This window comes from Chiloscyllium punctatum, chromosome 18, assembly GCF_047496795.1.
Source record: "Chiloscyllium punctatum isolate Juve2018m chromosome 18, sChiPun1.3, whole genome shotgun sequence".
Taxonomy (NCBI): domain Eukaryota; kingdom Metazoa; phylum Chordata; class Chondrichthyes; order Orectolobiformes; family Hemiscylliidae; genus Chiloscyllium; species Chiloscyllium punctatum.
Genome location: NC_092756.1, coordinates 74,554,557 through 74,626,645, shown reverse-complemented (window position 1 = coordinate 74,626,645; position 72,089 = coordinate 74,554,557). Strand labels below are relative to the sequence as shown.

Genomic DNA, 72,089 nt, shown 5'->3' with positions numbered 1-72,089 from the left:
TTTGGCACATTATTGGGGGACAAGATTAATCTTTCAAAATCAGAGGATATGTCTTTGGGTGGTCTTATGAAAGTGTTAAGTCTCGAGAGTGAATATCGATTCCCATTTACATGGTCACAGGGGGGTTTTGTGTATTTGAGTATGTTCATTACTCCAGTTCTGAATCGGCTGTTCAAAGATAATTTTGTTCAATTATTTGACAAAATCAAACAAGACCTTCAAAGATGGAGGCGCTTCTGGTCTCGTGGTTGGGTCGGATAGCGTTTATTAAGATGAATATTCTCCCTCGTTTACTATACCCTATATGGATGCTCCCCCTGATTTTCGATAAGCAAACATTCAGGAGACTGAACGGCTGGTTCAGCCCCTTTATTTGGCATCGTCAGTGGCCCCTCATTAAATGAGCTAAACTGCAATTGTCTCACAGACTGGGGGGAGTGGATCTCCCAGACATTAAAAGCTACCAACTAAGCTCACTTTTATCCTTCATGAGTGATTGGGCTTGTGGGGACCCTCTTTCAATATGGTTAGATATTGAAACCTCCCAGGCTAAGGTGACCCCTTACTCGCTTGCTGTGTTTGGACAAAATGAGGACAGTAAGGGAATATTGCCATAACCCAATAGTTATCGATACTGGTAAAGCATGGAGGGCAATTCGGCAGAGGGAAGGCAATATTGGCAAGACATCTTCTCTTACACCGGGTATGCCGGGTTTTCAACCGGGGATGATAGATTCAGGATCCAAACATTGGGCAGTTAGGGGTGTGTCTTGCATTGGCGATTTGTTTGAGGGAGACACAATGATGTCCTTCGATCAGTTAGCACGGAAACACGAGCTATCTAACAAGGACCTCTTTCGTTTTTCTCAAGTTAGGGATTTTATTCAAAAAAGACAACACATTTGACTGATCCCGACACATCCGACATAGAGAGGAGGGTGCTCAGTGCTAAGAGTACACTTTCTGTCAGCACTTTATATCATCAATTAGGGGGGGGGGGTACCCCCTCAGATGAGCTCGATCGACTCTGTTGGGTTTGGGAGAGAGAGCTAGTTGTTGAAGTCTCCTCAGAGGCAAGGTATCAGTATGCAATTGGACCCATGCTTTACAGTTGAAGATTCTCCACAGGTCCCACTTGGCCCCAGACTGTTTGTCAAAATTTAAACCACTGGTATCTTCAACATGTTTCAAGTGCAAGGTCGGTACAGGCACTCTTACCCATTGTCTCTGGTCCTGTGGGAAGCTTCAAACATACTGGAGTGCTGTGGTGGGTGCCATGGAGCGGACTTTGGGTGTAAGGGTGGAGAAGGACCCAATCTCTCTTCTTTTTCAGACTGGAGCCCTGTGACCAATGGAGTGCCACAAGAATCAGTGCTGGGTCCACTACTTTCCGTCATTTATATATATGTTAGTATCATTATGAGGTATCATTAGTAAGTTTGCAGATGACACCAAAATTGGAGGTGTAGTGGACAGCAAAGAAGGGTACCTCAGATTCCAACGGGATCTTGATTAGAAGGGCCGATGAGCTGAGGAGTGATGGGTGGAGTTTAATTTAGATCAATGTGAGGTGCTGCATTTTGGGAAAGCAAATCTTAGCTGGGCTTATAGACTTAATGGGAATGTCCCAGGGAGTGTTGCTGAACAAAGAGACCTTAGAGTGTAGGTTCATCGCTCCTTGAAAGTAGAGTCGGGGATCGATAGGATAGTGAAGAAGGCGTTTGGTATGCTTTCCTTGATTCTAAATCAGTTGTGTACAGTCTATGCAGAGAGATAAGAACCAACAAAACATTGGAATGTTGACATTTCTCAAAGCTTCTGTATAGTTATGAACAAAAGGCATTTTCTACTTGGGCAGGAACCGATCACTGTTCATTGTCAGGCACCAAGAGGATCTGAGAATTAAAAGAACGATCTGATAATTTGTCAGAAAGACCTGAGACTGTGTTGTTTCCCTGTTACACCTTGGCAGCAGCTGTCCGAAACTTTAGTGTATCCCTCAACATGTCATCTGAGATGTTGGAACATGCTGGGCTGAAACACTCGTTTGATGAACAAGACTTTACACTGGCAAATGGCTATGTGTGCCCTCGTGGCATATTGGGTAAACCACTGTCCACCTAAGTGTGGGATTGTGGGTTTAATTTCCCTCTGGGCTGCTTACGTTTTAAGCTTGGTCTTTGAAGCTGACTTTTGTCCCATGCCAACTTCATCACGATCCAAGTTGACTGCATTTTTCAACTACTTTGTTCAAAATCACTGTGCCTGTCGTGAGATTATGGCGAATGCTGTGTAATAGAAACTTGCACAAGGTAATTCCAGGATTTGGGAGATCTTGGGGTGAATTGTCTGAAAGAGACAGCACAGCCCCAATGGGCTGAATGCCCACTAAGTTCCTGTTGAATTGTCCTCAATGCAGCTTTTTGCAACATCTCCACCGACTCCTTCCCCACTAACTGCAAATATCTTGAAAGTGCTGCACAAAATAGCATTGAGCCCTTTGCTATTTTTATGTCTGCTCTTATTTTCCTCAGACTTCAGTTGTGCAACGTTGAAGTCTGGTGGATTTCTCATCTGTCTGTTTGGGGACAAATGGGAGGCGAGATTGATTTATCAAGCAGCCAATTGTTTAGCATGAGATGGAAGTTATAAAAAACAATTAGTGAGAGTATAAAACTGAGAAAAACACAGTATGGGCCATCAGGGTGCAGTTTTTAAAGGCTGCCAGTTTAACAGCACAAATGCAGCCCCAGTGACCTAATAGATAATGCATTGGCTTTCTAAGACCCAGGTTGGGGGTTCAAGTCCCATTTGGGGTGGGTACCCATTCATTGGTTGCCCTCTTTGAACTACACTTCTAATTTACATTGGGAAGTGATGTCTAACATAATCTTGCACAAAGTTGTCAGGGATCTGCAGGATTGGGGCGAAATTGTTTCAAAGAGACAGCACAGTCACAATTGCGAAAGAACTGCTGAGATTCTCTGGGGGATGGCATGGTGGCTCGGTGGGTAGCATTGCTGCCTCACAACGTCAGGGACCTGGCTTTGATTCCTCCCTTGGGTGTCTGTTTGTGTAGAGTTTGCACATTCTCTCCATGGGGTATTCTGGGTGCTTTAGTTCCCTCCCACAATCCAAAGATGTGTAGGTTCGGTGGATTGGCTTTGGGGAATGCAGCGTCAGAGGACAGGGATTGGGCCTGAATGGGATGCTCTTCAGAGGCTGAGTGTGGACTTGCTGGGGTGAATGGCTTGTCCCCCTCACTCTAGGGCTTTTCTGAACAAGTTTGGAGCAGATGGTCAGAGCTCTGCTGCAGATCCCAGTCAAGGCTTTGCCAAGGGACTGGCATCCAGGTGTGTGTTCATATCCTTCTTTTCCCTGACCTTCCAGAATGTTCTGTAGCTTTGGCCAAAGGGATCATGATCTGGGTTCACATCATCCAATGGAATCACATTGCCAGGAGCTAGACAACGGATTTACTCAGACTGACACTTCCAGTCATCGAGTCATAGAGATGTACAGCACAGAAACACACCCTCGGTCCAACCCGTCCATGCTGAACAGATATCTCATCCCAATCTAGTCCCACCTTCCAGCAACCAGCCCATCTCCCTCCAAACTCTTCCTATTCATAGACCCATCCAGATGCCTTTTAAACGATGTAATTGTACCATCCTCCACCACTTCCTCTGGCAGCTCATTCCACACTCACACATCACCCTCTGCCTGAAAAAGTTGCCCCTTAGGTCTCTTTTATATCTTTTCCCTCTCACTCTAAACCTATGCCCTCTAGTTCTGGAGTCCCCCACCCCAGGGAAAAGACCTTGGCGGTTTACCCTATTCATGCTCCTCATGAGTTTATAAACCTCTGTAAGGTCACCCCTCAGCCTCCGACGCTTGGATCCTATCCTTAGAAGAACTGGTATCAGCTTCCACCACTGTGACTGTGTGTTCAACCTCATCCGTCCTCTTTTCCAGGTCTCCCAGCTGCTGTTCATGCTTCTGCAGCATGATAGAGATCGGGGCCAGATTCACCTCTATCTGCTTCCCCAACATCTCGCGAGATTTCGCGAGCTCCTTCCCCAGGGCCTGGTAGGTAATCGAGTCCGAGGATCCTGCAGGCTGGTCCGGGGGCCTGGCCCCGGACACTGCTCCTCCCTTCTTCAACATCTCTGGACGATGAAAACGCAGGTAAGTTGATTTTTCACAACGTCCTGGGACTCCACAACCTTTTCAGAGTCTCAGGATATCTCGATGGTCTGGATTGGGTGGGATAGAAATTCTTCCCCCTTGTGCTGTGGTGCGAAGCTCTGCAACATGATCGTCCGAGATCACCACCATCTTGGATCCCCAGAGTGCAGTGAGAGAATAAAACACAGAAAAACACAGAATGAGAGGTCAGGGTGCAGTATTTAAAAGCTGCCATTTTTGTTTTTGCATATGCAGCCCCAGGGGCCTAATGGATAAGGCATTGGCCTCTGAAGCCAGGGATTGTGGGTTCAAGTCTCATCTGGGGTGTCTGACTTTTCATTGTATGTCTTTTATCTCTAATCTAATTTACAAATGTCTGCATTCAGTTGATGGGATGTGATCTTGCACAAGGCTTTTGGGGATCTGCAGGATTAGGGCAAAATTGTCTGAGACTGACAGCACAGTCACAATGGCTGAAAACCTGCTGAGATTCTCCTGGTAATGGCATGGTGGCTCAGTGGGTAGCACTGCTGCCTCACAGCGTCAGGGACCTGGCTTTGATTCCTCCCTTGGGTGTCTGTTTGTGTAGAGTTTGCACATTCTCTCCATGGGGTACTCCGGGTGCTTTGGTTTCATCCCACAGCCCAAAGATGTGCAGGTTCGGTGGATTGGCTTTGGGGAATGCAGGGTGAGAGGGTAGGGGTTGGGCCTGGATTGGATGCTCTTCAAAGGGCCAGTGTGGACGTGATAGGCTGAATGGCCTGCCCTCCTCACCCTAGGGCTTTCATGAACAATTTGGAGCAGATGGTCAAAGCTCCACTGCAGGGCTTCGTGAAGGGACTGACATCCAGGTGTGTGAACCTATGCTCCTTTTCCCTGATCTTCCAGAATGTTCTGTGTCCTTGTCCAATGGGGTTCACATCATCCAATGGGGTCACACCAATACCCTTCACTGTTGTCATGCCAGGAGCTATAAAGTGGATTGTCTCAGGCTGACACTTCTCCAATATACAACCCTCAGTCTGGTTGGAACTGGTTCTTCTTGAATCTTTGTAACTCTTTGATCTTAGTTGCACTGTTCTCTGGAGCCGATAGCCGCTGTTTAATTTAGTTTGGCCAATTTTCTGTCAGGTAAAATATCTCCAGCTGAGGATCAATTGAGAATGCCTGATTTTGTTGCCATGGTCATGTGACCACACAGGATTAAGATCAGCTACACAGTGAAGGTTTCAACAAAATCAAAACCCCAAATTAGACTTGAGCCCACAATCTCTGGTTTCGGAAGTTAGTGCCTTACCCATGAGGTCACTGGGTTTCCAACATATTGACCTACCAAGCTATGCACAAAGCAAATTGTGTTTTGGTTGTGTTGGTGTCAGTCTAAGCTATATTCTGTCAACATTACCATTTGAACCCCAGATTACCTGCATGTTTGGTATTTATGATAAGGTCCAATATGTCAATGGAAATGATTGAAATCTGGGTGTTCAAGGTTGGAACTGATGGGGCTGTGGCTATGCATTTGGGCCCTTACCTTTCTTAGTCAAGGTATTGAATACAATTGCAAGGAGGCTATGATGGAGATGTGAGGTAGTTAGGCCATCATTGGAGAACTTGGAGTGCCACATCCACAGATTGGACAAACATTTGTGGGAAGGCAACTGCTGTGTTGTTTCCCTGTTACACCTTGGCAGCAGCTGACCGAAAGGTTATGGTATCCCTCAACATGTCATCTGAGATGTTGGAACATGCTGGGCTGTAACACTCGCTTGATGCCAAGACTTTACACTGGCAAATGGCTATGTGTGCCCTCGTAGCATATTGGGCAAACCACTGTCCTCCTAAGTGTGGGATTGTGGGTTTAATTTCCCTCTGGGCTGCTTACGTTTTAAGCTTGGTCTTTGCAGCTGACTTTTGTCCCATGCCAACTTCATCACGAACCAAATTGACTGCATTTTTCAACTGCTCTGTTCAAAATCACTTTGCCTGTGTTGAGATTATGGTGAATGATGTGTAATAGAAACTTACACAATGCAATTCCAGGATTTGGGTGATCTTGGGGAGAATTGTCTGAAAGAGACAGCATAGCCACAATGGGCTGAATGCCCGCTAAGATTCTGTTGATTTAGAACATAAAACACAGAACGCAGAACAGTACAGCACCGAACAGGCCCTTCAGCCCACGATGTTGTGCCGTCCATTGATCCTCATGTATGCACCCTCAAATGTCTGTGACCATATGCATGTCCAGCAGTTTCTTAAATGTCCCCAGTGACCTTGCTTCTACACTGCTCATGGCAACACATTCCATGCTCTCAAAACTCTCTGTGTAAAGAACCCGGCTCTGACATCCCCTCTATACTTTCCTCCAACCAGCTTAAAATTATGACCCCTGGTGTTCGCCATTTCTGCCCTGGGAAATAGTCTCTGGCTATCGACTCTATCCATGCCTCTCATTATCTTGTATACCTCAATTAGGTCCCCTCTCCTCCTCCTTTTCTCCAATGAGCTCAGTCAACCTCTCTTCATAAGATAAGCCCTCCAGTCCAGGCAGCATCCTGGTAAACCTCCTCTGAACCCTCTCCAAAGCATCCACATCTTTCCGATAATAGGGCGACCAGAACTAGACGCAGTATTCCAAGTGTGGACTAACCAAAGAAAGCATTTGTCCTCAATGCAACTTTTTGCAACATCTCCACCTACGTCTTCCCCAGTAACTGCAAATATCGTGAAAGCGTTGCACAAAATAACATTGAACCCTTTGCTATTTTCCTTTCCGCTCCATTTTCCTCAGACTTGAGTTGGGCAATGTTGGAGTTTGGTTGGTTTCTTGTCTGTCCGTTTGGGGACAAATGGGAAGCGAGATTGATTTATTAAGCAGCCAATTTTTAAGCATGAGATGGAAGTTGTAAAAAACAATTAGTGAGAGCATAAAACTAAGAAAAACACAATATGAGCCATCAGGGTGCAGTATTGAAAGGCTGCCAGTTTGACAACAGACATGTAAGCCCCAGTGGCCTCATGGATAATGTATTGGGCTTCCCAAGAACCAGTTCCAACCAGACTGAGGGTAAAATATTGGAGAAGTGTCAGCCTGAGTCAATCCACTTTATAGCTCCTGGCATGACAACAGTGAAGGGTATTGGTGTGACCCCATTGGATGATGTGAACCCAGCTCATAACCGTATTGGCCAAAGCCACAGATGTTTCTGGAAGATCAGGGACAGGAGAAGAGGAAAACACACCTGAACGCCAAACCCTGAGCAAAGCCTTGACTGGGTCCTGCAGTGGAGCTCTGACCATCTGCTCCAAACCTGTTCATAAAAGTCCTCGCGTGAGAAGTGCAAGCCATTCAGACCATCACATCCACACTGACCCTCTGAAGAGCATCCCATCCAGGCCCAACCCCTACCCTCTAACCCTGCATTCCCCAAAGCCAATCCACCGAACCTGCACATCTTTGGGCTGTGGGAGGAAACCAAAGCACCCGGAGTACCCCATGGAGTGAATGTGCAAACTCGACACAAACAGACACCCAAGGGAGGAATCAAAGCCAGGTCCCTGACACTGTGAGGCAGCAGTGCTACACACTGAGCCATCATGCTATCCCCAGGAGAATCTCAGCAGGTTTTCAGCCATTGTGACTGTGCTGTCTCTTTCAGACGATTCACCCCCCCATCCTGCATATCCTCAACATTCTGTGTTTTTCTGACACAAGGTACCACCAACCCAACACAGAGCTGGGGACTTTTCCAGAGAAGATGAAAAATCGACTTGACCTCGGACGAAGATCAGCCATGAAGACAAGGGTTAAAAGTCAGACACCCTAGATGGGACTTGAACCCACAATCGCTGGCTTATCCATTAGGCCACTGGGGCCACATGTGAGTTGTTAAAATTGCAGCTTTTAAGTTTTGTTTTGCAAGAACACACTGACTGTGGCTCAGCCAGCACAGAGTCAGTGCCCTGGACTGAGGGGATTCTGAATCTCCTGGTTATGTATGTTTTTCTCTTTACCCCCGCACTGCTGCCTCACTGTGGTAGTGCTTATATTTTCCCCAGCACCCATGTTGTGTGTGTGCAGGTGTGAGACACAGTGAAAGACAACAGATGGACAAATCTTTATTCAATTCCCACCACCAGGAAGAAAGGAAACACCCGAGTGACCAGTGACAATCATCAAAGGGCAATGCTGTGTGACCAAACAGTGAGGGGGAGGGCACTCTCTGAACAGCTCAAGGATGTTGGTAGACACTGCGTGCTCCTTCTCCAGGGACACCCGGGCTCGAACGTAACCATGGAAGAGGGTCAGGCAATCGGCCCTAACAACCAGTTTGGCCAGGCCCAGGAGCAGACCCACGAGGAGATCCTCTGACCAACCCTCCCCCCTCGGCACTGGGTGCCCAATGATGGGGAGTGTGGGGCTGAAGTCCAACCAGAAACGGAGGAGAAGGTTTCCCAGAAAGCTAAAAAGGGAGTGCAAGCGCCCTGTTCCATGGACTCCACAGCACCACAGAACAAGCAGTTGGGCTGGGAGTCCGTGAACCACCACAATCTGCGGACTGCCGCGTGCAATACCCTCTGCCCCAGATCCCCGTGAGAAAGGGGAGGACTCCCATGTAGAGAGCCCTTCACTGGGGATGGTCCCCACCACCCGGTGGTAAATGGGCACGCCAGGGTGTGTCCGGGAGGTGGATGAGGGTGTGCAGCAGCAGGGCCCTCTGTGATACACCCCTGAAAAGGATAAAACTAAAACTCCGGAGACAGCTCAGGTTGTGGGGCACAGTCTCCCGCAGGAAGTACAGGACCCTGGGGCCAATGTGAAATTCCGTCCAGGCAGGAGTGAGTGCAGACGGGATCCCACCGCACACCTGAGCATCCTCCAACTGGGGCACTACGTGGGGTCTGAGCACCGTCGTTTTAAGGTGTCGGATGGTGGTGGCCACGTACCGGACGTCTACCGCAGCCCTGCTCGCTATATCCTGCGGCAGGGTCCAGCCCAGGCCCCCACCATCCAGCACGTCCCCGACCCTGGTCACCCTCACAGTCACGGCCCTCCCCTCCGACAGTCACTCGAACCCACGAGTACGGAGGTGCGGATTCCTGAGCAACGTCTCCCTGACGACAGCCGTTACTCCAGCCGGAGGGTAGGCGTGACGCGATTCGACCATGTTCCAGACCGTGAGCAGGTCCTGGTAAAAGACAGGCAGTGTCCTGAGAGTGACCTCCAAACCATCACGGTCCCTGAACAGGAGCTGAGTCTCGTAGTTGAGGTTACGCACCTGGTGGAAAAAATACGTCACCAGGGCACCCCGCCGAGGGGGAGGCTCAATGTAAAGGTATCGCTGCAAGGTCTGAAGGTGGAACGTCGCTACCTGGGTGTGAACGCACACCAGCGACTGACCGCCCCCCTCAATATGGAGACTCAGGACCTGCGCAGTGACCCAGTGCATCTTTTTGTCCCAGAAGAAGTGAACCAACATTCTCTGGATGTCAGCGAGAAAACCAGGAGGAGGGACCAAAGTGACCAGCCGGTACCACAGCATGGCAGGCACCAGCTGGTTTATGACCAACACTCGACTCCTGTGAGACAGCACTCGGAGCAGTCCTGTCCAGAGGCCTAGGTGAGCCGAGACTTTGGCCTCCAGCTCCTGCCAGTTCGCCGGCCAGGATTCCTCAGCCGGGCTGAGGTAGACCCCCAGGTCGAGGAGATTGGTGGTACTCCAGCTGAACCCCCGTAACTCCTCCGGCAGAGACTCCACCCGTCACGGACTGACCAGTCGTCTGGAATATTGGGCCCAGTTGATCCTGGTGGAAGAGGCCGATGAGTACACGGCCTGGCACTCACACATCCTCCCCAGGTCAGCAGGGTCGGTGAAAGGGAGGAGCACGTGGTCAGCGTAGGCCGAGATGACCACCCCCGTGCCCGCACCGCGCAGAACCAGCCCCGACAACCTCCTCCACAACAGGCACAGGAAAGTCTCCACGCACAGGAAATCCAGCTGGCTGGACAGGGGGCCGCATTGGCGTACTCCTCTCCCAGAGCGAAGGAGCAGTGTCATGGAGCCGTTAACTTTAAAACTAATTGCACCTGCCTCCACTTGGTCCAAATCCACACAAGCATTTCCTGTCATGTACCTGTCCAAATGTCTTTCTCATAGAATCCATACAGTGTGGAAACAGGCCATTTGGCCCAACAAGTCCACCCAGACTCACTCCCCTACATGTCCTCCTGACAAATGTACCCAACCTTCACATCCCTGAACAGTCTGGGCAATTTTGCATGGCTAATTTACTTGTGGGAGGAAACTGGAGCACCTGGAGGAAACTCACACAGACACGGGGAGAAAGTGCAAAATACACTCAAACTGTCACCAGAGGCTGAAATTGAACCTTGGTCCCTGGTGCTATGAGACAGCAGTGCTAACCACGGAGCCAACTTGGAAACTCTACACAAACAGTCACCCAAGGGAGGGATCAAAGCCAGGTCCCTGACACTGTGAGGCAGCAGTGCTACCCACTGAGCCACCATGCCATCCCCAGGAGAATCTCAGCAGGTTTTCAGCCACTGTGACTGTGCTGTCTCTTTCAGACGATTCACCCCCGATCCTGCAGATCCCCGAAAATCTTGAGCAAGAACATGTTGGGCACCAGTTCCCATCAGCTGAAAGCAGACAAGGGGGATTTCTCCAAAGTCAATGAGAAATAACATTGACAGTGAACAAGCCATAAATAATCAGACACCCAAGATGGGACTTAAACCCAGTTAGGAAGCCAGTGCCTTATCCAGTAGGCCACTGGGGCTACACTCTGGATTAGTGGTGCTGGAAGAGCACAGCAGTTCAGGCAGCATCCAAGCAGCTTCGAAATTGACGTTTCGGGCAAAAGCCCTTCATCAGGAATAATTCGAAACGTCAATTTCGAAGCTACTTGGATGCTGCTTGAACTGCTGTGCTCTTCCAGCACCACTAATCCAGAATCTAGTTTCCAGCATCTGCAGTCATTGTTTTTTACCTCACTGGGGCTACACCCCTACAGGTAAAATGGCAACCTTTAAATACTGAACCCTGCCCTGTCATATTGTTTTTTTCTGAGTTTTCTACTCTTACTGATTGTTTTTTGCCCCTTCCATTTCATGCTAAATTGTCGGCTGCTTGATAAATTGATCTCGCCTGCCATTTTGCCCCAGACGGACATTTGAGAAATCACAGCCGGTCAGACAGCGTCCGAGGAGCAGGAGAGTCGACATTTCGAGCACAGGCCTGAAGAGCTTATACTCGAAACATTGACTCACCTGCTCCTCGGATGCCGCCTGACCAGCTGTACTTTTCCAGCACCACAGAGTATGACTCTGATCTGTCACATCTGCAGTGCTCACTTTCTCCCAGTCGTGAAATCAACTCAACTCCAACTTTGCAGACCCACAGTTTGAGGCAAATGGAGCAGACAGGAGAAGGAAAAGGGCTCAATGTTATTGTGTGCAGCACTTTCAAGATATTTGCAGTTAGTGGGGAAGGAGTAAGTGGAGATGTTGCAAAAAGCTGCATTGAGGACAAATCAACACAATCTTAGTGAGCATTCAGCCCATTGTGGCTGTGCTGTCTCTTTCAGACAATTCACCCCAAGATCTCCCAAATCCCGGAATTACCTTGTGCAAGTTTCTATGTCACATCATTTGCCATAATCTCAACGTAGGCACAGTGATTTTTAACAGAGTACTGTCGATGAAAAATTCAGGATTAGTGGTGCTGGAAGAGCACAGCAGTTCAGGCAGCATCCAAGGAGCTTCGAAATTGACGTTTCGGCAAAAGCCCTCCATCAGGAATAAAGGCAGTGAGCCTGAAGGGTGGAGAGACAAGCAAGAGGAGGGTGGGGGTGGGGAGAAAGTAGCATAGAGTACAATGGGTGAGTGAGGGAGGGGATGAAGGTGATAGGTCAGGGAGGAGAGGGTGGAGTGGATAGGTGGAAAAGGAGATAGGCAGGTAGGACAAGTCCGGACAAGTCATGGGGACAGTGCTGAGCTGGAAGTTTGGAACTAGGGTGAGGTGGGGGAAGGGGAAATGAGGAAACTGTTGAAGTCCACATTGATGACCTGGGGTTGAAGTGTTCCGAGGCGGAAGATGAGGCGTTCTTCCTCCAGGCGTCTGGTGGTGAGGGAGCGGCGGTGAAGGAGGCCCAGGACCTCCATGTCATCGGCAGAGTGGGAGGGGGAGTTGAAATGATTCCAATGGCTCAACATGGATTGTCCCAGTAAATATCCTTTCTCAGATGGATAGAGCTGGAGAGAGAGTAAAGATTGTGGGAATTTGGGAAATTCTGACAATCTGTTTTAATATTTTGTTCATAGAATCAAGTTCAACCGCAAACCAAATTTTGTCCCCCTTTGTCTTCATCACCAACAAGAATACTGAAGGAAAATTGAGTTTAATTACATTGTGTTACTAATGTTCATCTGGTCGATCAGTGGAAATTAAAAGCCATGTCACACAACAGGCAGAATCAATCTTTAGCTGAGTAGAAGTTCAGCAGAGAGAAACAGACTTACTTTGTGATATAATAGGTAATTCCTGTCCCATTGATCTATTAACTACAGGGAACTTTCAGATACGTGGTATCTTTAGAGTAATTAAATATCCTCCCAAGATATATGCTTTCACTCTCTACTGAAGATGTTATAACTTCAATGGCTAAGAGTATTAACCAATAAATCAATGCTCAGCCAGTTGAAGTATTACACTTGTCACATCATCATCGCTGTAATTGCAGAATGCAGCATAACCTATTCCGTCTTCTAACCTACTGACAGCCTACTTTTCAGAAGTCTCCTTACACGACTCTGAAAACAAATTAAAAGAAACCAATTAAACCAAATAAGCACAAATTAAACTGTCACAGTCATTTAAAAAGGCTCTGTAACAAAAGTCAAAATCTCCCAAGAAAGCTTACACTTACAGAGTCACAGAGTTGGACAGATCCTTCGCTCCAACTCGTCCATGCCAACCAGATATCCGAAAGTTATCTAGTCCCACAAACCAGCATTTGGCCCATATCCCTCTGAAGCCTTCTTATTCATGTCCCCATCCAGCTGCCTTTTAAATGTTACAGAGTCTTAGAGTTATACAGCACGGAAACAGACCCTTTGGTCTAACCCGTCTATGCCGACCTGATATCCTGAATTAATCTAGTCTAACTTGCCAGCATTTGGCCCATATCCCTCTAAACCCACCCTGTTCATATACCCCCATCCCGATGCCTTTTGAATGTTTTGGAGGAGCCGGTGTTAGACTGGGGTGGACAAAGTTAAAAATCACACAACACCAGGCTATAGCCCAGCGGGTTTATTTGGAAGCACTAGCTTTCGAAGCGATGCTCCTTCACTGGGTGGTTGTCTTCACCTGATGAAGGAGCAGCGCTCTGAAAGCTAGTGCTTCCAAATAAACCTGTGGGATTATAACCTGGTGTTGTGTGACTTTTAACTTCTAAATGTTGTTATTGTACCAGCCTCCAACACTTCCTCCTCCAGCATGTTCCATATAAGCACCACCCTCTGCATGAAAAGGTTGCCCCTTAGGTTCCTTTTAAATTATTATTCCTCTCACCTTAAACCTTATCCCCTCTGCTTTTGTACTCCCCGACCCTGGGGAAAAGACTGAAGCTATTCACCCTATCCATGCCCCTCAGGATTTTATAAACCTCTATAAGGTCACCCTTCAGCCTCCGACGCACCAGAGAAAATAACCTCAGTCTATTCATCCTCCCCCGAGAGCACAAACCATGTAACCCTTGCAACACCCTTGTAAACCTTTTCTGAATGCTTGCAAGTTTTACAACATCTTTCTATAGCAGGGAAACTAGAATTGAACGCAGTATTCCAAAAAGTGGCCTAACCAATATCCTGTACAGCCACAACCCAACATCCCAATTCCTGTACTCAATGCACTGACTCATAAAGGCAAGTGGATCAAATGCCTTCTTCACTGTGCTATCTACCTGCAACTCCTTCTCTTCCTAATCTGTGTGTTCGTGAGTTACAATAATCTTTTTGCATTCTGGTATGAATAGATTCACTCTTTTGTTAATGCAACCTGTCCAGATTTAATTGGATTGGTTTAATTCAATTGGTTTGGGTGGAAGTCATCCACAAGAAAGGGTCCCTTTTTAAATTAACCAGTTAGTGACCAACCAAGGATCCAGGTAAATGAAGAAAGGAAACCATTTCATCTCTGCTCACCTGGGAGCTTAACAATTTGGGGTATCTGTCTGGAACTGTAATAACGTGGGGAACAATTCTCACACCAGCCTCTCTTTGTAAGGGCTCCATGTATTTACGAAACAATGCCCTTCACCAGCACATCTCAGTGATATATTTAACATTCCATTCACATTAATCACTCCAAGGGCATGATCTACATTAAGAATATAAACAGTAAGTGTTGAAACTTTCAGGTTTGGAAGCATCTGCTGAAAAAAACAAAATGAATATTGCAAATTGATAATTGTGTTTCTCTCCACAGATGCTACCTGACCTGCATTTCAATATTTCCTGATTTTATTGCAGATTTCCAGCACTTGTGGTATTTAACTTGTGTATAATTTTTTTCCGTAAGGAGAATGGAGACTTGAAAACATTGAATGGGACTTTTGCTCATTAACCTCTTGGGAATTGTCTGTATGGTTAATTGTCCATGATATTTGTTCCTCCTTATTTAATTTCTACAAGTATCTGTAGAGTAATTTATAAACATATATTTACGATCCATTGTCATGCATTTTTTTGGTAATTTTATAATTTGCCATTACTTTCTCTTCACTTTATTCAAGGAGAGTGTTTATTACAGTGAGTGACACCACACAGTATTTCAATTGCACTGAATTGGTTTTGAAAGATAACTCAATAAATGCAGGTTGATGCTGTCGATGGTTCCTGTCGATATATTTCGTTGACCTGTTCAGACGTGTTATGATGTTAAGTCTTAGGCAGAAAGAGGAAGAAGGTATAAGTAAGGTTCAAGAAACTGAAGACAGACAGAGCCCTGGAGATAACAGGAATGAACTCAAACTAGGAAATAGAGAATTTGAAGGGTCCATGCAATGTTTATGGAAAACAGGATTAAGGAACCTCCAAGGCATTTTACAGAGAGATAACAAGCCACAGGTCACCAGGGAAAGGGTATGTCTTCTCAGAGCAAAGGAGGGAATTTACACATGGAGCCGGAGGAAGTGGGTGAGGTTCTTAATGAATAAACTGCATTGGTATTTCCAAAGGATTCTGGGTAGTCCAAGATGGAGGACGGGAAAAAGTTGTGACTGTAAGAGTTGCCCCATTTTTGAGGCATTTTAGGTGTTGGGGGTGATTTCCTCAAATTCCAGGAGCAGCAATTACTGTTTTATTCTGCAACTTTGGAGGAAAAAAACTCAAAACAACGGCACTTTTAAAAGGAAGAAAGGCAGACAAAGAAAGTGAGTACATGGTCAGGAGGGCGGGAGGGAAGAAACCTACACTGCTCACTGATATGGATAGGAAGGGCCTAGAGGGATATGGGCCCAGTGTGGGCGAATGGGACGAGATTAGATTAGGATATGTGGTCAGCATGGACGGGTTGGAGCGAAGGGTCTGTTTCCATCCTGTACATCTCTATGACTCTATGACATGGTGGATGGTGAGTCTTGTATATTGATATTCTAGAGCATGTCAATATTAAAAAGGAGGTGTTGGGTGTTTTGAAAAGCATTAAGGTAGACAAGTCCCCAAGACCTGATGGAATCTATCATAGACTCCTGAGAGAGGCAGGTGTGGAAATTGCTACGGATTTGTACAAAATATTTTACATCCTTTATGGTCACAGGAGAATTCCCAGAGGACCGGAGAATACCCAATATTGTTTCCTTCTTTAAGAATGGCAAAAAGAATAATTCAGGAAATTAAAGGCCAGATTGGCTTCCTGTTTTGTGCAGCACTTTCAAGATATTTGCAGTTAGTGGGGAAGGAGTAAGTGGAGATGTTGCAAAAAGCTGCATTGAGGACAAATCAACAGAATCTTAGCGGGCATTCAACCCATTGGGGCTGTGCTGTCTCTTTCAGACAATTCACCTCAAGATCTCCCAAATCCTGGAATTACCTTGTGCAAGTTTCTACTAAAGAGCATTTTCCATAATCTCGAAGCAGGCAAGTGATTTTTAACGGAGTATTTGAAAAATCCAGTCAATTTGGATTGAGATGGAGTTGATATGGGACGAAAATCAGACACCACAAAGACCAGGCTTAAAAAGTCAACACCCCAAAAGGGATTTAAACCTCTAATCCACGAGAGTAGAAGCTCCAGTCTTACCCATTAAGCCACAAAAGCTCAGGGACAATACTCTACTGGGAATAGTTGATCTTCAATAAGTGCTACAGCCGAGCATATTCCAAGATCTGTCATGACACACTGAGGGACGCACTGAAGTTTCGGGCAACTGCTGCCAAGGTGTAACAGGGAACATAGAACATAGAACATAGAACAATACAGCACAGAACAGGCCCTTCGGCCTACGATGTTGTGCCGAACTTCTAACCTAGATTAAGCACCCATCCATGTACCTATCCAAATGCCGCTTAAAGGTCGCCAATGATTCTGACTCTACCACTCACACGGGCAGCGCATTCCATGCCCCCACCACTCTCTGGGTAAAGAACCTACCCCTGACATCTCCCCTGTACCTTCCACCCTTCAACTTAAATTTATGTCCCCTTGTAACACTCTGTTGTACCCGGGGAAAAAGTTTCTGACTGTCTACTCTATCTATTCCTCTGATCATCTTATAAACCTCTATCAAGTCACCCCTCATCCTTCGCCGTTCCAACGAGAAAAGGCCAAGAACTCTCAACCTATCCTCGTACGACCGACTCTCCATTCCAGGCAACATCCTGGTAAATCTTCTCTGCACCCTCTCCAAAGCTTCCACATCTTTCCTAAAGTGAGGCGACCAGAACTGCACACAGTACTCCAACTGTGGCCTAACCAAAGTCCTGTACAGCTGCAACATCACTTCACGACTCTTGAATTCAATCCCTCTGCTAATGAATGATAACACTCCATAGGCCTTCTTACAAACTCTATCCACCTGAGTGGCAACCTTCAAAGATCTATGTACAAAGACCCCAAGATCCCTCTGTTCCTCCACCTGACCAAATGTCAAAATTCCAGTGTTTTGTTGGTTCTTTTCTCTCTGCATAGACTGTTCACAACTGATTTAGAACTTTGTCTGCATTTCTATTTGATTTTTTATGAAGAAAGTATATTTTTTAAATAAACAAAATCTGGAGAGAGAGAAGATCTGCCCGAAATTGCGAGAACCCCCTTTGTGGAAGAGAGCCAGCCCTATATCGGGACAGGAAGGAGATTCCAATGGCCCAGCATGGATTGTTCCAGTTAATACCCTCGCCTCCTTGACCACAAAGTGGGGAGGGAAGTGGGAGGTGGCATGGGGCAGGGTGACACTAGGCACACGGACACACAAGGTGGCCGCCAGACCACAATATGGAGAGAGACAGCAGAGCAAACACAGACGCTGCCTGGGGCCACCAGAATGTCAACACAATGCACTCACAACCGAGTTGATTACTTTAAGGCAGATGGGAGAGACAATACACATGAATAACATACACTGCCCGCCGAAGGGTCTGGGTCAGACAACACCTTTGATAGAAATGCTAACTGTTAGATACAGCCTCAATACAGAGTGATAATAGTCAGGGCTGCAGTAATCGTCCTTCTCAGGAAGAGCGATTAGCGCCCATTATTACAGCAACGGACTTCCGCGCAGACGCTGAAACTGACAACAACTGCACTGAAATTAACAAAGGCCACGCTGGAACTGACAATAACTGCACCGAAACAATCAAGGATTCTGCAATGTTTACAATAAACAAGCCATGTTACAGAGACAATAACCTCATCACTGACCTATTATATCACAAAATGTATAACAGTATCTTGACCATGTGCTCCGGGTTGAGTGAAGAATCACAGCTGACCACTGTGCTGTTGGTGCTGCTCTCTCCCTGGAGCTCCGGGATTTCCTTGGACAATAAACTCTGTTGGTGAGCCCCGACTCTGACTCAGAGGCTGGTGATTTTCAGCAGTTGCCTTCCCACAAATGTTTGTCCAATCTGTGGATGTGTTACTCCAAGTTCTCCAACGATGGCCTAACTACCTCACATCTCCATCAGAGCCTCCTTGCAATTGTATTCAATACCTTGACTAAGAAAGGTAAGGGCCCAAATGCATAGCCACAGCCCCATCAGTTCCAACCTTGAACCCCCAGATTTCAATCATTTCCATTGACATATTGGACATCATCATAAATACCAAACATGCAGGTAATCTGGGGTTCAGCTGGTAATGTTGACAGAATATAGCTAACTCTGACACCAACACAACCAAACCAGAAGCTGCTTTGTCCATAGATTGGTAGCTGTATCTGTTGGAGCCCCAGTGACCTCATGGGTAAGGCACTAACTTCCTAAACCAGAGATTGTGGGTTCAAGTCTTATTTGGGGTTTTGATATTGTTGAAATCTTCACTGTGCAGCTGATCTTAATCCTGTGTGGTCATGTGTCCACGGCAACAAAATCAGGCATTCTCAATTGATCCTCAGCTGGGGAAATTTGACCTGATAGAAAATTGGCCAAACTAAATTAAACAGCGGCTATCAGCTCCAGAGAACAGTGCAACTAAGATCAAAGAGCTACAAAGATTCAAGAAGAACCAGTTCCAACCAGACTGAGGGTTGTATATTGGAGAAATGTCAGCCTGAGTCAATCCACTTTATAGCCTCTGGCATGACAACAGTGAAGGGTATTGGTGTGATCCCATTGGATGATGTGAACCCAGCTCATGACCGTATTGGCCAAAGCCACAGAAGATTCTGGAAGATCAGGGACAGGAGAAGAGGAAAACACACCTGAACGCCAAACCCTTAGCAAAGCCTTGATTGAGTCCTGCAGTGGAGCTCTGACCATCTGCTCCAAACCTGTTCATAAAAGTCCTCATGTGAGTAGTGCAGGCCATTCAGACCATTCAGACCATCACATCCACACTGACCCTCTGAAGAGCATCCCATCCAGGCCCAACCCCTGTCCTCTCACCCTGCATTCCCCAAAGCCAATCCACCGAACCTGCACATCTTTGGGCTGTGGGAGGAAACCAAAGCACCCGGAGTACCCCATGGAGTGAATGTACAAACTCAACACAAACAGTCACCCAAGGGAAGAATCAAAGCCAGGTCCATGACGCTGTGAGGCAGCAGTGCTACCCACTGAGCCACCATGCCATCCCCAGGAGAATCTCAGCAGGTTTTCAGCCATTGTGACTGTGTTTTCTCTTTCAGACAATTCACCTCAATCCTGCAAATCTTGTGCAAGAAGATGTTGGGCACCACTTCCCATCAACTGAACGCAGACAAGGAGATTTTCCCAAAGTAGATTAGAAATCAAGTTGACAAATGGCAAGTGACTGACACCCCAGATGGGACTCAAACCCACAATCCCTAGCATAGAAGGCCAGTGCCATATCCATTAGGCCACTGGGGCCACACAGCAGGCTGAAAATCACAGCCTTTATGTACTGCACCCGACCTCTCATACTGTGTTTTTCTGAGTGTTATACTCTCACTGATTGTTTTTTACCCCGACCATCTCATGCTAAATTGTAAGCTGCTTGATAAATCAATCTCACTTCCCATTTGTCCCCAAACGGACAGGTGAGAAATTATCCAAACTCCAATGTTGCACACCTCAAGTCTGAGGAATATGGAGCAGACAAGAAAATAGCAAAGGGCTCAATGTTATTTTGTGCAGCACCTTGAAGATATTTGCAGTTCGTGGGGAAGGAGTAAGTGGAGATGTTGCAAAAAGCTGCATTGAGGACAAATCAACAGAATCATAGCAGGCATTCAGCCCATTGAGGCTGTGCTGTCTCTTTCATACAATTCACCCCAAGATCTCCCAATTTCTGGAATTACCTTGTGCAAGTTTCGAATAATCATCGTTAAAAATCAGACAACACCAGGTTGTTGTCCAACAGGTTTATCTCAAAATACTAGCTTTCGGAGCGCTGCTGCTTCGTCAGGTGGTTGTGGAGTATAAGATTGTAAGACACAGAATTTATGGCAAAAGTTTACAGTGTGATGTCACTGAAATTATATATTGAAAAAAATCTGGATTGTGTGTGAAGTCTCTCATCTTTTCGAATGACCAGGTTGGTTTCAGTTCTTTCATGTGTAAATCACAAAATGTTTTTCATTGCCAAGTGAAATGGCAAGCTCTCCAATAAAAGCTAAATGCTGTGAATGCTGGAAATCTGAAACAGAGAAAATGCTGGAGAAATCATGACTCAAAGACATGATTGAGTTTTCTGAAAAAGTCACAAAGAGGATTGATGAGGGCAGAGCGGTGGATGTGATCTATATGGACTTCAGTAAGGCGTTCGACAAGGTTCCCCATGGGAGGCTGATCAGCAAGGTTAGATCTCATGGAATACAGGGAGAACTAGCTATTTGGATACAGAACTGGCTCAAAGGTAGGAGACAGAGGATGGTGGTGGAGGGTTGTTTTTCAGACTGGAGCCCTGTGACCAATGGAGTGCCACAAGAATCAGTGCTGGGTCCACTACTTTCCGTCATTTATATATATGTTAGTATCATTATGAGGGATCATTAGTAAGTTTGCAGATGACACCAAAATTGGAGGTGTAGTGGACAGCAAAGAAGGTTCCCTCAGATTCCAACAGGATCTTGATTAGAAGGGCCGATGAGCTGAGGAGTGATGGGTGGAGTTTAATTTAGATCAATGTTAGGTGCTGCATTTTGGGAAAGCAAATCTTAGCTGGGCTTATAGACTTAATGGGAATGTCCCAGGGAGTGTTGGTGAACAAAGAGACCTTAGAGTGTAGGTTCATAGCTCCTTGAAAGTAGAGTCGCAGATCGATAGGATAGTGAAGAAGGCGTTTGGTATGCTTTCCTCTATTCTAAATCAGTTGTGTACAGTCTTTGCAGAGAGATAAGAACCAACAAAACATTGGAATGTTGACATTTCTCAAAGCTTCTGTACCGTTGTGAACAAAAAGGCATTTTGTTCGTAGGCAGGAACCGATCTCTGTTCATTGTCAGGCACCAAGAAGGTCTGACAATTGAAAGAACGATGTGATAATTTGTCAGAAAGACCTGAGACTGTGTTGTTTCCCTGTTACACCTTGGCAGCAGCTGACCGAAACTTTAGTGTATCCCTCAACATGTCATTTGAGATGTTGGAACATGCTGGGAGGTAATACTCTAATGATGCCAAGACTTTACACTGGCAAATGGCTATGTGTGCCCTAGCAGCATATTGGGTAAACCACTGTCCTCCTAAGTGTGGGATTGTGGGTTAAAATTCCCCTCTGGGCTGCTTACGGTTTAAGCTTCAACTTTGTAGCTGACTTTTGTCCCATGCCAACTTCATCACGATCCAAATTGACTGCATTTTTCAAACTACTCTGTTCAAAATCACTGTGCCTGTGTTGAGATTATGGCGAATGATGTGTAATAGAAACGTGCACAAGGCAATTCCAGGATTTGGGAGATGTTGGGGAGAATTGTCTGAAAGAGACAGCGCAGCCACAATGAGCTGAATGCCCGCTAAGATTCTGTTGATTTAGAACATACAACATAGAACACAGAACAGCACAGCAACGAACAGGCCCTTCAGCCCACGATGTTGTGCAGACCATTGATCCTCATGTATGGACCCTCAAATGTCTGTGACCATATGCATGTCCAGCAGTTTCTTAAATGTCCCCAATGACCTTGCTTCCACAACTGCTGCTGCCAACGCATTCCATGCTCTCAAAACTCTCTGTGTAAAGAACCCGGCTCTGACATCCCCTCTATACTTTCCTCCAACCAGCTTAAAATTATGACCCCTGGTGTTAGCCATTTCTGCCCTGGGAAATAGTCTCTGGCCATTGACTCTATCCATGCCTCTCATTATCTTGTATACCTCAATTAGGTCCTCTCTCCTCCTCCTTTTCTCCAATGAGAAAAGTCCAAGCTCAGTCAAACTCTCTTCATAAGATAAGCCCTCCAGTCCAGGCAGCATCCTGGTAAACCTCCTCTGAACCCTCTCCAAAGCATCCACATCTTTCCTATAATAGGGCGACCAGAACTGGACACAGTATTCCAAGTGCGGTCTAACCAAAGAAAGCATTTGTCCTCAATGCAACTTTTTGCAACATCTCCACCTACTTCCTCCCCACTAACTGCAAATATCTTGAAAGCGGTGCACAAAATAACATTGAACCCTTTGCTATTTTCCTGTCTGCTCCATTTTCCTCAGATGTGAGTTGTGCAATGTTGGAGTTTGGTTGGTTTCTTGTCTGTCCGTTTGGGGACAAATGGGAAGCGAGATTGATTTATCAAGCAGCCAATTTTTTAGCATGAGATGGATGTTGTAAAAAACAATGAGTGAGAGTATAAAACGAAGAAACACACAATATGAGCCATCAGGGTGAAGTATTTAAAGGCTGCCAGTGTAACAACAGACATGTAGCCCCAGTGGCCTAATGGATAAGATATTGGGCTCCCTCAGCCAGGGATTGTAGGTTCCAATCCTGTCCCGCGTGGCTAATGTTCATAGGTTGCCCTCTGAGTTTTACTTCTAATCTACATTATAAACATCCCCATGTCTGCATTCAGTTGATGGGAAGTGCTGTCCAACATGAACTTGCACAAAGTTGTCGGGGATCTGTAGGATTGGGTCGAAATTACCTGAAAGAGACAGCAGAGCCACAATGGGGAAAGAACTGCTGAGATTCTCCTGGGGCTGGCATGGTGACTCACAGTGTCAAGGACCTGGCTTTGATTCCTCCCTTGGGAGTCTGTTTGTGTCGAGTTTGCATATTCTCTCCCTGGGGTACTCGGAGTGCATTGTGTTCCTCCCACAGCCCAAAGATGTGCAGGTTCGGTGGATTGGTTTTGGGGAATGCAGGGTGAGAGGATAGGGATTGAGCCTGGATGGGATGCTCTTCAGAGGCTGAGTGTGGACTTGCTGGGGTGAATGGCTTGTCCCCCTCACTCGAGGGCTTTTATGAACATGTTTGGAGCAGATGGTCAGAGCTCTGCTGCAGATCCCAGTCAAGGCTTTTCTAAGGGACTGGCATCCAGGTGTGTGTTCATATCCTTCTTTTCCCTGACCTTCCAGAATGTTCTGTAGCTTTGGCCAAAGGGGTCATGAGCTGGGTTCACATCATCCAATGGGGTCACACTGTCAGGAGCTAGACAACAGATTTACTCAGACTGACACTTCCAGTCATCGAGTCATAGAGCTGTACAGCACAGAAACACACCCTCGGTCTAACCCATCCATGCTGAACAGATATCTGAACCAAATCTAGCCCCACCTGCCAGCACCCGGCCTATCCTCCTCCAAACTCTTCCTATTCATATACCCATCCAGATGCCTTTTAAACGATGTAATTGTACCAGCCTCCACCACTTCCTCTGGCAGCTCATTCCACACACACACACCACCCTCTGCTTGAAATAGTTGCGCCTTAGTTCTCTTTTATATCTTTTCCCTCTCACCCTAAACCTAAGCCCTCTAGTTCTGGACTCCCCCACCCCAGGGAAAAGACCTTGGCGGTTTACCCTATTCATGCTCCTCATGATTTTATAAACCTCTGTAAGGTCACCCTCAGCCTCCGATGCTTGGATCCTATCCTTAGAGGAACTGGTATCATCTTCCACCGCTGTGACTGTGTGTTCAACCCCATCCGTCCTCTTTTCCAGGTCTCCCAGCTGCTGTTCATACTTCTGCAGCATGACAGAGATCGGGGCCAGCTTCACCTCTATCTTCTTCCCCAACATCTCACGAGATTTCGCGAGCTCCTTCCCCAGGGCCTGGTAGGTAATCGAGTTCGAGGATCCTGCAGGCTGGGCCGGGGGCCTGGCCCCGGACACTGCTCCTCCCTTCTTCAACATCCCTGGACGATGAAAACGCAGGTAAGTTGATTTTTCACAATGTCCTGGGAGTCCACAACCTTTTCAGAGTCCCAGGATATCGCGATGGTCTGGATTGGGTGGGATAGAAATTCTTCCCCCTTGTGCTGTGGTGCGAAGCTCTGCAACATGATCGTCTGAGATCACCGCCATCTTGGATCCCCAGAGTGCAGTGAGAGAATAAAACTCAGAAAAACACACAATGAGATGTCCGGGTGCAGTATTTAAAGGCTGTTATTTTTATCTTTACTGTGCAGCCCCAGTGGCCTAATGGATAAGGCACTGGCCTCCTAAGCCAGGGATTGTGGGTTCAAGTCCCATCTGGGGTGTTGGCCTCTTCCTTAGGTGTCCTTGCTCTTTAATGCACTTTGCAAACACCCCCATGTCCACATTTAGTTGATGGGATGTGGTGTCCCATGTGACCTTACACAAGCCTTTTGGGGATCTGCAGGATTAAGGCTGAATTCCCTGCAAGAGACAGGACAGTCAAAATGGCTGAAAAGCTGCTGAGATTCTCCTGGGGATGGCATGGTGGCTCAGTGGGTAGCACTGCTGCTTCACAGCATCAGGCACCTGGCTTTGATTCCTCCCTTGGGTGTCTGTTTGTGTCGAGTTTGCACATTCTCTCCATGGGGTACTCCGGGTGCTTTGGTTTCCTCCCACAGCCCAAAGATGTGCAGGTTCAGTGGATTAGCTTTGGGGAATGCAAGGTGAGAGGATAGGGGTTAGGCCTGGCTGGGATGCTCTTCAGAGGGTCAGTGTGGATGTCATGGTCTGAATGGCCTCCTCCCACCCCACTTTAGGGCTTCTCTGAACAAGTTTGGAGCAGATGGTCAAAGGCCCAGTCAAGGCTTCGTGAAGGGACTGGCATCCAGGTGTGTGTCCCTATGCTCCTTTTCCCTGATCATCCCAAATGTTCAAATCAACATCATCACATTAAAGACATTTTGTTTCTTGTCTTAATGAGAAGGGATTTGCCTTCAAGAGCACAAAGGTTTTGGATGATGTCTCTTGAGGTTTGCTGATGAAACTGTTGATGTGCAGGGCCAACTGCAGATAATGGCAGAGACACTCTCCAGTGGTGACTGTCAGCGTTACCAGTCGTGAAGACTTCATCCAAGAAATTGACGGTGATCTTGACCGCAGTCTCACCACGGCCTGCAAATCACAATCGGCTTAACCAGACTCAAGAACTAAAGAGAAACCAAGAACATCTCACCGATATTACCATGAAGGTTGGTCCCAGCAAAGGATCAACAGCGAGACCGCAAAAACACATTTCACATCTCTCTGTGCTGTAACATTCTGCTGTCTTTCTCCATTGAAATAATATCCAGCTGCTTTATTCTTCCTACCAAAGTGTATAACCTCACACATTCACACATTGTCTTTCATTTGCTGCGTTTTTGGCCACTCCCTTAACCCATCCATCTCCCTCTGTAAACTCTGTGAGTCAGCCTCAGCAGTTGCCTTCCCACAAATGTTTGTCCAATCTGTGGATGTGGCACTCCAAGTTCTCCAACGATGGCCTAACTACCTCACATCTCCATCAGAGCCTCCTTGCAATTGTATTCAATACCTTGACTAAGAAAGGTAAGGACCCAAATGCATAGCCATAGCCCCATCAGTTCCAACCTTGAACACCCAGATTTCAATCATTTCCATTGACATATTGGACCTTATCATAAATACCAAAGATGCAGGTAATCTGGGGTTCAGCTGGTAATGTTGACAGAATATAGCTTAGACTGACACCAACACAACCAAAGCAGAAGCTGCTTTGTCCATAGATTGGTAGCTCTATCTGTTGTAGCCCCAGTGACCTCATGGGTAAGGCACTAACTTCCTAAACCAGAGATTGTGGGCTCAAATCTTATTTGGGGTTTTGATTTTGTTGAAACCTTCACTGTGCAGCTGATCTCAATCCTGTGTGGTCACGTGACCGTGGCAACAAAATCAGGCATTCTCAATTGATCCTCAGCTGGAGAAATTTGACCTGATAGAAAATTGGCCAAACTAAATTAAACAGCAGCTATCAGCTCCAGAGAACAGTGGAGCTAAGATCAAAGAGTTACCAAGATTCAAGAAGAACCAGTTCCAACCAGACTGAGGGTTGTATATTGGAGAAGTGTCTGCCTGAGTCAATCGACTTTATAGCTCCTGGCATGACAACAGTGAAGGGTATTGGTGTGACCCCATTGGATGTTGTGAACCCTGCTCATGATCGTACTGGCCAAAGCCACAGAAGATTCTGGAAGATCAGAGAAATGTAGGGGAGGAACACAAACCTGGATGCCAGTCCCTTCGCGAAGCCTTGACTGGGCCTTGCAGTGGAGCTCTGACCATCTGCTCCAAACTTGTTCAGAGAAGCCCTAGAGTGGGGTGGGAGGAGGCCATTCAGCCCATCCCATCCACACTGACCCTCTGAAGAGCATCCCATCCAGGCCCAACCCCTATCCTCTCTCACTGCACTCCCCAGAGCCAATCCACCGAACCTGCATATCTTTTGCACTGTGGGAGGAAACCAAAGCACACAAACAGACACCCAAGGGAGGAATCAAAGCCAGGTCTGACAGAAGGTACCACCCACCCAACACAGACCTGGGGACTTTTCCAGCGGAGATGATCAATTGACTTGACCTCGGATGAAGATCAGCCATGAAGACAAGTGTTAAAAGTCAGACACCCCAGATGGGACTTGAACCCACAATCCCTGATCTAGGAGGCCAGTGCCTTATCCATTAGGCCACTGAGGCCACCTGTATGGTGTTAAAATGGCAGCTTTTAAGTTTGTTTTCCAAGAACACACTGACTGTGGCTCAGTCAGCACAGAGTCAGTGCCCTGGACTGAGGGGATTCTAAATCTCCAGGTTATACATGTTTTTTTCTTTATCCCCGAAAATCCAGCTGGCTGGACAGGGGGCAGCCTTGGTGTACTCCTCTCCCAAAGTGAAGGGGCAGTGCCATGGAGCCATTAACTTTAAAACTAATTGCACCTGCCTCCACTTGGTCCACATCCACACAAGCATTTCCTGTCATGTACCTGTCCAAATGTCTTTCTCATAGAATCCATACAGTGTGGAAACAGGCCATTTGGCCCAACACGTCCACCCAGACTCACTCCCCTACATATCCTCCTGACAAATGTACCTAACCTTCACATCCCTGAGCAGTCTGGGCAATTTTGCATGGCTAATTTACTTGTGGGAGGAAACTGGAGCACCTGGAGGAAACCCACACAGACACGGGGAAAAAGGGCAAAATCCACACAAACTGTCACCAGAGGCTGAAATTGAACCTCGGTCCCTGGTGCTATGAGACAGCAGTGCTAACCACAGAGCCAACTTGGAAACTCTACACAAGCAGTCACCCAAGGGAGGAATCAAAGCCAGGTCCCTGACACTGTGAGGCAGCAGTGTTACCCACTGAGCCACCATGCCATCTCCAGGAGAATCTCAGCAGGTTTTCAGCCATTGTGACTGTGCCGTCTCTTTCAGACGATTCACCCCCCATCCTGCAGATCCCCGAAAATCATGAGCAAGAACATGTTGGGCACCACTTCCCATCAGCTGAAAGCAGACAAGGGGGATTTCTCCAAAGTCTATTAGAAATAATGTGGACAGTGAACAAGCCATAAATAACCAGACACCCCAGATGCGACTTGAACCCAAAATCCCTTATCCAGTCGGCCACTGGGGCTACACCCATGTAGTTAAAATGGCAATCTTTAAATACTGAACCCTCCCCTGTCATATTGTTTTTTTCTGAGTTTTCTACTCTTACTGATTGTTTTTTACCCCTTCCATTTCATGCTAAATTGTCAGCTGCTTGATAAATTGATCTCGCCTCCCATTTGGCCCCAGGCGGACATTTGAGAAATCACAGCCTGTCAGACAGCGTCCGAGGAGCAGGAGAGTCGACATTTCGAGCATCGGCCTGAAGAGCTTATTCTCGAAACATCGACTCCCCTGCTCCTCGGATGCCGCCTGACCAGCTGTACTTTTCCAGCACCACACAGTTTGACTCTGATCTCTCACATCTGCAGTGCTCACTTTCTCCCAGTCGAGAAATCAACTCAACTCCAACTTTGCAGACCCACAGTTTGAGGCAAATGGAACAGAAGGAAAAGGGCTCAATGTTATTGTGTGCAGCACTTTCAAGATATTTGCAGTTACTGGGGAAGGAGGAAGTGGAGATGTTGCAAAAAGCTGCATTGAGGACAAATCAACAGAATTTTAGCGGGCATTCAGCCCATTGGGGCTGTGCTGTCTCTTTCAGACAATTCACCCCAAGATCTCCCAAATCCCGGAATTACCTTGTGCAAGTTTCTATGTCACATCATTTGCTATAACCTCAACGTAGGCACAGTGATTTTTAACAGAGTACTGTTGATGAAAAATTCAGTCAATGTGGATTGAGATGAAGTTGACATGGAATGAAAATCAGCAACAAAGCCCAGGCTTAAAACCCAAGAACCCCAGATGGGACTTGAACCATCAATTACCAGCTTAGGGAAGCCAGGGCCTTATCTATGAGGACCCTCGGGCTCCCACCTTGCACTGTCTGTGGAAAGTGTTGACCTCAAACGAGTGCTACAGCTGAGCATGTTCCAAGATCGAGGATTACATGTTGAGGGGCACACTAAAGTATGGAGCAGCTGCTGTCAAGGTGTAACAGTTAAAGAACACTGTCTAAGGCCTTTCTGACCAGTTATGACATCGTCCCTTCATTTCTCAGACCCTCTTGGTGCCTCAGAATGAAGAGAAATCGTTTCCTGCCTCAGGAGAAAGCTCTGCCCGAACCTGCGAGACCCCCCTTTGTGGAAGAGAGCCAGCTCTATATCGGGACAAGAAGGAGATTCCAATGGCCCAACATGGATTGTTCCAATAATATCCTTTCTCAAATGGATAGAGCTATAGAGCGAGTAAAATTGTGGGAATTTGGGAAATTCTGACAATCTGTTTTAATATTTAGTTAATAAAATCAAGTTGAACCGCAAACCAATTTTGTCCCCCATTGTCTGCATCACCAACAAGAATACCGAAGGAAAGTTGAGTTTAATTACATTGTGTTACTCATGTTTATCTGGTCGATCAGTGGAAATTAAAAGCCGTGTCACACAACAGGCAGAGTCAATCTTTAGCTGAGTAGAAATTCCGCAGAGAGAAACAGACTTACTTTGTGATATAATAGGTAATTCCTGTCCCATTGATCTATTAACTGCAGGGAACTTTCAGATACGTGGTATCTTTAGAGCAATTAAATATCCTCCCAAGATATATGCTTTCACTCTCAACTGAAGATGTTATAACTTCAATGACTAAGAGTATGAACCAATAAATCAATGCCAAGCCAGTTGAAGTATTACACTTGGCACATCATCATCGCTGTAATTGCAGAATGCAGCATAACCTATTCCGTCTTCTAACCTACTGACAGCCTACTTTTCAGAAGTCTCCTTACACGACTCTGAAAACAAATTAAAAGAAACCAATTAAACCAAATAAGCACAAATTAAAATGTCCCAGTCATTTAAAAAGGCTCTGTAACAAAAGTCAAAATATCCCAAGAAAGCTTACACTTACAGAGTCACAGAGTTGTACAGATCCTTCGCTCCAATTCGTCCATGCCAACCAGATATCCGAAAGTTATCTAGTCCCACAAACCAGCATTTGGTCCATATCCCTCTGAAGTCTTCTTATTCATGTCCCCATCCAGCTGCCTTTTAAATGTTACAGAGTCTTAGAGTTATACACCACAGAAACAGACCCTTTGGTCCAACCCGTCTATGCCGACCAGATATCCTGAATTAATCTAGTCCGACTTGCCAGCATTTGGCCCATATCCCTCTAAACCCACCCTGTTCATATACCCCCATCCAGATGCCTTTTAAATGTTTTGGAGGAGCCGGTGTTAGACTGGGGTGGACACAGTTAAAAATCACACAACACCAGGTTATAGTCCAGTGGGTTATTATTCCTCTCACCGTAAACCTATGCCCTCTGTTTTTGTACTCCCCCACCCTGGGGAAAAGACTGAAGCTATTCACCCTATCCATGTCCCTAATGATTTTATAAACCTCTATAAGGTCACCCTTCAGCCTCCGACACTCCAGAGAAAATAGCCTCAGTCTATTCCTCCTCCCCCGAGAGCACAAACACTGTAACCCTTGCAACACCCTTGTAAACCTTTTCTGAATGCTTGCAAGTTTTACAACCTCTTTCTATAGCAGGGAAACCAGAATTGAACGCAGTATTCCAAAAGGTTGTTAATTCAACATATCCAGGTTTAATTGGATACTTTTAAATACCAATTCAATTGGTTTGTGAAGAAGACATCCACAAGAAAGGGTCCCTTTTAAAATTAACCTGTTTGTGACCAACCAAGGATCCAGGTAAATGAAGAAAGGAAACCATTTCATCCCTGCTCACCTGGGAGCTTAACAATTTGGGGTATCTGTCTGGAACTGGAATAACGTGGGGAACAATTCTCACACCAGCCTCTCTTTGTAAGTGCTCCATGTATTTACGAAACAATGCCCTTCACCAGCACATCTCAGTGATATATTTAACATTCCATTCACATTAATCACTCCAAGGGCATGATCTACATTAAGAATATAAACAGTAAGTGTTGAAACTCTCAGGTTTGGAAGCATGTGCTGAAAAAAACAAAATGAATATTGCAAATTGATAATTGTGTTTCTCTCCACAGATGCTACCTGAGCTGCATTTCAATATTTCCTGATTTTATTGCAGATTTCCAGCACTTGTGGTATTTAACTTGTGTATATTTTTTTTATGTAAGGAAAATGGAGATTTGAAAATATTGAATGGGACTTTTGCTCATTAACCTCTTGGGAATTGTCTGCTATTGAATGATTTGATTCAGACTTTAGACAAGGTGCAATCATGACAAAGTCTGTGGGATTGTACTTATTATATATCAAGGAACAGCTCATCAAATAAGGCAATCCTCTGAAACAGATGAATTCTCACCTCAAGTTTGGGGAGAAAGATATAAATGTATTAGATGGGGTGAGATCTGATCAACTTCAGAAAAACTTTGATCTTAAAACTACAATTCTACAGTGAAAGTGAAATATTGCGAAGTGTATGGTTAATTGTCCATGATAGTTGTTTCACCGTATTTAATTTTTATAAGTATCTGTAGAGTAATTAATAAACATATATTTAAGAACCATTGTCATGCATTATTTTGGTAATTTTATAATTTGCCATTACTTTCTCTTCACCTTATTCAAGGAGAGTGTTTATTACAGTGAGTGATACCACACAGTATTTCAATTGCACTGAATTGGTTTTGAAAGATAACTCAATAAATGCAGGTTGATGCTGTCGATGGTTCCTGTCGATATATTTCGTTGACCTGTTCAGACGTGTTATGATGTTAAGTCTTAGGCAGAAAGAGGAAGAAGTTATAAATAAGGTTCAAGATACTGAAGACAGACAGAGCCCTGGAGATAACAGGAATGAACTCAAACTAGGAAATAGAGAATTTGAAGGGACCATGCGATGTTTATGGAAAACAGGATTAAGGATCCTCCAAGGCATTTTACAGAGGAATAACAAGCAACAGGTCACCAGGGAAATAGTATGTCTTCTCAGAGCAAAGGAGGGAATTTACACATGGAGCCGGAGGAAGTGGGTGAGGTTCTCAATGAATAAACTGCATTGGTATTTCCAAAGAATTCTGGTTGTCCAAGATGGAGGAAGGGAAAAAGGTGTGAATGTAAGAGCTGCCCCTTTTTTGAGGCATTTTGGGTGTTGGAGGTGATTTCCTCAAATTCCAGGAGCAGCAATTACTGTTTTATTATGCAACTTTGAGGGAAAAAAAAACTCAAAACATCGGCACTTTTAAAAGGAAAAAAGGCAGACAAAGAAAGTGAGTACATGGTCAGGAGGGTGGGAGGGAAGAAACCGACACTGCTCACTGATATGGATAGGAAGGGTCAAGAGGGATATGGGCCCAGTGTGGGCGAATGGGACGAGATTAGATTAGGGTATGTGGTCGGCATGGACGGGTTGGAGCGAAGGGTCTGTTTCCATGTTGTCCATCTCTATGGCTCTATGACATGGTGGATGGTGAGTCTTGTATATTGATATTCTAGAGCATGTCAATATTAAAAAGGAGGTGTTGGGTGTTTTGAAAAGCATTAAGGTAGACAAGTCCCCAAGACCTGATGGAATCTATCATAGAATCCTGAGAGAGGCAGGTGTGGAAATTGCTACGGATTTGTACAAAATATTTTATATCCTTTCTGGTCACAGGAGAATTCCTAGAGGACTGGAGAATACCCAATGTTGTTTCTTTCTTTAAGAATGGCAAAAAGAATAATTCAGGAAATTAAAGGCCAGATTGGCTTCCTGTTATTCATTGCTTGGACATCACTGTCTGTGCCTGGATGGTACCCTCTGGAAGTCACTCTGTAAAGATCTCCACCCCTCTACCTTGGGGTCTCAGGATCTCAAGGTGTTCCTCTCTTTGGCCAAGGTTTCGGTCCATGTGTAATGGTTTCCTGAATGTGGTTCCTGTGAAGTGCCTTGTGCCATGAAAAGGGATCCCTACATGCAGGCTGTAGTTGGGTTGAAGTGTTATGGAGAACAGGCAGGAAAGTGGAGATGAGGCCGAGATGAGATCAGCCATGATCGTGTGGAATGACAAAGCAGGCTCGAGGAGCTGAATTGCCGAATTTTTAAGATCTTCGGAACACAACCAAAGACAGAGCTATCAATTGCCGTGGGTGTCTAACATGGTATCTCACCTCAGATGCATCATGAAGAGGGTGTCCATGTTCAAAGCCCGGGGTTGTGAGTTCATATCCCATTTGGGCTGTTATGTTTTTAAACATGAACTCTGATCAGCACCCTGTGTCTGTTTGATCTCAATTCCAGTTAATAAGGGGAGATGGTGGTGCAGTGCTAGACCTGGAGTAGGAATCCAGAACACCAAGTTCATGGTGTCGGGTAGATGGACTGTAATCCCACCATACAAGGTGGTGAAATCTCAGCTCAGGAGGAGCTTTGTCTGATGGTAACCATATATTGCTATTGAGGTTTGTTAGGAAGCTAACTGGTTCCATATTCTCCTTTCAGGAAGAAAACCTGGTGAGACTACAGACCCACAGCAATGTGGGTGACTCACCCTCTGGGCAATAAACACTGGCCTAGTCAGAAACATATCGCATTCCTTCCCTGTAGCTCGGTCACAATCCTGGAACACCCTCCATTGATTCATTGTAGGTTTACCTCCAACAAATGGTCAAAAATCACACCACACCAGGTTTTAGTCCAACGGGTCTATTTGAAACCACGAGCTTTTGGAGCATTGCTCCTTCATCAGGTGTAATGAGAGAGGAGGCATCAGACACAGAATGTATAAGTAAAATATCAAAGGGTCATACAAGTGATGTGAATGTATTGAACAAATCCAAAATGGCCGACTCCCTCCTGTTAAATCTTCAATCAGTTCGAAAGGAGATACAAGCAGCACATGGATTGCAGTGGTTCAAAAAGATAGCACCCCATCACCTTTCAGGGGAAACTAGGGAGAGGCAATAAATGTTGATCTAGCCAGCAATGTTCACGCCCAGGAAATGAATTAAAACAATCCCACAATGGAATAAACCGCCAGGGGAAAAGTCATAGTGTAATGACTTGAAAACATCAAGCCCCAACTTTGGATGGTTTCTATTGTTATGTTTTACATTATCATCCAAAATGCACCAGTCATTGACATAAAGGTTATGATTTGGAGGAGCCGGTGTTAGATTGGGGTGGACAACAGGTTTATGTGTGTGTATATGTGTGTGTGTGCAGGGGAGACCGAGTGAGTGTGTGCGTTTGTGTGTGCGTGTGAGGGGGCGATGGTGTGAGTGTCTGTGAGAGTGTGTGTATGTGTATGTGTTTGAATGTAATGGGGTATACATCTGTGAGAAGGTGTGTTTGTGGGTGTGAGTGTGGGAGTGTGTATGTGTATTGTGTGACAGGATGTGTGTGTGTGTGTGTGTGTGTGTATGTGTGTGTGAGTGTGGGTGTGGGTGTGTGTGTGTATAGTGCCGTGGGGTCGGCTGTAGTGTGACATGAACCCAAGGTCCCAGTTGAGGCCATCCCCATGGGTACCAAACGTGGTTATCAGCCTCTGCTCAGCCACTTTTCGTTGTTGCCTGTCCCAAAGTCCACCTTGGAGGATGGTTACCTGAAGGATCGAGGTTGAAAGTCCCTGATCGTTGAAGTGATCTCCGACTCGGAGGGAACACCTCTGTTTGGTGATTGTTACGCGGTGCCCATTCATCTGTTGCCGTAGCCTCTGCTCGGTCTCGCCAATGTACCATGCATTGGGCATCCTTCCCTGCAGCGTATGAGATAGACAACATTGGCCGAGTCACATGAGTACCTGCCGCGTACATGGTGGGAGATGTCCCCATGTGTAATGGCGGTATCCATGGCGACACTCTGACACGTTTTACAGTGTCTGCTGTGACAGGGATGTTTGGTGTTGTCCTGAAGGCCGGGCAGTTTGCTGTGAACAATGGTCTGTTTAAGGTTTGGTGGCAGTTTAAAGGTGAGAAGTGGAGGGGTGGGGAAGGTCTTGGCGAGGTGCTCATCCTCATCGATAATGTGTTGCAGGCTGTGGAGAATGTGACGTAGTTTCTCAGCTCCTGGTAAGTACTGGACAATGAAGGGTACCCTGTTGGTTGCAGCTCGTGTCTGTCTCCTGAGGAGGTCATTGCAGTTTCCCGCTGGGGCATGTCAGAACTGGCGATTGATGAGTTAAGCATCGTATCACATTCTTATCAGGGCATCCTTGTGTACTTCCAAGTGCCCCTCACATTCCCCCTCACCTGAACAGATCCTGTGTAAGTGTACGGCTTGTACAGAGGGGACGTCTGTTTTAATATGTTGAGGATGGGTTTGTGGTTGAGTGAGGTGCTGTGGTGCCCATCCTTGATGGAGATGCATGTGTCCAAGAATGAGACAGATACTAAACAGGAGTCCATGGTGAGTTTGATGGTGGGATGAAACTAGTGAAAGTGGGCGGCACAGTGGTTAGCCCTGCTGCCTCACAGTGCCAGAGACCCGGGTTCAATTCCAGCCTCAGGCAACTGACTGTGTGGAGCTTGCACATTCTCCCCGTGTCGGCGTGGGTTTCATCTGGGTGCTCTGGTTTCCTCCCACAGTCCAAAGATGTGCAGGTCAGGTGAATTGGCCACGCTACATTGCCCGTAGTGTTGGGGTAGGGGTAGGTTGCGCTTCGGCGGGGCGGTGTGGACTTGCTGTCCCGAAGGGCCTGTTTCCACAGTGTAAGTAATCTAAATGTTGGTGAACATAAATGTTGGGAGAATGCAGCATTGTTCTGACATGAACACAACCAAGGTAGAGGGGATCAATTCTCCTGACATGGCCCCTGAAGCACGTGTTGTCCCAGTGACCTAACAGCTCCATCTCTGATCTTCTAAGCTACTGCCTGTGGTTTACATCCCTTCTGGGGATACTTTCAATTTAAACATTCTCTCCAATTAAAACCCTCTCACTGCATTATCTCCATTCAAATTAAGTTAATCTCTGACCTAATGTCTTTAAAACTCTGCATGGCTGCTTTGAGTTCATGGAATTAAAACATTACCAAGTCAGTTTGATACATGTGGCAACAAACGTTTGATGAACTGGAGCGAAAGGGAGTGGAATTAATTTCTCAGCTCTCCCAAAGAGACAGCATTGACATGATGGGCTTCAATGAGTTGGACCAAGATAACAGTGACCCTAAGGGTGGAAGATTCATTGAAAATATTTGATTTGCAAGTAATGATAGGCACAGTGAAAAGTTTTGTCTTGTGAGCAATATAGGCAGCTCACAGAGTTCAGTAGCATAGATAAGGAAATAATAGGGAAACAGCAGCAGGAACAAAAACACAGGTACAGGCGAATATTGAGAGTCTGTGAGACCGTTCAGTATTCTAACAACAGTAGGGTAGAAACTGTTTCAAAACCGGTTGGTGTGTGTGTTCAGGCTTCTGTACCTTCTCCCCGATGGTAGAGGTTGTAGAAAAACATTGCCAGGGTGGGATGGATCTTTGAGAATGCTGGAGACCTTTCCTTGACAGTGGGCCTGGTAGATGGTTTCTATAGATGGGAGGTTGGCCTTTGTGATTGTCTGGGCCGAGTTCACCACTCTCTGTAACTGTCTCCGATCTTGAATGGTACAGTTGCCATACCAGGTAGTGAGACATCCAGACAGAATGCTGTCGATGGTGCACCTATAAACGTTGGAAAGGGTATTCTCTGTCAGTAATATCCGATGTTCTGGCGGGATCAGTGTTGAAGGGTTGGTTTGTTGATGAGAGTGTGATGAGAGCTGGCTTCCAAAAGCAAACTCTCCAACCGCACTCTTAGGAATCTCGTCCCCATCCAGAAACAGCAGCCACTTGATCACCACCTTCAACATTCAATCCTGCAGATCCTCGAAAATCTTGTGCAAGATATTGTTGGATACCACTGACCATCAACTGAATGCAGAGATGGGGATTTTTCCAAAATAGATTATAAATAAAGGATAAGCCGCAGAGACACCCCAGATGGGACTTGAACCCACAATCCCTGGCTTAGGAGGCCAGTGCCTTATCCATTAGGCCACTGGGGCCCCACATGCTGTTTGCCAATGGCAGTCGTTAAATACTGCACCCTGACCTCACATAGTGTGTATTTCTGTATGTTGTACTCTCACTAATTGGTTCTTAACCCTTCCATCTCATGCCAAATTGTTGGCTGCTTGATAAATTGATCCCACCTCCCATTTCTTCCCAAACAGACAGATGAGATATCAACCAAACTCCAACTTTGCACAACTCAAGTCTGAGGAAAATGGAGGAGACAGGAAAATAGCAAAGGGCTCAATGTTATTTTGTGCAGCACCTTGAAGATATTTGCAGTTACTGGGGAAGGTGAAAGTGGAGATGTTGCAAAAAGCTGCATTGAGGACAAATCAACAGAATCAAAGCAGGCATTCAGCCCATTGTGGCTGTGCTGTCTCTTTCAGACAATTCTCCCCAGGATCTCCCAAATCCTGGAATTATCTTGTATAAGTTTCTACTAAACAGCATTTGCCATAATCTCAACACAGGCACAATGATTTTTAACAGAGTAGTTAAAAAATCCAGTCAATTTGGATTGAGATGAAGTTGACATGGGATGAAAATCAGCCACTGCTAAGACCAGGCTTAAAAATGAAATCCCTGAAATCCCAGATTTCAGAAACCAGTGCCATCGCCATTAGGCCACGAGGGCACTATATTGGCAGACCACTGGAAACAGTTGACCTCAAATGAGTGTGACAGCCAAGCACACTCCCAGATCTGTGACAACACACTGAGGGACACACTAAAGGTTCAGGCAGCTGCTGCCAAGGTGTAACAGGGAAACAACACAGTCTCAGGTCTTTCTGACAAATGATCACATCATTCTTTCAGTTCTCAGACCCTCTTGGTGCCTGACAATGAACAGAGATCGTTTTCTGTCCAAGTACAAAATGCCTTTCTTTCCACAACGATACAGAAGGTTTGAGAAATGTCAATATTTCAATGGTTTGTTGATTCTTTTCTCTCTGCATAGACTGTACACAACTGATATAGAACCTTTGTATGCATTTCCAAATGATGTTACAAACTGTTTCAATACTTTGTTAATAAAATCAAATTGAAACGCAAATCAAATTTAGTCTCCCTTTGTCCACATCACCAACAAGAATAATTGAGTAAAGTTGTGAGGAATTCATCAGATCAATGAGACTCCAGGAATTCTTCCAAGATGTCAGCAATGATCCCAATGAGCCAACCAACGAACGGGAACAGTCATCAGAGAGATCCATCGTGGAGCGACCAAAGAAGGAGTCGATTTGTATCCCTGCGGAGGGCCGCTGTCCTGACCTTGAGATGTATGCTCAACCGTCAGGAGATGGGTGAATGCCAGATTTAAAAATCACACAACACCAGGTTAGAGTCAAACATGTGGAAGCACTAGGTTTCGGAGCACTGCTCCTTCATCAGGTGGTTGTGGAGAATAAGATTGCAAAACACAGAATTTATAGCAAATGTTTACAGTGTGATGCAACTGAAATTGTATCTTGAGAAAGACCTGGATTGTTTGTTAAGTCTCTCATCTTTTAGAATGGCCAGGTTGGTTTTCGTTCTTTCATATGTAAATTGCAAAACTTTTATCAAAAGTTACATTCTCAAGTGAACTTTAACAATTGGTGTCATGTCGGCCCAGATGATGTATTGAAGGTGTGAGCTCCCCTGTGTGAGGCTGTCTGTGCCCCAATGGTCAGACTGATTCTAATCTAATAAACAGATTTACAGCATCTTACATGAATTCATACAGTTTTTGAGCAAAGTGAAATGTAATTCTGGAAGTACAAGTTCATCACACAAACTTATATGTGTGTGTGTATATGTATGTATGTGTATGTGCGTGTATTTGTATGTGTTTGTGTGTCTATGTGTATATTTGTGTGTGTGTATGTGTGTGTATATGTATGTATGTGTGTATATGTTTGTGTGTATGTGTGTGTATATGTATGTATGTGTGTATATGTGTGTGTATGTAAGTTGTGTGTGGGTGTGGGTGTTTTTGTGTATGTTTGTATGTGTATGTGTGTGTATATGTGTGTGTATGTGTGTGTATGTGTATGTGTATGTTGTGTGTATACGTGTGTGTATGGGTGTGTGTATGTGTGTGTGCATGTGTGTGTTTGTTGTGCATGTGTATGTGTGAATGTGTAAGTGTGTGTGTATATGTGTGTGTGTATATGTGTGTATGTGCGTGTGTTAATGTGTATGTGTATGTGTGTGTGTGAATGTGTGTGTTTGTGTTTGCGTGCGTGTATATGTGTGTGTGTGTATGTGTGTGGGTGTGTGTATGTGTGTGTGTGTGTATGTGTTTGTGTGTGTGTGTGTGTGTGTGTATGTGTGTGTGTGTGTGTGTGTGTGTGTATGTGTGTGTGTGTGTGTGTGTGTGTGTGTGTGTATGTAGTTGAATGGGGTCACCTGTAATGTCCCAGTTGATTGCTGAAGTGTTCTCCGACTGGGAGGGAACACTCCTGTCTGTTGACACTCATAACAGCCCCACCCCCCCCAACCGATATACACACACACACACACACACACACACACACGCACACAAGCACATATAGATTTCTGGGGTGAATTTGTATTTGCAGAACTACATTTTACTTTGCTCAAAAACTGCATGAACGACAGAGCGAAGGAGAGAATTGAGGCAACTCCCAGAATCAGGTGACTCAGTGGTTAGCACTGCTGCCTCACAATACCAGGGTCCTAGGTTCAATTCCAGCCTTAGGTAACTGCCTGTGTGGAGTTTGCACATTGCTCTGGTCTCCTCCCACAGTACAAAGGTGAATTGGCCATGTTAAATTACCCATAGTGTTACCTGTTTCCACACTGTAGGTAGTCTAATCCAGGGGAAGGATCTGAAGGCCCTAATTTACGAGGGCTCTAAGCCCATGCCTTTCCAGGACTTCTCAGCGGTGGTAAACCAGAAAAGAAAACCTTACGATGATGAGCCTAAGATATAGGAATGGAAGTCAGGCCATTCAGCCCATCGGGTCCACCCTGCCATTCAATTGTGAATGATGGGCATTTCAACGCCACTTTGTGGCACTCTCATCGTTCACCCTTAATTCCTTGCGTGATCAAGAATTTATCAATCTCTGCCCTGAAGACAATTAACGTCCTGGCCTCTGCTGCGCTCCACGGCAATGAATTCCACAGGCCCACCACTCTCTGCCTGAAGAAATGTCTCCTCATTTCCGTTCTAAATTGACCCCCCTCTAATTCTCAGGCTGACCCCTTGGGTCCTGATGGAAACACATTCCCAGCATCCACCCTTTCTAAGCCATGCATTATCGAGTAAATTTGTATTAGATCTCCCCTCAACCTTCTAAACTCTAATCAATACAATCCCAGGATCCTCAGCTGTTCATTGTATGTTAAGCCTCCCATTCCAGGGATCATCTGTGTGTATCTCCGCTGGACATGCTCCAGTGCCAGTATGTCCTTCCTGAGGTGTGGAACCCAAAATTGGATACAGTATTTCAAATGGGGCCTAACCAGAGCTTTATAAAGTCTCAGAAGGACATCGCTGCTTTTACATTCCAACCCTCTTGAGACAAATGGCAACATTACATTTGTTTTCTTAACCATGGACTCAACCTGCAAGTCAACCTTTAGAGATTCCTGGACTATCATTCCCAGATCCCTTTGTACTTTGGCCTTATGAATTTTCTCCTGTTTAAAAAATAGTCCATGCCTGTATTCCTTTTTCCAAAGTGCAAGTCCGAGCATTTGCTCAGGTTGAATTTCATCAGCCATTTCCTGGACCACTCTCCTAAACTGTCTAAATCTTTCTGCAGCCTCCCCACCTCCTCAGAACGACCTGCTTGTCTGCCTAACTTTGCATCATCGGTGAACTTCACCAGAATGTCCCCCAGTCCCTTCATCCAGATCATTAATATATAAAGTGAACAGCTGCGGCCCCAACACTGAACCCTACGGGACACCACTTGTCACCAGCTGCCATTCCAAGAAAGAACCTTTTATCCCAACTCTCTGCCTGCTGTCAGACAGCCAATTCCCAATCCATGCCAGTAGCTCACCTCGAACACCATGGACCCTCACCTATCTCAGCAGTCTCCCGTGAGGCACCTTATCATAGGCCTTTTAGAAATCTAGGGAGATAACATCCACTGGGTTTCCCTGGTCTAACCTACTTGTTACCTCTTCAAAGAATTCTAACAGGTTTGACAGGGATGACCTCCCCTTACTAAATCCATGCTGACTTGTTCTAATCCAACCCTGCACTTCCAAGAATTTAGAAATCTCATCCTTAATGATGGATCCTAGAATTTAACCTACAACCGTGGTTAGGCTAACCGGCCTATAATTTTCCATCTTTTATCTTGATCTTTTCTTGAACAAGGGGTTTACAACAGTGATTTTCCAATTATCTGGGAATTTCCCTGACTCCATTGATTTTTGAAAGATTGAAAATAGCCTCTACTATTTCCTCAGCCACCTCCCTCAGAACTCTAGGATGTAGACCATCGGGGCCGGGAGATTTTTCAATTTTTACACCTTTTAGCTTTTCTAGCACTTCCTCTTTTGTAATGGCTACCATACTCAAATCTGCCCCCTGACTGTCCTTAATTGTTAGGATAATGCTCATGTCTTCCACTGTGAAGAATGACACAAAGTATTTACCAAGTTCTTCAGCCATTTCCTTATGTCCCTTCACGAGCCTTCCTGCATCAATTTGGAACGGCCTAATTTCTACTTTTGCCTCTCGTTTGTTTCTTATGTATTGAAAGAAACTTTAACAATCATTTCTAATATTACTGGCTAACTTACCTTCATATTTGACCCTCTCCTTCCTAGTTCTATGTCTTTGTTATCCTCTGTTTGTTTTTGTCGTCTTCCCAATCTTCTGATTTCCCAGTGCTCTTGGCCACTTTGTAGACTCTCTCTTTCCCTATGATACATTTCCTGACTTCCTTTGTCAGCCCTGGCTGTTTAATTCCCGCCCCCTGACGGATAATGTTTCTGCCAAGAGAAGACTGAGGGAGTTTGGGATCCAGTACTCTCTGAGGTATCCGGCGGTGCTCCGATAACCTTACATGGATCCGTACATCTCTTTGATACATCGGAGAAGGCAAGAGACTTTGTGGACAAATTAACCGAATCTGAACAATTTAGTATCTACAAATAGTGTTTTTTGGTCATGTCTTTGTTGTTTTTTTAAAAAATCGAGGAAGTCCAGTTGGAGCTTTCTTTTCCTTGTTTTCCCTCTTGGTAATAATCCGGTTTAAACTGTGTTTGGTGGCGGTTGAGATGTGTACTTTCAATTTCTAAGTGGAGTTATACCAGAGGATGGGTGGGGCATTTACCCCATCGAGCTGAAATGGTTTTTTACATATTCTTATAGCCTTGATAAATGGGGAAGAATATGATGTTTAAATGTTTATTGCCCTCCAGCTCATCCCTCAACATTTTCCTAGATGTGTTTTCTAAATTGATCAGTCAGGAGTCCTGGCATATCATTGAAAGGGGAGATTTTAACAGTCTCATGGATTCCACAGGACAGGGGTGGCCCAAAGGCCCCCCTCCCCCCACCACGATACCCTCTGGACAAACTAAACAATGAGTGGATCTGTGTGTGGAGTGAGGGTTGGTGGACATCTGGAGGTGTCTCCACCCTACAGGCAGGGATTTTACGGTTTTCTTTTCCAATCCACACAGATGTCACACCAGGATTGATTTTTTTCCAATCCCCATGGCAACCCTGGACTTGGTGGCACCTTGTACGATCGGTAATATTACCATCTCTGATCACACTCCAGTGTACCTGTTGGTTAAGATTAAGGACGTTACAGTGGGCCCAAGGCACTGGCAAATGGATCCCTTTATCCTCAAGGATAATACATTTGTGGAGTATTTCTCTCGGGAATTTTGGGCATTCTAGACATTAACTCACGCTCGATTAGTAGCCAATCCTTCCTTTCGGAAATTGCCAAAGCCTATGCCAGTGGGTCAGTTAATTCCTACTCTGTCAGTCGGAGGTGGAAGTAGGGTGAGCAGCAACATCTCCTCGAAGCATAGTTGAAGGCAGCTGAGAAGGCCTACTTTGACAGGCCCTCGTTGGTCAAGTTACAGAGGATTACGGCGCTGCGGAATGCATTGAATTCCGTGCTCACGCAGACAGCAAAGAACAAGCTTAGTTTTGCAAATCAAAGGTTATATGATCATGGTGACAGGTCTGGCAAATACTTAGCATATCTCGCTAGGAAAAGGAGCGCCCCTCAAGCCATTACGGTGATTAGGGAAGGGTCTGGGAACCGAACGTGTGACTCCAAAAAGATTAATGTGTCATTCCAGAGATTTTACTCTAAGTTATACCAATCTGAGGTTTGTGAGGAGGGTCGGGCCAAAATGGAGGCTTTATTCAAGGATCTGGAGCTCCCGGGTGTGACCCCCGAACAAGAGTCTTTTCTCAATGTCCCCTTATCAGCGCAAGAGGTGCAGGAGGCTGTGAAGCAGCTTCAGAGTGGAAAGGCACCCGGTCCTGATGGACTTCCCAGTGAATTCTAGAAGGAATTTATAAACATATTGTCAGGCCCGATGTTCAACATGTTTAATGACTCATACAGCCATGATTGTCTCCCGCCATCTCTGAGAGAGGCCAATATTTCGCTTATTCTTAAAAAAGGGAAGGTCCCAAGGGACTGTGCTTCTTACAGGCCCATTTCACTCTTAAATGTGAACTTTAAAATCCTCTCTAATACTCTTGTGTTAAGGCTGGAGACTGTGTTACCTTCTATTGTTAAAGAGGACCAGACGGGCTTCATAAAGGGCCGCAGATCCTCCAATAATGTTAGGAGGCTGCTTAATGTAATTCAAGTGTGTCAACAACAGTCAATATAGGGATTGGTGATTTCTCTAGATACAGAGAAGGCGCTTGACCGAGTTGAGAGGGCGTACCTTTTCTATACTCTGGAGCGGTTTGTTTTGGGCGAAGTTTTTATAAGATGGGTAAAGGTTCTCCACAATGACCCTCTCACTGCAATCATCACCAACAGGGTGTGATCAAGCAATTTTAACATTTTTGGGGTCAGCCGACAGGTCTGTTCCCTTTCGCCACTGCTTTTTACAGTGGGGATTGAATCATTGGGGGAGGCCATTCATAGGGATCCCAATATATCAGCTCCAGACGTGGGGTCAAATTTACATCAGAGTTTATTGTATGTGGACAATGTCAGAATTCTTTCATCAAATCCAGCAGTTTCAGTCCCTCGCCTGTTCGCATATATCTGTGTGTTTGGCACCTTTTTGGGGGACAAGATTAATCTTTCAAAATCAGAGGCTATGCCTATGGGTGGTCTTATGAAAGTGTTAAGTCTTGAGGGTGAATATCGATTCCCATTTAAATGGTCACAGGGGGGTGTTGTGTATTTGAGCATGTTCATTACTCCAGTTCTGAATCGGCTGTTCAAAGCCAATTTTGTTCAATTATTTAACAAAATCAAACAAGACCTTCAAAGATGGAGGCGCTTCTGGTCTCGTGGTTGGGTCGGATAGTGTTTATTAAGATGAATATTCTCCCTCGTTTACTATCCCCTATATGGATGCTCCCCCTGATTTTCGATAAGCAAACATTCAGGAGACTGAACGGCTGGTTCAGCCCCTTTATTTGACATCATCAGTGGCCCCTCATTAAATGAGCTAAACTGCGATTGTCTCACAGACTGGGGGGAGTGGATCTCCCAGACATTAATAGCTACCAACTAAGCTCACTTTTATCCTACATGAGTGATTGGGCTTGTGGGGACCCTCTTTCAATGTGGTTCGATATTGAAACCTCCCAGGCTAAGGTGACGCCTTACTCACTTGCTGTGTTTGGACAAAATGAGGACAGTTAGGGAATATTGCCATAACCCAATAGTTATCGATACTGTTAAAGCATGGTGGGCAATTCAGCAGAGGGAAGGCAATATTGGCAAGACATCTTCTCTTACACCGGGTCTGCCAGGTTTTCAACAGGGGATAATAGATTTAGGATCCAAACATTGGGCAGTTAGGGGTGTGTCTTGTGTGGGTGTTTTGTTTGTGGGAGACACAATGATGTCCTTCGATCAGTTAGCACGGAAACACAAGCTACCGAACAGGGACTTCTTTTGTTTATTTCAAGTTAGAGATTTTATTCAAACAAAGACGATACTTTTGACTGATCCCTCCAAGTCCGACATAGAGAGAGGGGTGATTTAGCCCCATATCCTGCAGACCCCACAAAGTTCTGTATTTTTCTGACACAACATCCCACCAAACCCAAAACAGACCTGGGGACGTTTCCAGGGGAGATGAGAATTCGATTTGACATCAGACAAAGAAGATCAGTCATGAAGACAAAGCTTAAAAGTTAGCCATCCCAGATGGGACTTGAACCACAATTCCAGGCTGAGGAGGCCAGTGCCTTATCCATTAGACCACTGGGGCCACATGTGCATAGTTAAAATGGCAGCCTATAAGTACTGCACCCTGAAGCTCTCATATTGTGTTCTTCTCTGAGTTTTATACTCACACTGATTGGTTGTTCCCCTTGCATCTCATTCTAAATCATTGGCTGCTTGATAAAATTGATCTTACCTCCCAAATCTCCCCAAATGGACAGACAAGAAATCCACCAAACTCCAACGTTGCACAACTCAAGTCTGAGGAAAATGGAGCAGACAGGAAAATAGCAAAGAGCTCAATGTTATTGTGTGCACCAGTTTCAAGATATTTGCAGTCAGTGGGGAAGGAGGAAGTGGAGATTTTGCAAAAAGCTGCATTGAGGACAATTCAACAGGATCTTAGCGGGCATTCAGCCCATTGGGGATGTGCTGTCTCTTTCAGACAATTCACCCCAAGATCTCCCAAACCCTGGAATTTCCTTGTGCAAGTTTCTACTAAAGAGCATTTTCCATAATCTCGAAGCAGGCAAGTGATTTTTAACGGAGTAGTTGAAAAATCCAGTCAATTTGGATTGAGATGGAGTTGATATGGGTTGAAAATCAGCCACCACAAAGACCAGGCTTAAAAAGTCAACACCCCAAAAGGGTTTTGAACCTCCAATCCACTACATCAGAAGCTACAGTCTTACCCATTAAGCCACAAAAACTCAGTGCCAATACTCCACTGGGCATAGTTGATCTTAAACGAGCGCTGCAGCCGAGCATATTCCAAGATCTGTAACGACACACTGAGGGACACACTAAAGTTTCGGGCAGCTGCTGCCAAGGTGTAACAGGGAAACAACACAGTCTCAGGTCTTTCTGACAAATGATCACATCGTCCTTTCAGTTCTCAGACCCTCTTAGTGCCTGACAATGAACAGAGATCGGTTCCTGCCCATGTACAAAATGCTGTTTTTTTCACGACACAGAACTTTGAGAAATGTCAAAATTCCAGTATTTTGTTGGTTCTTTTCTCTCTGCATAGACTGTACACAACTGGTTTAGAACCTGTGTATGCATTTCTATTTGCTTTTTTATGAATAAAGTCTATTTTTTAAAAAAACAAATTTTGGAGAGAGAGAAGATCTGCCCGAACTTGCGAGACCCCCCTTTGTGGAAGAGAGCCAGCCCTATATCGGGACAGGAAGGAGATTCCAATGGCCCAGCATGGATTGTTCCAGTTAATACCCTCGCCTCCTTGACCACAAAGTGGGGAGGGAAGTGGGAGATGGCACAGTGCAGGGTGACACGAGGCAGACGGATGCACAAGATGGCCGCTGAGCCATAAGTCGGCCATTTGACACACAAGATGACCGCCAGACCACAATGTGGAGAGAGACAGCAGAGCAAACACAGACACTGCCTGGGGGCACCAGAATGCCAGCACAATGCACTCACAACCGAGTTGATTAGTTTAAGGCGGATGGGAGAGACAATACACATGAAGAACATACACTGCCCGCCAAAGGGTCTGGGTCAGACAACACCTTTGATAGAAATGCTAACTGTTAGATACAGACTCAATACAGAGGGATAATAGCCAAGGCTGCAGTAATCGGCCTTCTCAGGAAGAGCGATGAGCGCCCATTACTACAGCAACGGACTTCCGCGCAGACGCTGAAACTGACAACTGCACTGAACTTAACAAAGGCCACGCTGGAACTGACAATAACTGCACCGAAACGATCAAGGATTCTGCAATGTTTACAATAAACAAGCCATGTTACAGAGACAATAACCTCATCACTGACCTATTATATCACAAAATGTATCACAGTATCTTGACCATGTGCTCCGGGTTGAGAGAAGAATCACAGCTGACCACTGTGCTGTTGGTGCTGCTCTCTCCCCGGAGCTCCGGGATTTCCTTGGACAATAAACTCTGTTGGTGAACCCCGACTCTGACTCAGAGCCTGGTGGTTTTCAGCAGTTGCCTTCCAACAAATGTTTGTCCAATCTGTGTTCTCCAACGATGGCCGAACTACCTCACATCTCCATCATAGCCTCCTTGCAATTGTATTCAATACCTTGACTAAGAAAGGTCAGGGCCCAAATGCATAGCCACAGCCCCATCAGTTCCAACCTTGAACACCCAGATTTGAATCATTTCCATTGACATATTGGACCTTATCATAAATACCAAACATGCAGGTAATCTGGGGTTCAGCTGGTAATGTTGACAGAATATAGCTTAGACTGACACCAACACAACCAAAACAGAAGGTCATTTGTCCATAGATAGGTAGACCCATCTGTTGGAGCCCCAGTGATCTCTTGGGAAAGGCACCAAATTCCTAAACCAGAGATTGTGAGCTCAAATCTTATTTGGGTTTTTGAGTTTGTTGAAACCTTCACTGTGCAGCTGATCTCAATCCTGTGTGGTCAGGTGACCATGGCAACAAAATCAGGCATTCTCAATTGATCCTCATCTGGAGAAATTTGACCTGATAGAAAATTGGTCAAACTAAATTAAACAGCAGCTATCAGCTCCAGAGAACAGTGCAACTAAAATCAAAGAACTACAATGTTTCAAGAAGAACCAGTTCCAACCAGACTGTGGGTTGAATATTGGAGAAGTGTCAGCCTGAGTCAATCCACTTTATAGCTCCTGGCATGACAACAGTGAAGGGTATTGGTGTGACCCCATTGGATGATGTGAACCCAGCTCATGACCGTATTGGCCAAAGCCTCAGAAGATTCTGGAAGATCAGGGACAGGAGAAGAGGAAAACACACCTGAATGCCAAACCTTAGCAAAGCCTTGACTGGGTCCTGCAGTGGAGCTCTGACCATCTGCTCCAAACGTGTTCATAAAAGACTTCGCGTGAGAAGGGCAGGCCATTCAGCCCATCACATCCACACTGACCCTCTGAAGAGCATCTCATCCAGGCCCAACCCCTATCCTCTCACCCTGCATTCCCCAAAGCCAATCCACCGAACCTGCACATCTTTGGACTGTGGGAGGAAACCAAAGCACCCGGAATACCCCATGGAGAGAATGTGCAAACTCGACACAAACAGACACCCAAGGGAGGAATCGAAGCCAGGTCCCTGACACTGTGAGGCAGCAGTGCTACCCACTGAACCACCATGCCATCCCCAGGAGAATCTCATCAGGTTTTCAGTCATTGTGACTGTGCTGTCTCTTTCAGACGATTCACCCCCCCATCCTGCAGATCCCCGAAAATCTTGAGCAAGAACATGTTGGGCACCACTTCCCATCAGCTGAAAGCAGACAAGGGGGATTTCTCCAAAGTCAATTAGAAATAACGTTGACAGTGAACAAGCCATAAATAATCAGACACCGCAGATGGGAGTTAAACCCAAAATCCCTGGTTTAGGAAGCCAGTGCCTTATCCAGTAGGCCACTGGGGCGACCTTTAAATACTGAACCCTGCCCTGTCATATTGTTTTTTTCTGAGTTTTCTACTCTTACTGATTGTTTTTTACCCCTTCCATTTCATGCTAAATTGTAGGCTGCTTGATAAATTGATCTTGCCTCCCATTTGGCCCCAAACGGATATTTGAGAAATCACAGCCGGTCAGACAGCGTCCGAGGAGCAGGAGAGTTGACATTTCGAGCATAGGCCTGAAGAGCTTATACTCGAAACATTGACTCCCCTGCTCCTCGGATGCCACCTGACCAGCTGTACTTTTCCAGCACCACACAGTTTGACTCTGATCTCTCACATCTGCAGTGCTCACTTTCTCCCAGTCGAGAAATCAACTCAACTCCAACTTTGCAGACCAACAGTTTGAGGCAAATGGAGCAGACAGGAGAAGGAAAAGGGCTCAATGTTATTGTGTGCAGCACTTTCAAGATATTTGCAGTTAGTGGGGAAGGAGAAAGTGGAGATGTTGCAAAAAGCTGCATTGAGAACAAATCAACAGAATCTTAGCAGGAATTCAGCCCATTGCAGCTGTACTGTCTCTTTCAGACAATTCACCCCAAGATCTCCCAAATCCCGGAATTACCTTGTGCAAGTTTCTATGTCACATCATTTGCCATAATCTCAACGGAGTCACAGTGATTTTTAACAGAGTACTGTCGATGAACAATTCAGGATTAGTGGTGCTGGAAGAGCACAGCAGTTCAGGCAGCATCCAAGGAGGTTCGAAATCGATGTTTCGGCAAAAGCCCTTCATCAGGAATAAAGGCAGTGAGCCTGAAGCGTAGAGAGATAAGCTAGAGGAGGGTGGGGGTGGGGAGAAAGTAGCATAGAGTACAATGGGTGAGTGGGGGAGGGGATGAAGGTGATGGGTCAGGGAGGAGAGGGTGGAGTGGATAGGTGGAAAAGGAGATAGGCAGGTCGGACAAGTCCGGACAAGTCATGGGGACAGTGCTGAGCTGGAAGTTTGGAACGAGGGTGAGGTGTGGGAAGGGGAAATGAGGAAACTGTTGAAGTCCACATTGATGCCCTGGGGTTGAAGTGTTCCGAGGCGGAAGATGAGGCGTTCTACCTCCAGGCGTCTGGTGGTGAGGGAGCAGTGGTGAAGGAGGCCCAGGACCTCCATGTCCTCGGCAGAGTGGGAGGGGGAGTTGAAATGTTGGGCCACGGGGCGGTGTGGTTGATTGGTGCGGGTGTCACGGAGATGTTCCCTAAAGCGCTCTGCTAGGAGGCGCCCAGTCTCCCCAATGTAGAGAAGACCACATCGGGAGCAACGGATACAATTAATGATATTAGTGGATGTGCAAGTAAAACTTTGATGGATGTGGAAGACTCCTTTAGGGCCTTGGATAGAGGTGAGGGAGGAGGTGTGGACGCAGGTTTTACAGTTCCTGCAGTGGCAGGGGAAAGTGCCAGGATTGGAGGGTGGGTTGTGGGGGGCCGTGGACCTGACCAGGTAGTCACGGAGGGAATGGTCTTTGCGGAAGGCGGAATGGGGTGGCGAGGCAAATATATTCCTGGTGGTGGGCTCTGTTTGGAGGTGGCAGAAATGTCAGCGGATGATTTGGTTTATGCCAAGGTTGGTAGGGTGGAAGGTGAGCACCAGGGGCGTTCTGTCCTTGTTACGGTTGGAGGGGTGGCTGAGGGCGGAGGTGTGGGATCTGGACGAGATGCGTTGGAGGGCATCTTTAACCACGTGGGAAGGGAAATTGCGGTCTCTAAAGAAGGAGGCCATCTGGTGTGTTCTGTGGTGGAACTGGTCCTCCTGGGAGCAGATACGGCGGAGGTGGAGGAATTGGAAATATGGGATGGCATTTTTGCAAGGGGTAGGGTGGGAAGAGGTGTAATCCAGGTAGCTGTGGGAGTCGGTGGGTTTGTAAAAAATGTCAGTGTCAAGTCGGTCGTCATTAATGGAGATGGAGAGGTCTAGGAAGGGGAGGGAGGTTTCAGAGATGGTCCAGGTAAATTTAAGGTCAGGGCGGAATGTGTTGGTGAAGTTGATGAATCGCTCAACCTCCTCGCGGGAGCACGAGGTGGCGCCAATGCAGTCATCAACGTAGCGGAGGAAGAGGTGGGGAGTGGTGCCGGTGTAATTACGGAAGATCATCTGCTCTACGTAGCCAACAAAGAGACAGGCATAGCTGGGCCCCATACATGTGCCCATGGCTACCCCTTTGGTCTGGAGGAAGTGGGAGGATTCAAAGGAGAAATTGTTAAGGGTGTGGACCAGTTCGGCCTAACGAACGAGAGTATCGGTGGAAGGGTACTGTTGGGGACGTCGGGAGAGGAAAAAAAATGGAGGGCTTGGAGGCCCTGGTCATGGCAGATGGAGATGTAGAGGGATTGGATATCCATGGTGAGGACGAGGCGTTGGGGGCCGGGGAAACGGAAGTCTTGGAGGAGGTGGAGGGCGTGGGTGGTGTCTCGAACGTATGTGGCGAGTTCCTGGACTAGGGGGGATAGGACAGCGTCGAGGTAGGTAGAGATGAGTTCAGTGGGACAGGAGCATGCTGAGATAATGGGTCGGCCAGGGTGGTCAGGCTTGTGGATCTTGGGAAGGAGGTAGAACCGGGCAGTGCGGCGTTCCCGGACTATGAGGTTGGAAGCTGTGGGTGGGAGATCTCCTGAGGTGATGAGGTTCTGTATGGTCTGGGAGATGATGGTTTGGTGATGGGGGGTGGGGTCATGGTTGAGGGGGCAGTGGGAAGAGGTGTCCTCGAGTTGGCGTTTGGCTTCAGCAGTGTAGAGGTCAGTGCGCCAGACTACCACTGCGCCCCCTTTATCCGCTGGCTTGATGGTGAGGTTGGGATTGGAGCAGAGGGATTGGAGGGCTACGCGTGGTGAGGGTGAGAGATTGGAGTGGGGTAAACAGGTTGAGGCAGTTAATGTCCCGGCGGCAGTTGGAAATGAAGAGGTCGAGGGCAGGTAATAGGCCAGCGCGGGGTGTCCAGCTGGAAGCAGCATGTTGGAGGTGGGCGAAGGGGTCCTCGGAAGGTGGGCGGGAATCCTGATTGCGATAGTAAGCTCGGAGGCGGAGACGACGGAAGAATTGTTCAACGTTACAGCGTGTATTAAATTCATTGATGTGTGGACAGAGGGGGATGAAGGTGAGTCCTTTGCTGAGGACTGATCGTTCGTCCTCAGTGAGGGGGAGGTCTGGGGGGAGGGCTGGGAGCTTGGATCTGGTGTGGGTGTAGAGCTGGGAGTGGGGGCGGAACCTGTAACTGGAGTGGCTGTGATGGTGGGGGGAATGGGGGTGGAGTCATGAGCAGGGGTAGTGTTCCCCTCGGGGTTCTGGGGGGTGGGGATAGTGACAGTGGGTTCTGTGGGGGGCACGTCAGCAGAATGCAGGGGAGTGGCGGAAGTGGTGGTGACCAGGGCAGTCGGGGTGGGGGAAGTCACTGAGCATGTGGCATCAGCGATGATGTGAAGGGCGGAAGTGATGTCACGTGTGATGCATGAGGAATTGTGAAGGGTGGAAGTGGTTGTGGGAGTGGCCATGAAGGGGTGGAAGTGACATCATCAATCAGCGTGAAAAATTCAGTCAGCATGGATTGAGATGAAGTTGACATGGAATGAAAATCAGCAACAAAGCCCAGGCTTAAAACCCAAGCACCCCAGATGGGACTTGAACCAAATATTACCAGCTTAAGGAAGCCAGGGCCTTATCCATTAGGCCCCTGGCGCTCCCACCCTGAACTCCCTGTGGAAAGTGTTGACCTCAAAGTATGGAGAAGCTGCTGTCAAGGTGTTACAGTTAAAGAACACTGCCTAAGGCCTTTCTGACCAGTTATGACATCGTCCCTTCATTTCTCAGACCCTCTTGGTGCCTCAGAATGAAGGGAAATTGTTTCCTGCCTCAGTAGAAAGATCTGCCCGAACTTGCGAGACCCCCCTTTGTGGAAAAGAACCAGCCCTATTTCGGGACAGGAAGGAGATTCCAATTTCTGGATTTGTGGTGCTGGAAGAGGACAGCAGTTCAGGCAGCATCCAAGGAGCTTCGAAATCGACGTTTCGGGCAAAAGCCCCTCATCAGGAATAAAGGCAGTGAGCCTGAAGTGTGGAGAGATAAGCTAGAGGAGGGTGGGGGTAGGGAGAAAGTAGCATAGGGTACAATGGGTGAGGGGGGGAGGGGATGAAGGTGATAGGTCAGGGAGGAGAGGGTGGAGTGGATAGGTGGAAAAGGAGATAGGCAGGTAGGACAAGTCCGGACAAGTCATGGGGACAGTGCTGAGCTGGAAGTTTGGAACTAGGGTGAGGTGGGGGAAGGGGAAATGAGGAAACTGTTGGAGTCCACATTGATGCCCTGGGGTTGAAGTGTTCCGAGGCAGAAGATGAGGCGTTCTACCTCTAGGCGTCTGGTGGTGAGGGAGCGGCGGTGAAGGAGGCCCAGGACCCCCATGTCCTCGGCAGAGTGGGAGGGGGCTTTGAAATGATTCCAATGGCCCAACATGGATTGTTCCAGTTAATATCCTTTCTCAGATGGATAGAGCTGGAGAGACAGTAAAGATTGTGGGAATTTGGGAAATTCTGACAATCTGTTTTAAAGTCAAGTTGAACCGCAAACCAATTTTGTCCCACTTTGTCTGCATCACCAACAAGAATACTGAAGGAAATTTGAGTTTAATTACATTGTGTTACTAATGTTCATCTGGTTGATCAGTGGAAATTAAAAGCCATGTCACACAACAGGCAGAATCAATCTTTAGCTGAGTAGAAGTTCAGCAGAGAGAAACAGACTTACTTTGTGATATAATAGGTAATTCCTGTCCCATTGATCTCTTAACTGCAGGGAACTTTCAGATACGTGGTATCTTTAGAGCAATTAAATATCCTCCCAAGATATATGCTTTCACTCTCAACTGAAGATGTTATAACTTCAATGGCTAAGAGTATTAACCAATAAATCAATGCCAAGCCAGTTGAAGTATTACACTTGGCACATCATCATCGCTGTAATTGCAGAATGTAGCATAACCTATTCCATCTTCTAACCTACTGACAGTCTACTTTTCAGAAGTCTCCTTACACGACTCTGAAAACAAATTAAAAGAAACCAATTAAACCAAATAAGCACAAATTAAAATGTCCCAGTCATTTAAAAAGGCTCTGTAACAAAAGTCAAAATCTCCCAAGAAAGCTTACACTTACAGAGTCACAGAGTTGTACAGATCCTTCGCTCCAACTCGTCCATGCCAACCAGATATCCGAAAGTTATCTAGTCCCACAAACCAGCATTTGGTCCATATCCCTCTGAAGCTTTCTTATTCATGTCCCCATCCAGCTGCCTTTAAATGTTACAGAGTCTTAGAGTTATACAGCACGGAAACAGACCCTTTGGTCCAACTCGTCTATGCCGACCTGATATCCTGAATTAATCTCGTCCGACTTGCCAGCATTTGGCCCATATCCCTCTAAACCCACCCTGTTCATATACCCCCATCCAGATGCCTTTTAAATGTTTTGGAGGAGCCGGTGTTAGACTGGGGTGGACAAAGTTAAAAATCACACAACACCAGGTTATAGCCCAGCGGGTTTATTTGGAAGCACTAGCTTTCGAAGCGATGCTCCTTCACTGGGTGGTTGTCTTCACCTGATGAAGGAGCAGCGCTCTGAAAACTAGTGCTTCCAAATAAACCTGTGGGATTATAACCTGGTGTTGTGTGACTTTTAACTTCTAAATGTTGTTATTGTACCAGCCTCCACCACTTCCTCTTGCAGTATGTTCCATATAAGCAACACTCTCTGCATGAAAAGGTTGCCCCTTAGGTTCCTTTTAAATTATTATTCCTCTCACCGTAAACCTTTTCCCCTCTGTTTTTGTACTCCCCCACCCTGGGGAAAAGACTGAAGCTATTCACCCTATCCATGTCCCTCATGATTTTATAAACCTATATAAGGCCACCCTTCGGCCTCCAACACAACAGTGAAAATAGCCTCAGTCTATTCATCCTCCCCCGATAGCACAAACCCTGTAACCATTGCAACGCCCTTGTAAATCTTTTCTGAATGCTTGCAAGTTTTACAACATCTTTCTATAGCAGGGCAATCAGAATTGAACGCAGTATTCCAAAAGGTGGCCTAACCAATATCTTGTACAGCCACAATCCAACATCCCAATTCCTATACTCAATGCACTGACTCATAAAGGCAAGTGGATCAAATGCCTTCTTCACTGTACTATCTACCTGCAACTCCTTCTCTTCCTAATCTGTGTGTATGTGAGTTACAATAATCTTTTTGCATTCTGATATGAATAGATTCACTCTTTTTTTCATTCAACATGTTCAGGTTTAATTGGCTACTTTTAAACGCCAATTCAATTGGTTTGGGAGGAAGACGGTGGCACAGTGGTTAGCACTGCTACCTCACAGCGCCTGAGACCCGGGTTCAATTCCCGCCTCAGGCGACTGACTGTGTGGAGTTTGCACGTTCTCCCTGTGTCTGCGTGGGTTTCCTCCCACAGTCCCAAGATGTGAATTGGCCATGCTAAATTGCGCATAGTGTTAGGTAAGGGGTAAATGTAGATGTAGGGGTATGGGTGGGTTACGCTTCGGTGGGGCGGTGTGGGCTTGTTGGGCCGAAGGGCCTGTTTCCACACTGTAAGTAATTAATCTAATCCACAAGAAAGGGTTCCTTTTTAAATTAACCTGTTAGTGACCAACCAAGGATCCAGGTAAATGAAGAAAGGAAACTATTTCATCCCTGCTCACCTGGGAGCTTAACAATTTGGGGTATCTGTCTGGAACTGTAATAACGTGGGGAACAATTCTCACACCAGCCTCTCTTTGTAAGTGTTCCATGTATTTACGAAACAATGCCCTTCACCAGCACATCTCAGTGATATATTTAACATTCCATTCACATTAATCACTCCAAGGGCATGATCTACATTAAGAATATAAACAGTAAGTGGTGAAACTCTCAGGTTTGGAAGCATCTGCTGAAAAAAACAAAATGAATATTGCAAATTGATAATTGTGGTTCTCTCCACAGATGCTACCTGACCTGCATTTCAATATTTCCTGATTTTATTGCAGATTTCCAGCACTTGTGGTATTTAACTTGTGTATAATTTTTTTACGTAAGGAGAATGGAGACTTGAAAACATTGAATGGGACGTTTGCTCATTAACCTCTTGGGAATTGTCTGCTATTGAATGATTTGATTCAGAGTTTAGACAAGGTGCAATCATGACAAAGTCTGTGGGATTGTACTTATTATATATCAAGGAACAGCTCATCAAATAAGACAATCCTCTGAAACATATGAATTCTCACCTCAAGTTTGGGGAGAAAGGTATAAAGGATACGTATTAGATGGGGTGAGATCTGATCAACTTCAGAAAAACTTTGATCTTAAAACTATAATTCTGCAGTGAAAGTAAAATATTGCGAAGTGTATGGTTAATTGTCCATGATATTTGTTCCTCCTTATTTAATTTCTATAAGTATCTGTAGAGTAATCTATAAACATATATTTAAGAACCATTGTCATGCATTATTTTGGTAATTTTATAATTTGCCATTACTTTCTCTTCACCTTATTCAAGGAGAGTGTTTATTACAGTGAGTGATACCACACAGTATTTCAATTGCACTGAATTGGTTTTGAAAGATAACTCAATAAATGCAGGTTGATGCTGTCGATGGTTCCTGTCGATATATTTCGTTGACCTGTTCAGACGTGTTATGTTGTTAAGTCTTAGGCAGAAAGAGGAAGAAGGTATAAGTAAGGTTCAAGAAACTGAAGACAGACAGAGCCCTGGAGATAACAGGAATGAACTCAAACTCGGAAATAGAGAATTTGAAGGGACCATGCAATGTTTATGGAAAACAGGATTAAGGAACCTCCAAGGCATTTTACAGAGGGATAACAAGCAACAGGTCACCAGGGAAAGAGTATGTCTTCTCAGAGCAAAGGAGGGAATTTACACATGGAGCCGGAGGAAGTGGGTGAGGTTCTTAATGAATAAACTGCATTGGTATTTCCAAAGGATTCTGGGTAGTCCAAGATGGAGGACGGGAAAAGGTTGTGACTGTAAGACCTGCCCCTTTTTTGAGTCATTTTAGGTCTTGGGGGTGATTTCCTCAAATTCCAGGAGCAGCAATTACTGTTTTATTATGCAACTTTGGAGAAAAAAATCTCAAAACAACGGCACTTTTAAAAGGAAGAAAATCAGACAAAGAAAGTGAGTACATGGTCAGGAGGGCGGGAGGGAAGAAACCTACACTGCTCACTGATATGGATAGGAAGGGTCGAGAGGGACATGGGCCCAGTGTGGGCGAATGGGACGAGATTAGATTAGGATATGTGGGGGGAATGGACGAGTTGGAGCGAAGGGTCTGTTTCCATGCTGTACATCTCTATGGCTCTATGACATTTTGGATGGTGAGTCTTGTATATTGATATTCTAGAGCATGTCAATATTAAAAAGGAGGTGTTGGGTGTTTTGAAAAGCATTAAGGTAGACAAGTCCCCAAGACCTGATGGAATCTATCATAGAATCCTGAGAGAGGCAGGTGTGGACATTGCGATGGATTTGTACAAAATTTTTGTACCCTTTATGGTCACAGGAGAATTCTGAGAGGACTGGAGAATACCAAATGTTGTTTCTTTCTTTAAGAATGGCAAAAAGAATAATTCAGGAAATTAAAGGCCAGATTGGCTTCCTGCAACTTCCTGTTATTCCTTGCTTGGACATCACTATCTGTGCCTGGATGGTACCCTCTGGAAGTCACTCTGTAAAGATCTCCACCCCTCTCCCTTGGGGTCTCAGGATCTCAAGGTGTTCCTCTCTTTGGCCAAGGTTTCGGTCCATGTGTAATGGTTTCCTGAATGTGGTTCCTGTGAAGTGCCTTGTGCCATGAAAAGGGATCCCGACATGCAGGCTGTAGTTGGGTTGAAGTGTTATGGAGAGCAGGCAGGAAAGTGGAGTTGAGGCCGAGATGAGATCAGCCATGATCGTGTGGAATGACAAAGCAGGCTCGAGGAGCTGAATTGCCGAATGTTTAAGATCTTCGGAACACAACCAAAGACAGAGCTATCAATTGCCGTGGGTGTCTAACATGGAATCTCACCTCAGATGCATCATGAAGAGGGTGTCCATGTTCAAAGCCAGGGGTTGTGAGTTCATATCCCATTTGGGCTGTTATGTTTTTAAACATGAACTCTGATCAGCACCCTGTGTCTGTTTGATCTCAATTCCAGTTAATAAGGGGAGATGGTGGTGCAGTGCTAGACCTGGAGTAGGAATCCAGAACACCAAGTTCATGGTGTGGGGGAGATGGACTGTAATCCCACCATACAAGGTGGTGAAATCTCAGCTCAGGAGGAGCTTTGTCTGATGGGAACCATATATTGCTATTGAGGTTTGTTAGAAAGCTAACTGGTTCCATATTCTCCTTTCAGGAAGAAAACCTGGTGAGACTACAGACCCACAGCAATGTGGTTGACTCACCCTCTGGGCAATAAACACTGGCCTAGTCAGAAACATATCGCATTCCCTCCCTGGAGCTCGGTCACAATCCTGGAACACCCTCCATTGATTCATTGTCGGTTTACCTCCAACAAATGGTCAAAAATCACACCACACCAGGTTATAGTCCACCAGGTGTATTTGAAACCACGAGCTTTCGGAGTGTTGCTCCTTCATCAGGTGTAATGAGAGAGGAGGCATCAGACACAGAATGTATAAGTAAAATATCAAAGGGTCATACAAGTGATGGGAATGTATTGAACAAATCCAAAATGGCCGACTCCCTCCTGTTAAATCTTCAATCAGTTCGAAAGGAGATACAGGCAGCACATGGATTGCAGTGGTTCAAAAAGATAGCTCCCCATCACCTTTCAGGGGAAACTCGGGAGAGGCAATAAATAGGTGGGCGGCACGGTGGCACAGTGGTTAGCACTGCTGCCTCATAGCGCCGGAGACCCGGGTTCAACTCCCGCCTCAGGCGACTGTCTGTGTGGAGTTTGCACGTTGTCTGCGTGGGTTTCCTCCGGGTGCTCCGGTTTCCTCCCACAGTCCAAAGATGTGCAGGTCAGGTGAATTGGCCATGCTAAATTGCCCGTAGTGTTAGGTAAGGGGTCGATGCAGATGTAGGGGTATGGGTGGGTATGCTTCGGCTGGGCAGTGTGGACCTGTTGGGCCGAAGGGCCTGTTTCCACACTGTAAGTAATCTAACCTAATCTAAATGTTGATCTAGCCAGCAATGTTCACACCCTGGAAATGAATAAAAACAATCCCACAATGGAATAAACCGCCAGGGGAAAAGTCATAGTGTAATGACTTGAAAACATCAAGCCCCAACTTTGGATGTTTTCTATTGTTATGTTTTACATTATCATCCAAAACGCACCAGTCATTGACATAAAGGTTATGATTTGGAGGAGCCGGTGTTAGACTGGGGCAGACAATGTTACAAATCACACAGCACCAGGTTATAGTCCAACAGGTTTATTGGGAAACACTAGCTTTCGAAGAGCTGCTTCTTCATCACGTCGTTGTGGAGCAGAATCGTAAAACACTGAAGTTTAAGCAAGAGGATTGCAGTGTCATGGCATGTAATATTAAACAAATTGAGCTGAAGTCTTTCATCTTTTAGAATGATCATGTTAGTTTCAGTTCCTTGTTATGTACATCCCAGACCTTTGTTAAAGTTACATTCTCAAGAGTGTTTTAACAATCGGTGCCATCTCAGCTCAGATAATGCATTGAAGATGTGAGGTTAAAATCTGTCTGTGTCCCAATGTTCGGTCAGACTGATTCTATTTCTAAAGTGGCATTTACAGAATCTGACATGGTTTTATGCAGTTTTTGAGTGAAACAAAACATAATTCTGAACGTACAAATTCACCCCACAAATGTATATGTGTGTGCGTGCAGGGGAGACTGAGTGAGTGTGTGCATTTGGGTGTGCGTGGGAGGGGGCGATGGTGTGAGTGTCTGTGAGAGTGTGTGTATGTGTATGTGTTTGAGTGTAATGGGGTATACATCTGTGAGAAGGTGTGTGTGTGGGTGTGAGTGTGGGAGTGTGTATGTGTATTGTGTGACAGGATGAGTGTGTGTGTGTGTGTGTGTGCGTGTGTGTGTGTGTGTTGAGTGCAGTGGGGTCAGCTGTCGTGTGACATGAACCCAAGGTCCCAGTTGAGGCCATCCCCATGGATACCAAACGTGGTTCTCAGCCTCTGCTCGGCCACTCTTCGTTGCTGCCTGTCCCAAAGTCCACCTTAGAGGATGGTTACCTGAAGGATCGAGGTTGAAAGTCCCTGATCGTTGTAGTGATCTCCGACTGGGAGGGAACACCTCTGTTTGGTGATTGTTACGCGGTGCCCATTCATCTGTTGCCGTGGCCTCTGCTCGGTCTCGCCAATGTACCATGCATTGGGCATCCTTCCCTGCAGCGTATGAGATAGACAACGTTGGACGAGTCACATGAGTACCTGCCGCGTCCATGGTGGGAGATGTCCCCGTGTGCAATGGCGGTATCCATGGCGACACTCTGACACGTTTTACAGTGTCTGCTGTGACAGGGTTGTTTGGTGTTGTCCTGAAGGCCGGGCAGTTTGCTGTGAACAATGGTCTGTTTAAGGTTTGGTGGCTGTTTAAAGGTGAGAAGTGGAGGGGTGGGGAAGGTCTTGGCGAGGTGCTCATCCTCATCGATAATGTGTTGCAGGCTGTGGAGAATGTGACGTAGTTTCTCAGCTCCTGGTAAGTACTGGACAATGAAGGGTACCCTGTCGGTTACAGCTCGTGTCTGTCTCCTGAGGAGGTCATTGCAGTTTCTCCCTGGGGCATGTCAGAACTGGCGATTGATGAGTTAAGCATCGTATCACATTCTTATCAGGGCATCCTTGTGTACTTCCAAGTGCCCCTCACATTCCCCGTCACCTGAACAGATCCTGTGTAAGTGTACGGCTTGTACAGAGGGGACGGCTGTTTTAATATGTTGAGGGTGGGTTTGTGGTTGAGTGAGGTGCTGTGGTGTCCATCCTTGATGGAGATGCATGTGTCCAAGAATGAGACAGATACTAAACAGGACTCCATGGTGAGTTTGATGCTGGAATGAAACTCGTGAAATGTTGGTGAACATAAATGTTGGGAGAGTGCAGCATTGTTCTGACATGAACACAACCAAGGTTGAGGGGATCAATTCTCCTGACATGGCCCCAGAAGCACGTGTTGTCCCAGTGACCTAACAGCTCCATCTCTGATCTTCTAAGCTACTGCCTGTGGTTTACATCCCTTCTGGGGATACTTTCAATTTAAACATTCTCTCCAATTAAAACCCTCTCACTGCATTATCTCCATTCAAATTAAGTTAATCTCTGACCTAATGTCTTTAAAACTCTGCATGGCTGCTTTGTGATCATGGAATTAAAACATTTCCAAGTCAGTTTGATACATGTGGCAACAAACGTTTGATGAACTGGAGCGAAAGGGAGTGGAATTAATTTCTCAGCTCTCCCAAAGAGACAGCATAGACATGATGGGCTTCAGTATATGCAGTCACATTCGAAGATTCATTGATCTGAAATTAAACAGTTAAATGTCTGTTTCCCCACAGTCGCCTCATCTGTTGTTCGTTTCCTCACTGATGCAGGAATTAGCATTGACCCATTTGTCCTTGTCTTTCTGGGACCATTCCTTCAATGTTGGCTGTACAAACATTGAGCTTGCTTGACCCCTATACTGTCCTGTTGGTATTTAACAGGAAAAAATGCAGGTGAAATAAAGTTATTCCACACTCAATAATTTATATTTAAATTTGATGAGTTGGACCAAGAAAACAGTAATCCTAAAGGTGCAAGATTCATTGAAAATAATTGGTTTGCAAGTAATGATAGACACAGTGAAAATTTTTGTCTTGTGAGCAATATAGGCAGCTCCCAGAGTTAAGTAGCAAAGATAAATAAATAATAGGGAAACAGCAGCAGGAACAAAAACACAGGTACAGGCGAATATTGAGAGTCTGTGAGACCGTTCAGTATTCTAACAACAGTAGGGTAGAAACTGTTTCAAAACAGGTTGGTGCGTGTGTTCAGGCTTCTGTACCTTCTCCCCGATGGTAGAGGTTGTAGAAAAACATTGCCAGGGTGGGATGGATCTTTGAGAATGCTGGAGACCTTTCCTTGACAGTGGGCCTGGGAGATGGATTCTATAGATGGGAGGTTGGCCTTTGTGATTGTCTGGGCCGAGTTCACCACTCTCTGTAACCGTCTCCGATCTTGAATGGTACAGTTGCCAAACCACGTCGTGATACATCCAGACAGAATGCTGTCGATGGTGCACCTATAAACGTTGGCAGGGGTATTCTCTGTCAGTAATATCCAATGTTCTGGAGGGATCAGTGTTGAAGAGTTGGTCTGTTGATGAGAGCTGGCTTCCAAAAACAACCTCTCCAACCGCACTCTCAGGAATCTCGTCCCCATCGAGAAACAGCAGCCACTTGATGACCACCTTCAACATTCAATCCTGCAGATCTTCGAAAATCTTGTGCAAGATCATGTTGGATACCACTGACCATCAACTGAATGTCGAGATGGGGATTTTTCCAAATTAGATTAGAAATAAAGGATAAGCTACAGAGACACCCCAGATGGGACTTAAACCCACATTTCCTGGCTTAGGAGGCCAGTGCCTTATCCATTAGGCCACTGGGGCCCCACTTGTGGATTGCTGAACAGCATTTGTGATAATCTCAACACAGGCACAATGATTTTGAACAGAGTGACTAAACAAATCCAGTCAATTTGGATTGAGATGAAGTTGACATGGGATGAAAATCAGCCACTGCAAAGACCAGGCTTAAAAATGAAATCCCTGAAATCCCAGATTTCAGAGGCCAGTGCCATAGCCATTAGGCCATGAGGGTACTATATTGGCAGACCACTGGAAACAGTTGACCCCAAATGAGAGCGACAGCCAAGCACACTCCCAGATCTGTGACAACACACTGAGGGACGCACTAACGGTTCAGGCAGCTGCTGCCAGGTGTAACAGGGAAACAACACAGTCTCAGGTCTTTCTGACAAATGATCACATCGTCCTTTCAGTTCTCAGACCTTCTTGGTGCCTGACAATGAACAGAGATCGTTTTCTGCCCAAGTACAAAATGCCTTTCTTTCCACAATGATACAGAAGGTTTGAGAAATGTCAATATTCCAACGGTTTGTTGGTTCTTTTCTCTCTGCATAGACTGTACACAACTGATTTAGAACCTTTGTATGCATTTCCAAATGATGTTACAAACTGTTTCAAAACTTTGTTAATAAAATCAAGTTGAAACGCAAATCAAATTTAGTCTCCCTTTGTCCCCATCACCAACAAGAATACTTGAGTAAAGTTGTGAGGAATTCATCAGACCAATGAGACTCCAGGAATTCTTCCAAGATATCAGCAATGATCCCAATGAGCCAACCAACGAACAGGAACAGTCATCAGAGAGATCCATCGTGGAGCGACCAAAGAAGGAGTCGATTTGTATCCCTGCGGAGGGCCGCTGTCCTGACCTTGAGATGTATGCTCAACCGTCAGGAGATGGGTGAATGCCAGATTTAAAAATCACACAACACCAGGTTAGAGTCGAACATGTGGAAGCACTAGGTTTCGGAGCACTGCTCCTTCATCAGGTGGTTGTGGAGAATAAGATTGCAGGACACAGAATTTATAGCAAATGTTTACAGTGTGATGCAACTGAAATTGTATCTTGAGAAAGACCTGGATTGTTTGTTAAGTCTCTCATCTTTTAGAATGGCCAGGTTGGTTTTCGTTCTTTCATATGTAAATTGCAAAACTTTTATCAAAAGTTAAATTCTCAAGTGAACTTTAACAATTGGTGTCATGTCGGCCCAGATGATGTATTGAAGGTGTGAGCTTCCTTGTGTGAGGCTGTCTGTGCCACAATAGTCAGACTGATTCTAAGCTAATAAACAGATTTACAGCATCTCACATGAATTCATACAATTTTTCAGTAAAAAAAATGTAATTCTGTAAGTACAAATTCATCACACAAACTTATATGTGTGTGTATGTATGTGTGTGGGTATGTGTGTTTGTGCGTATGTGTGTGTATATGTGTGTGTGTATATATATGTGTGTGGGTGTGTATGTGTGTGTATGTGTGTGTATATGTGTGTTGGTGTGTATGTGTGTGTATATGTATGTGTGTGTGTATATGTGTGTGTGTGGGTGCGCGTGTGTGTGTATGTGTGTATGTGAGTGTATGTGTGTATGTGTGTATATATATGTGTGTGTGTGCGTGTGTATGTGTGTGTATGTGTGTGTGTGGGTGTGTATATATGTGTGTGTATGTGTATGTGTGTGTATGTGTGTGTGTATGTATGTGTGTGTATGTGTGTGTATGTTTGTGTTTGTGTATGTTTGTGTTTGTGTGTATGTGTGTGTATATGTGCATATGTGTGTGTATATGTGTGTGCGTGTATGTGTGTGTTTGTGTGTATGCGTGTGTAGTGTGTGTGTATATGTATGTGTGTGGGTGTGTATGTGTGTGTATGTGCGTGTGTATGTGTGTGTGTGTGCATGTGTATGTGTGTATGTGCATGTGTGTGTTTATGTGTATGTGTGTTTGTGTGTGTGTATATGTGTATATGTGTGTGTATACATATGCGAGGTCTTGCACTTTGGCAAAAAGAATAAAAGCACGGACTACTTTCTAAATGGTGAGAAAATTCGTAAAGCCAAAGTACAACGGGATCTGGGAGTGCTAGTCGAGGATTCTCTAAAGGTCAACATGCAGGTTGAGTCTGTGGTTAAGAAAGCGAATGCAATGTTGTCACTTATCTCAAAAGGGTTGGAGTATAAAAACACCATTGTGCTACTGAGACTTTATAAAGCTCTGGTTAGGCCCCATTTGGAGTACTGTGTCCAGTTTTGGTCCCCACACCTCAGGAAGGACATACTGGCAGTGGAACGTGTCCAGCGGAGATTCACACGGATGATCCCAGGAATGGTAGGTCTAACATATGAGGAACGGCTGAGGATCCTGGGATTGTATTCATCGGAGTTTAGAAGATTAAGGGGAGACTTAATAGAGACGTACAAGATAATACATGGCTTGGAAAGGGTGGATGCGAGGAAATTGTTTCCGTTAGGTGAGGAGGCTCGGACCCATGGACACAGCCTTAGAATTAGAGAGGGTAAATTCAGAACAGAAATGCGGAGACATTTCTTCAGCCAGAGAGTGGTGGGCCTGTGGAATTCATTGCCGCAGAGTGCAGTGGAGGCCGGGACGCTAAACGTCTTCAAGGCAGAGATTGATAGATTCTTGTTGTCTCGAGGAATTAAGGGCTATGGGGAGAATGCGGGTAAGTGGAGTTGAAGTGCTCAGCAGCCATGATTGAATGGCGGAGTGGACTCGATGGGCCGAATGGCCTTACTTCCACTCCTATGTCGTATGGTCTTATGGTACGTGTGTGTATATGCGAGTGTGTATGTGCGTGTGCATGTGTGTGTTTGTGTGTGGGTGTGTATGTGTGTGTGCATATGTGTGTGTAGGTGTGTGTGTATATGTGTGTGTGTATGTGTGTGTGTATGTGCATGGGTGTGTGTATGTGCGTGTGTATGTGTGTGTGTTTGTGTGTATATGTGTGTATGTGTGTGTATATGTGTGTGCGTGTATGTGTGTGCGTGCGTGTATGTGTGTGTGTATGTGTGTGTTTGTGTGTATGTGTGTGTAGTGTGTGTGTATATGTATGTGTGTGGGTGTGTATGTCTGTGTATTTGTATGTGTGTGTATATGTATGTGTGTGTGTGTGTGTGTATGTGCGTGTGTATGTGTGTGTGTGTGCATGTGTATGTGTGTATGTGCATGTGTGTGTTTATGTGTATGTGTGTTTGTGTGTTTGTGTGTGTGTATATGTGTATATGTGTGTGTATACATATGCGAGGTCTTGCACTTTGGCAAAAAGAATAAAAGCACGGACTACTTTCTAAATGGTGAGAAAATTCGTAAAGCCAAAGTACAAAGGGATCTGGGAGTGCGAGTCGAGGATTCTCTAAAGGTCAACATGCAGGTTGAGTCTGTGATTAAGAAAGCGAATGCAATGTTGTCACTTATCTCAAAAGGGTTGGAGTATAAAAACACCGTTGTGCTATTGAGACTTTATAAAGCTCTGGTTAGGCCCCATTTGGAGTACTGTGTCCAGTTTTGGTCCCCACACCTCAGGAAGGACATACTGGCAGTGGAACGTGTCCAGCGGAGATTCACACGGATGATCCCAGGAATGGTAGGTCTAACATATGAGGAACGGCTGAGGATCCTGGGATTGTATTCATCGGAGTTTAGAAGATTAAGGGGAGACTTAATAGAGACGTACAAGATAATACATGGCTTGGAAAGGGTGGATGCGAGGAAATTGTTTCCGTTAGGTGAGGAGACTAGGACCCGTGGACACAGCCTTAGAATTAGAGAGGGTAAATTCAGAACAGAAATGCGGAGACATTTCTTCAGCCAGAGAGTGGTGGGCCTGTGGAATTCATTGCCGCAGAGTGCAGTGGAGGCCGGGACGCTAAACGTCTTCAAGGCAGAGATTGATAGATTCTTGTTGTCTCGAGGAATTAAGGGCTACGGGGAGAATGCGGCTAAGTGCAGTTGAAATGCCCATCAGCCATGATTGAATGGCGGAGTGGACTCGATGGGCCGAATGGCCTTACTTCCACTCCTATTTCTTATGGTCTTATGGTCTTATGGTATTTGTATGTGTATGCGTGTGTATGTGTATGTATGTGTATGCGTGTGTATGTGTATGTATGTGTATGTGTGTTTATGTGCATGTGTGTATGTGTGTGTATGTGCGTGTGTGTGTATGTGTGTGTGTATATGTGAGTGTGTATGTGTGTGTTTGAGTGTGTGTATATGTGTGTGTTTGGGTGTGTGTGTATGTGTGTGTCTGTTTATGTGTGTGTGTGTGTGTGTGTAGGTGAATGGGGTCACCTGTAATGTCCCAGTTGAGGCCATCTCCATTGTTACCAAACTTGGTGATCAGCCTCTGCTCGGCCACTTTTCATTGTTGCCTGTCCCGAAGTCCCCCTTGGAGGAAGGTCCGAGGTCGAATGTCCCGAATTGCTGAAGTGTTCTCTGACTGGGAGGGAACACTCCTGTCTGTTGACACTCATAACAGCCCCAACCCCACCACCCCATATACACACACACACACGCGCACACACACATGCACACACACACTCACACGTGCACACACATGCACATGCACACACACGCACACACACGCACATGCACACACGCACACACGAACACACAGACACGCGCACACACATACGCACGCGCACACACGCACACGCACACATACACACATACACACACACGCACACACACGCGCGCACACACACACACACGCACACACACACACATACACACACGCGCACACACACATGCACACACACACTCACATGCGCACACACACAAGCACTTATATGTGTGTGCATATGTGTGTGTGTATATGTGTGGGTGTGTACATGTGTTTGTGGGTGTGTATGTGTGTGTATATGTGTGTGTGTGTATGTGCATGTGTATATGTGTGTGTGTATGTGTGTGTATATGTGTGTGTGGGTGTGTATGTATGTGTATTTGTGTGTATGTGTGTTGTGTGTATATGTGTGTGTGTATGTGCGTGTGTGTATATGTGTTTGTGGGTGTGTTTGTGTGTGTATATGTGTGTGGGTGTGCATGTGTGTATGTATATGTGTGTGTGTATGTGTATGTGTGTGTATATGTGTGTGGGTGTGTACGTGTGTGTATATGTGTGGGTGGTCGTGTGTGTGTTTGTGTGTGTAAGTGTATGTATGTGTGTGTGTGTATGTGTGTGTATATGTGTGTGTGTTAATATGTTGATGAGTGTGTGTGGGTGTGGGTGTGTGGGTGTGTATGTGTGTGTATGTGTGTGTGGGTGTGTGTGTATGTGTATATGTGTGTATGTATGTGTGTGTATGTGTGTGTATGTGGGTGTGTATGGGCATATGTGTATGTGTGTGTGTTTATGTATATGTGTGTATGTGTGTGTATGTCTATGGTGTGTTTCTGTGTGTGTATGTGTGTGTGTAAATGTGTGTGTATGTGTATATATATATGTGTATGTGTGTGTATGTATGTGTTTGTGTGTGTGTGTGTATGTGTGTGTATGTGTGTGTGTATATGTGTGTGTATGGGTGTGTGTATGTGTGTGTATGTGTACATGTTGTGCATGTGTATGTGTGTATGTGCAAGTGTGTGGGCGGCACGGTGGCACAGTAGTTAGCACTGCTGCCTCACAGCGCCTGAGACCCGGGTTCAATTCCCGCCTCAGGCGACTGACTGTGTGGAGTTTGCACGTTCTCCCCGTGTCTGCGTGGGTTTCCTCCCACAGTCCAAAATGTGCAGGCCAGATGAATTGGCCATGCTAAATTGCCCATAGTGTTAGGTAAGGGGTAAATGTAGATGTAGGGGTGTGGGTGGGTTACGCTTCAGCGGGGCGGTGTGGACTTGTTGGGCCAAAGGGCCTGTTTCCACACTGTAAGTAATCTAATCTAATCTAAGCATTTGAAACTACAGCAGAATGACTTTGATCGGGTTTACTTCACATCATTTAATACCAGAAGTAGGGGAGTGGCTGTATTGGTGAGGAGGAATCTCCCATTTAAGTTACAAGAGTGTGTTAAAGACACACACAGAGGAGGTTTGTAATTCTTATAGCCTTGATAAATGGGGAAGAATATGGTGTTTAAATGTTTATTGCCCTCCAGCTCAGCCCCTCAACTTTTTGCGAGATACGTTTTCTAAATTGATAAATCAGGAGTTCTGGCATATCATTATAGGGGGAGATTTTAACTGTCTCATGGACCCCACCGTACAGAGGTTGCCCAAAGCCCCCCCCCACCACCACGATCCCCTCTGTACAAACTAAACAATTAATGGATCTGTGTGTGGAGTGAGGGTTGGTGGACATCTGGAGGTGTCTCCACCCTACAGGCAGGGATTTTACGTTTTTTTCCAATCCACACAGATGTCAAACCAGGATTGATATTTTTCCAATCCCCGTGGCAACTCTGGACTTGGTGGCATCTTGTACGATCGGTAATATTACCATCTCTGATCACACTCCAGTGTCCCTGTTGGTTAAGATTAAGGACGTTACAGTGGGTCCAAGGCACCGGCAAATGGATCCCTTTATCCTCAGGGATAATACATTTGTGGAGCATTTGTCTCAGGAATTTTGGTCTTTCCTAGACATTAACTCACGCTCGGTTAGTAGCCAATCCTTCCTTTCGGAAATTGCAAAAGCCTATGCCAGTGGGTCAGTTATTTCCTACTCTGCCAGTAGGAGGCGGAAGAAGGGTGAGCAGCAATGTCTCCTCGAAACACAGTTGAATGCAGCTGAGAAGGCCTACTTTGACAGGCCCTCGTTGGTCAAGTTACAGAGGATTACGGCGCTGCGGTCTGCATTGAATTCCGTGCTCACGCAGACAGCAAAGAACGAGCTTACTTTTGCAAAGCAAAGGTTATATGATCATGGTGACAGGTCTGGCAAATACTTAGCATATCTCGTCAGGAAAAGGAGAGCCCCTCAAGCCATTATGGTGATTAGGGAAGGGTCTGGGAACCGAACATGTGACTCCAAAAAGATTAATGTGTCATTCCAGAGATTTTACTCTAAATTATATCAATCTGAGGTTTGTGAGGAGGGGTGGGCCAAAATGGAGGCTTTCTTCAAAGATCTGGAGCTCCTGGGTGTGACCCCCGAACAAGAGTCTTTTCTCAATGTCCCCTTATCAGAGCAAGAGGTGCAGGAGGCTGTGAAGCAGCTTCAGGGTGGAAAGGCACCCGGTCCTGATGGACTTCCCAGTGAATTCTAGAAGGAATTTATAAACATATTGTCAGGCCCAATGTTCAATATGTTTAATGACTCATATAGCCATGTTTGTCTCCCGCCATCTCTGAGAGAGGCCAATATTTCGCTTATTCGTAAAAAAGGGAAGATCCGGGGGACTGTGCTTTGTACAGGCCCATTTCACTCTAAAATGTGAACTTTAAAATCCTCTCTAATACTCTTGTGTTCAGGCTGGAGACTGTGTTACCTTCTATTGTTAAAGAGGACCAGACGGGCTTCATAAAGGGCCACAGATCCTCCAATAATGTTAGGAGGCTGCTTAATGTAATTCAAGTGTGTCAACAACAGTCAATATAGGGATTGGTGATTTCTCTAGATACAGAGAAGGCCCTTGACCGAGTTGAGAGGCCGTACCTTTTCTATACTCTGGAGCGGTCTGTTTTGGGCGAAGTTTTTATAAGATGGGTAACGGTTCTCCACAATGACCCTCTCACTGCAATCATCACCAACAGGGTGTGATCAAGCAATTTTAACATTTTTGGGGTCAGCCGGCAGGTCTGTTCCCTTTCGCCACTGCTTTTTACAGTGAGGATTGAATCATTGGTGGAGGGCATTCATAGGGATCCCAATATATCAGCTCCAGACGTGGGGTCAAATTTACATCAGAGTTTATTGTATGTGGACGATGTCCTCATTCTTTCGTCAAATCCAGCAGTTTCAGTACCTCGCCTGTTAGCATGCATCTGTGTGTTTGGCACCTTTTTGGGGGACAAGATTAATCTTGCAAAATCAGAGTCTATGCCTATGGGTGGTGTTATGAAAGTGTTAAGTCTTGAGGGTGAATATCGATTCCCATTTAAATGGTCACAGGGGGGTTTTGTGTATTTGAGCGTGTTCATTACTCCAGTTCTGAATCGGCTGTTCAAAGACAATTTTGTTCAATTATTTGACAAAATCAAACAAGACCTTCAAAGATGGAGGCGCTTCTGGTCTCGTGGTTGGGTCGGATAGTGTTTATTAAGATGAATATTCTCCCTCGTTTACTATCCCCTATATGGATGCTCCCCCTGATTTTCGATAAGCAAACATTCAGGAGACTGAACGGCTGGTTCAGCCCCTTTATTTGGCATCGTCAGTGGCCCCTCATTAAATGAGCGAAACTGCGATTGTGTCACAGACTGGGGGGAGTGGATCTCCCAGACATTAAAAGCTACCAACGAAGCTCACTTTTATCCTACATGAGTGATTGGGCTTGTGGGGACCCTCTTTCAATATGGTTAGATATTGAAACCTCCCAGACTAAGGTGACCCCTTACTCACTTGCTGTGTTTGGACAAAATGAGGACAGTTAGGGAATATTGCCATAACCCAGGAGTTATCGATACTGTTAAAGCACGGAGGGCAATTCGGCAGAGGGAAGGCAATATTGGCAAGTCATCTTCTCTTACACCGGGTATGCCGGGTTTTCAACCGGGGATGATTGATTCAGGATTCAAACATTGGGCAGTTAGGGGTGTGTCTTGCGTGGGTGATTTGTTTGAGGGAGACACAATGATGTCCTTCGATCAGTTATCACGGAAACACAAGCTACCGAACAGGGACCTCATTCGTTTATTTCAAGTTAGAGATTTTATTAAAAAAAAGACGACTTTTGACTGATGCCTCCAAGTACGCCATAGAGAGAGGGGTGATTTAGCCCCATATCCTGCAAACCCCACAAAGTTCTGTATTTTTCTGACACAACATCCCACCAAACCCAACACAGACCTGGGGACGTTTCCAGTGGAGATGAGAAATCGACTTGACATCAGACAAAGAAGATCAGTCGTGAAGACAAAGCTTAAAAGCTATCCATCCCCGAGGGGACTTGAACCTACAATCACAGGCTGAAGGAAGCCAGTGCCTTATCCATTAGACCACTGGGATCACATCTACAAAACTGAAATGGCAGCCTGTAAATACTGCACCCTGAACCTCTCGTATTGTGTTCTTCTCTGAGTTTTAAACTCACACTGATTGGTTGTTCCCCTTCCATCTCACACTAAATCATTGGCTGCATGATAAAATTGATCTTACCTCCCATTTCTCCCCAAACGGACAGACAAGAAATCCACCAAAATCCAACTTTGCACAACTCAAGTCAGAGGAAAATGGAGCAGACATGAAAATAGCAAAGGGCTGAATGTTATTTTGTGCAGCACATTCAAGATATTTCCAGTTATTTGGGAAGGAGGAAGTGGAGATTTTGCAAAAAGCTGCATTGAGGACAATTCAACAGGATCTTGGCGGGCATTCAGCCCATTGTGGCTGTGCTGTCTCTTTCAGACAATTCACCCCAAGATCTCCCAAACCCTGGAATTACCTTGTGCAAGTTTCTACTAAAGAGCATTTTCCATAATCTCGAAGCAGGCAAGTGATTTTTAACGGAGTAGTTGAAAAATCCAGTCAATTTGGATTGAGATGGAGTTGATATGGGATGAAAATCAGCCACCACAAAGACCAGGCTTAAAACGTCAACACCCCAAAAGGGATTTGAACCTCCAATCCACTACATCAGAAGCTACAGTCTTAA

At 45.7% G+C, this 72,089-nt stretch overlaps 4 non-coding genes across 4 annotated transcripts; 1 reads left to right on the top strand and 3 right to left on the bottom strand.

The window, feature by feature from the left end:
• Nucleotides 1-19,692: 19,692 nt before the first annotated feature.
• trnar-ucu (transfer RNA arginine (anticodon UCU)) lies at nucleotides 19,693-19,765 on the bottom strand. Its single transcript has one exon. It is a non-coding gene; the product is annotated as a tRNA-Arg (tRNA).
• Nucleotides 19,766-24,463: 4,698 nt separating this feature from the next.
• trnar-ccu (transfer RNA arginine (anticodon CCU)) lies at nucleotides 24,464-24,536 on the top strand. Its single transcript has one exon. It is a non-coding gene; the product is annotated as a tRNA-Arg (tRNA).
• Nucleotides 24,537-36,794: 12,258 nt separating this feature from the next.
• Nucleotides 36,795-36,867, bottom strand: trnar-ccu (transfer RNA arginine (anticodon CCU)). The gene has a single exon. It is a non-coding gene; the product is annotated as a tRNA-Arg (tRNA).
• Nucleotides 36,868-62,266: 25,399 nt separating this feature from the next.
• On the bottom strand, nucleotides 62,267-62,339 carry trnar-ccu (transfer RNA arginine (anticodon CCU)). The gene has a single exon. It is a non-coding gene; the product is annotated as a tRNA-Arg (tRNA).
• Nucleotides 62,340-72,089: the final 9,750 nt, after the last annotated feature.